The 55,725-nt window shown below is 26.2% G+C and overlaps 12 protein-coding genes and 1 pseudogene across 12 annotated transcripts; 1 reads left to right on the top strand and 12 right to left on the bottom strand.

Annotated features, from left to right (window-relative positions):
• Positions 1-8,627: 8,627 nt before the first annotated feature.
• Positions 8,628-9,002, top strand: LOC145842686 (histone H2A-like). Its single transcript, XM_082950163.1, has one exon. It carries the CDS (start codon positions 8,628-8,630, stop codon positions 9,000-9,002), a length of 375 nt encoding a protein of 124 aa, XP_082806289.1.
• Positions 9,003-11,659: 2,657 nt separating this feature from the next.
• LOC145841955 (histone H3-like) lies at positions 11,660-12,070 on the bottom strand. The gene has a single exon (XM_082949269.1). It carries the CDS (start codon positions 12,068-12,070, stop codon positions 11,660-11,662), a length of 411 nt encoding a protein of 136 aa, XP_082805395.1.
• Positions 12,071-12,540: 470 nt separating this feature from the next.
• On the bottom strand, positions 12,541-12,852 carry LOC145843390 (histone H4). The gene has a single exon (XM_082950861.1). The coding sequence runs from the start codon at positions 12,850-12,852 to the stop codon at positions 12,541-12,543; it is 312 nt and encodes a 103-aa protein (XP_082806987.1).
• A 9,915-nt stretch (positions 12,853-22,767) lies between these two features.
• Positions 22,768-23,271, bottom strand: LOC145842565 (uncharacterized). The gene has a single exon (XM_082950025.1). The coding sequence runs from the start codon at positions 23,224-23,226 to the stop codon at positions 22,768-22,770; it is 459 nt and encodes a 152-aa protein (XP_082806151.1). The 5' UTR covers positions 23,227-23,271.
• A 4,263-nt stretch (positions 23,272-27,534) lies between these two features.
• Positions 27,535-27,945, bottom strand: LOC145842789 (histone H3-like). The gene has a single exon (XM_082950271.1). The coding sequence runs from the start codon at positions 27,943-27,945 to the stop codon at positions 27,535-27,537; it is 411 nt and encodes a 136-aa protein (XP_082806397.1).
• Positions 27,946-28,579: 634 nt separating this feature from the next.
• LOC145842791 (histone H4) lies at positions 28,580-28,891 on the bottom strand. Its single transcript, XM_082950273.1, has one exon. It carries the CDS (start codon positions 28,889-28,891, stop codon positions 28,580-28,582), a length of 312 nt encoding a protein of 103 aa, XP_082806399.1.
• Positions 28,892-29,521: 630 nt separating this feature from the next.
• On the bottom strand, positions 29,522-29,896 carry LOC145842790 (histone H2A-like). The gene has a single exon (XM_082950272.1). The coding sequence runs from the start codon at positions 29,894-29,896 to the stop codon at positions 29,522-29,524; it is 375 nt and encodes a 124-aa protein (XP_082806398.1).
• A 386-nt stretch (positions 29,897-30,282) lies between these two features.
• On the bottom strand, positions 30,283-35,544 carry LOC145842375 (uncharacterized). The gene is made up of 2 exons (XM_082949803.1): positions 35,088-35,544; positions 30,283-30,641 (listed from the first exon to the last, which is right to left on the bottom strand). The coding sequence occupies exons 1-2, from the start codon at positions 35,542-35,544 to the stop codon at positions 30,283-30,285; spliced, it is 816 nt and encodes a 271-aa protein (XP_082805929.1).
• A 4,305-nt stretch (positions 35,545-39,849) lies between these two features.
• Positions 39,850-40,260, bottom strand: LOC145843424 (histone H3-like). The gene has a single exon (XM_082950903.1). The coding sequence runs from the start codon at positions 40,258-40,260 to the stop codon at positions 39,850-39,852; it is 411 nt and encodes a 136-aa protein (XP_082807029.1).
• Positions 40,261-40,889: 629 nt separating this feature from the next.
• LOC145843428 (histone H4) lies at positions 40,890-41,201 on the bottom strand. The gene has a single exon (XM_082950906.1). It carries the CDS (start codon positions 41,199-41,201, stop codon positions 40,890-40,892), a length of 312 nt encoding a protein of 103 aa, XP_082807032.1.
• Positions 41,202-41,709: 508 nt separating this feature from the next.
• On the bottom strand, positions 41,710-42,198 carry LOC145843425 (histone H2A-like). The gene has a single exon (XM_082950904.1). The coding sequence runs from the start codon at positions 42,196-42,198 to the stop codon at positions 41,824-41,826; it is 375 nt and encodes a 124-aa protein (XP_082807030.1). The 3' UTR covers positions 41,710-41,823.
• A 384-nt stretch (positions 42,199-42,582) lies between these two features.
• LOC145843426 (histone H2B 7) lies at positions 42,583-42,939 on the bottom strand. The gene has a single exon (XM_082950905.1). The coding sequence runs from the start codon at positions 42,937-42,939 to the stop codon at positions 42,583-42,585; it is 357 nt and encodes a 118-aa protein (XP_082807031.1).
• Positions 42,940-47,432: 4,493 nt separating this feature from the next.
• LOC145842376 (histone H1.0-like) lies at positions 47,433-47,950 on the bottom strand (annotated as a pseudogene).
• Between the last annotated feature and the right edge of the window lie 7,775 nt (positions 47,951-55,725).

A 55,725-nucleotide genomic window follows, 5' to 3' on the forward strand; every position in this document is an offset into this window, starting at 1 on the left:
TTTTATTATTTTTGTTATAACTGGTTTCTAAAGTTTTTGACTGCTAGTTGGCTTGACTATATTTATCCGAAGTAAGTTGTTTAAGTATAAATTAAACGCTAACAATTTGTATGCTCAAAATTTATGACTCTGTTTAGTATTTAGAAACGTATTTGTGACAGAAAAAACTTATCAGTACTTGATTATATTTAGTTATATAAAAATACTCGGCTCTAATACTTGAATAAGCAATTTTTTTAGTAATTTTATTAGAGTTTAATCAAAGGTTCTCATAAATTGCATAAACAGTAAAATCGAATCTTAACCAAGTTAAAAAAAACACTTTATATATAAGCTTAAACCTGAAATAATTGTATACAGTATTCAAACTACAATTTTAAAATAAAATCATATGCTGATTATAAATAGGTTGAAATAGAATGAAAATAAAATATTTTATTTAGTTATTATAAAAAAGAAATAATATAAAAATTATTAAACATTTATTTTATATACAAGCTATAAAACTTAAGTTAAAATTTTAAGTTAAACCTTAAAAACAAAACAAAAACACACATTCATCATAAACACAGTAAAGAAAAATAAATTTACATCAAAGTTTCATTTTTGAAATAATCAGTTAAAATATCAACAATCTAAAGACCCAAGTACATTAACAAAATACAAAATAATGAAGAACATGTATATTGCAAAAATAAACTCTATGTTCTTAGAGAAAATCACAAATTAGTTGCAATTTAGATTTATAATATAAAAAAACCTTTACTTATATTTTTACTGATATGAACTGCATTTAAGTTAAAGTTTTAAAGATTTAGTAGAAAATATTTAACTTTTTAACGTGAAAAAAACTTTATTTTTGTGGTTAATCAAGAAGTTAGTTGAACGTTAGAAAGTAATAATGCCATCTTTATTATTTAAAGTTGTCAGTTTATCTTTATAATTAATCAAATTGTAACCGCTTTGGATAGTTTACATACAAGTTGGGTTTACCTCAAAGTTATAAATAGCATGAAAACCAGTCTCTGTTTTTATAAAATTTACCTAAATTGAAACAATATCATTAATAAATCAAAACAATTGTTTATTATTGTTTTTACAAATGGATGTTTTTATGTAAGTATTTTGATTAGACTTTAGATTGATTATACTATATTTTTTAAACATTATAAAATTGTTAGTGTAATAGACATAAACTGTTATACTTTCATGAAAAGTTTCTTAAGAAAACGGTAATAAAAAAACAAACAAAAAATATTAAAAACTACTTAAGAAATTCAAGTTACAAATCTACAAACATTTCAATTTATGCTTTTGATTTTGATGTAAAGTATTAAAATTCGAATAAAATAACAAAATTTATATATGTTTGACCTAGGATAAAACTCTTTTTATTAATTTTATTAAATTTCAAATAAACTATATTAAAGATAATAATAATCAAAGTTGACTGTATGTTATATGATATTAAGTGAACAAATAAAAAGAAAGTGTTCAAAAAATTGCGATGTTTTTGCGAATTTTAATAATTTTTATTATTGCTTTATAAACTAATTTATCTGTTTAGTGTTATTTCTTTATCTAAAGTGTTATTTTTACAAGAAAAACTTACAAAAATTAAAAAAAACTTCCCTATTTGTATGGTAAACACTTTTATTGAAATCAAGTTGCCTGTTTGTACTGCTTATACGTGTTTGAACAAAGTTAGATATTAAAAGAGGAAAATTTGAGTTCGAAACTTTGCCGCCTTTTTTGTAACTGTTGAAGTAACTGGCTTTGTTTTGTAATTTTATAGTTTTGCTGCTAGAAAAAGCATTTCAAAACTAAGAGTTTATTTTTTTGTCATTTTTTGTCGTGGTTAATTCATGTTTATATTATCAATGTTATTTAAAAATATGTTTTGTTCTAACTACTAAGTGTGAAGATGAAATAACTCTAAATTAAATTTCTAACTAAACAAAAGTTTTTATAAATGTTTTAACAAATTTAATAATTATAAACAAAGTGCATTGTGTGTTTTAGAATTATAGTTTAAATATCGAATTACTTAGCATTTTTTTACTTGTTATTTTGATATATTTGTAAAAGTAGAAACTATTTAAGTTTACCATGACATCGTTATACTAATATTATTGTGTGCTTTCAAAACCTACGTCAAAAAATAATTTTGTTTTCGTAGTATGTTTAAATTAACAATATATTAACTTTAATACTTTTTTTGAATTTGATAAGTACTTATATACTGAGTTCTTAATAATTATTTTCTGAAAAACATGCTAATTTATGTGCCACTGAAGTTATATTTATTTAAAAAAATCCATACTTTTACTTAATTTCTAAGCAAACCTCGATAGTATTAAAAATATTTTATCACTTTGTTTTTATTATTTAGTATAAAAACTTAAATCAATAAGTTTGTATTATGTTAAAACAATTTTCACGGAAATTAGATTGCTGTACTATAAACAATCAATTATGAACAATAATTAAGTAATCTTTAATTTCTATAGAAAATAGTTTAGCTAAATTGTAGCCACTTGATATAAAATACTTCATTGAATCACAGAAAGAAGTCAACAAAGTTCTTTTATGAAGTTTGAGCATAAATTGATAGCAAAATTGCTTATTTATAAAAGCTAAGACAAAAGTTAAAATTAAAGTACTAATGGTTGCAAGAAATTTAGGCGGAAAAGTATAAACTTATAACACGCTCCTCTCTTACTCTTTATTATCATTCACTCTAGGTGTCATTGTTCTTTTAGGTCTAACTTATTTTCTCGCTCTTTTGAATATTTGACAATAATGATTTTCTTATTTAGTAAAGTTTTAGTTATGACATATTTAATAAAACAAACAAAATTTAAAAAAAGTACTAGTATAATTAAAACTATTTTAAAATATTATGTTATTTTATTACTTTAAACTTGTTTTTTAAAGTATGACATTGTTTCAACAAATTCTTTGAACTATTGAGTACAAAACATCTCTTAAGTTTAATAAAAACAAACAACTTTATTAAAATTACGACAAAGGATTACTTATATTTTTTAAATTTTAAATATTATTTTATTTAAACTGCAATTCAGTTTTTTTTATAAATTTTTATAAGAATATTCTAACTGTAATAATTAATATTATCCGTTAATAGAAATTAAGAAAACTAGTAAAGTATTGTTTATTTATACAAAAAAAAATTATCTATAGCTCTACTTTTTCAAAATTACGTACTTATAGAAAAAAAGTCAAAATTACTACAACCTAAACTATTGAAAGAAATTAAGAGAGCTAAAAAGAAACAAAAAAGATCAAGAAATATTTTTAATTTTTTTGTTTATAATTTTACAATTATTTAATCTAGTTTTTGAAAAAAACAGCAACCATACTTTAATACTTTATATTCACTTTAATTTGTAGGAAATAGCTAATTTTTATATACGAATTTAGTTAAAGTAACGTAAGTAATTTCAAAGTTATTGAAATGTTAATTTATTTAATAACTAGTAGAAGTACATCTTATTATATGTTTTTCAATCTTTTTTTATTGTGTTTCACTATTTGAAAAATTTTGTGTAAAATACCGCTTAATGTTTAATCAAACATAATAGTTTACAAACTATTTGATATAGAACTGAAACAAAATTATTTATTTAAAAATTAAGTTGTCACTGTACAACTATTAGTTAATAAAATATCTGAACAATTTTTTAACTGTTAAATAATTTAAAAAAAAAGACTATTTTTTAAATGTATAAACTTTGTTTAAATATTTCAAAAATATTTGCAAGCTTTTGCTAACTTCTCAAAAATTAAGTCTGTTTCAACGAGTTTTTTAATTTTTGCAATGCGAAAAAAGTCTTTTAAATTGTTATAAGCAAATAATAAGAGAAATATTAAATTTAGGTAAAAAAATGTTTTAATAAGTTTTCACTTGTTGTTTACAATTTATGCAACTTTTTTTTAAAGATTACCATGAATCAAAATCATAGCTATTAAATTAATATTTACGAACAAAGTTTTTAAACTAGGTTTTAAAATACGTCGATGAAAATAGTAAAAAAAATAAATTTCTAATGTTTATATCTATGTTCGAAACGTTTTCATTATGAAAAGGTAGTAGATTTTGTAAAACTCTTTTTTAGAAGCTTTAAAAAAAAGTGAGCTGAAAAACAATATACAGGTAATAAAAAACCAAAGGCCTTTGTAAAACAAATGTTTCAGTAAGTATTAAAAATATATATAAAGTGTTAATAAGTAGTTTGTATAGTAGATTATCCTTACTTTCTTATAAAAACTAATTAAAGTTTAAAGAGCTTTAAAACAAGCTTAAAAAAACTTCTAAAGAACAAACACAAAATCAATTAGTATTAACTTTAAAAGAAAATAAAGAAGTTTATAGACGACGTAAACTTTAAACATTCCATTGAAAGTCTTTTGATTGAAAGATTGGCACAACCGTATGTAATTTCTTAGATATAACTTTAAACCTGACCAACAATATTTATAAACCATACCGCAAAGAAAATTCAGAAGTAAGATATATAAATAACAAATCAAATCACCCTAAATTTATAAAAAGAAACCTCCCAGCGATGATTGAGAGGAGAATTAATAAACTTTCCAAAAATGAACAAATATTTAACAACCACGTAGCAACATACCAAAATGCTTTAAACAATGCCAACTTTAAACATAAGCTAAAATATACAGAAAATGTAAAGACCCAAACTAAAAAGAAAACAAACCGATCAAGGAAAATCATTTACTTTAACCCCCCGTTCTGCCAATCCGTAAAAACTAACATCGGCAAAGCATTTTTCGAGATAACTAATAAACACTGCAAACAAAACGAAACATTAAATAAAATATTAAACAGAAATAACTGTAAACTATCTTACAGCTGTATGAGCAATATTAAGGTAATAATACAAAAACATAACAAGAAAACTCTAAATAAAACCAACAAAACCGAAGAACAAAACGTCACCACCAATAACCCATCCTGCAACTGCCGATCGAAAAACTCATGCCCCTTGGATAACAATTGTTTAATAAAAAATTTAATTTACAAAGCTACGATAACATCTCCGAAGGAAATAAAATATTATATCGGGTCGACCGGAAACACTTTTAAAAACAGATGGTACAACCACAACAACAGTTTCAAAAATTATAAAGATAACGGGACCGAACTAGCAAAATACATTTGGCATTTGAAACATAAAAAAATCACCTACGACATAAAATGGAGCATCCTCCACCACATTGGGGAAATTAAAAGCATACATAGCATCTGCAAAACCTGTATTTTAGAAAAAATAGAGATAGCCAATGCTAAGAAAAAAGTCAACTTAAATAAGAGGTACGAACTATTTGCAAACTGTCCACATTTCCAAAAGCTCTGCTTTAAAACTAAAACTAGCACCCGCTGATTAGTAAGTTAAATTATTTGTAATTGTAAAGAGTTTTTATCGCCCATGTAAAAATTGTTTCCTTTTTTATTTACACCAAAGCACGATACCAAATTAAAACTTTTGATTACACAATCTTTATTCAATAAGGCAATTTAACAAAAATTTTCTAACTTTGTAACTAAAGTATATTAATTCAAATTGTGCGCCAATATAGTTACGTCATAAACCTAACTTTGAAATTTTTATCTTTAAGTTTAAACAGTCAATTTATAGCATTATCAATTGCAAATGTTGTGTTTAGTATCCTATTTGTTTTTTCTGGCAACTAACTTCAATGTGAGTCATGTTTTACTATTTTAACGTATATAGCACTATATATTTTTTTGTCTATCATACCAACAAAGTTCTTAAAAGCGTAACATAAACTAAAAAATTTTTTTACTTAAGTTTAGTATATTTAAGATTTATTTTTCTCTTAAACCATTAGTTTTTAGTTTTTATTTTTGCTTCACTTCCATTTATTTTGTTCAAAAAATTTTTTCAGACCTATTTACAACAACTGAGGATCTCCTATATGCAAGTATAGGAGTGAAACATTGTTTTGATTGTAATAAACTGTTGAAATAAATATTGGATATAAATCTCCTTAAAGACATTTAAGTCGAGAACTTTAAATTGTTTGATTTAAAACAAGTTACATTATTCCATTGAAAGTTAAGTTCTTTTGAAAATTTACAAAAAAATAAAAGCAATATAAAAGAATTAGTTTAAGCACAACAGCAAAAGATAATTGAGTATAAATACGTTAAAGCTAGTTAATAGTTAAGCAACCGAAAAACAACTATATTAAAATTAGTAGACCTTCATTCAGTTTATGAAAAATCATGTTAAAAAATGATTTATTGTATAGTTCTGCTGTTATTTGTTAAAATTTTGACCGCTAAGTGGCTAGTCTATGTTCATACGTAATATATAATTTTCACACGCTAGTTTTACTTATATTCATTTGCTCAATACATCTGACTCTATTTAGTATATAGAAAATGTATTTATAATTGAAATAAGTTTAAAAAATTTGAAAGTACTTAATTTTAGTTAGTTGGATAAAAATAATTTAAATTCAAAGTATTGAATTAGCAAACTTAATTCATATAATTTGTTTACGGAATTTAAAGTATTATTATTTGTTATCGTTAAGTAACAAAAATAAAAATTAAATCGCAATCATAACAAGTATCAATTTGAAATTAAACCTGAAGCATGAAATAAATGTAAGCGGTGCTCATAGAAGAGTTATAAACCAAAAGCATATGTTGGTTTAAAAAAGGTTAAAATAGTAAAGGAAGAACATATTGTTATTGCTTGCTTATTGTCCGACACTGGACATAGGCATCGAAGCATAGGCAACTTAAACTTTAAAAACAAATAAAAATTTTTTTAAATCATAATGATTATAAATCTAGATTATAGCACTGGATAGCAACTTGTAATTAAACACTAAAGCAATGTAAAAAATCGTGCTAAAAAGAATACTAATTATCATAAATAAATATTTTCATGTAATACAGAAAATAGCATGAACGTTTAAATTTTGCAACATAAAGACCTAAGCGCAGCATTTGAAATCAAACTATTAAGTAGTATGTGTGTTTAGGATACTGAAAACGAACTTAATATTTCTAGAGAAAAACACAAACTATTGCAAACTAAATAAATATATAAAAAATAAAGACATGACATAAAGAGTTAAAGAGTCATAGGAGGTGTGGAGCAAAATAAATTGCCTTGTATACAGTTATCACTCGTACTTCAACATTCCATTTTTGATGTATTAACATAACTGCATATTTTCAGATTAGAGTGAAATTAGAGTTAAATTGCTGTGTTCCTGCTAAGACGTGTTATTTCAGATGTTTTAATTTTTGCAGATTGGTGACTTTTTTGAGCTAGCTACGTCCCTGGTACAAAGTAAGATAATAAAAGAGAAAAAAATTGAACTCTTCAAAACTTTTCTGCCTTATTTTAATAGTGATGAAATTTCTTTTTGGTTGTTTGACAGTCTTATAAAATTATTGTTTTAAAATTGATAGTTTTTCTTAAGTTCTTTAAAAATTAAATTAAATTAATTTTAATATTATAAGCATAAAATGTCTTTTTAGGTTTTACGAGTCAGGTAATGAAATGTTGTCCCTGTGTTGCGAAAGTGAAAGTGTATTTCCAAAATAGTAATAATTTACAAAATAGTAATAATTCAATTTCCTTAGAATTCATGTTTATGTATGCAGTGTTTGTGAATTTCTAAAACTTTATAATGCCAGTAAGTGCTATAAATATATTTTATATAATTCTCTTCTATTTTACAAACACAAATATATATATATATATATAGGTAAACTCAGCATATAGTGTTGATTCACAAATAGCTGTTTGTAGTGATATATTTATTATTCAATATCAGATGATAAAGTAGAACTAAATCGAATATGATTATATTAAACATAAACTTAAAAGACCACCTTTACAGTTTGATTTTAACTTTTGATCGTGGCTTACTCAAGTTTATTAAAGCAACCACTTTGAGATACTATTAATTTAAGATGTACAGTTTGTGCATTAGAGCATTTGTTTATAAATAAAATTTTTAAACACTAGTACGTTTGACGGTTGAGTTAACTTTAAATACGACTTCATATAAAACTAAGACAAAACCTTTTTAGTAGTTGAAAATACAAAAAAAAACGCAGCAGTGTTAGAGGTTATGTGTTTTAGGCAAACATTAAGTATCAAATGAATAATTTTTTTTTTTTTTTTAGTATTTTTTCATTAAAAAAAAAGCTTAACCTTTTGTGAAATTTTTGATGTCGTGATTCCAATATATGTACTATTAAATTTATTTACAAAGATTTTATTGGTATTGAGTTTAAAATTTTGCTAAAAATAACTTAGTTTTTTGCTGTTAAATATTATATATTAATACTAAACTTATACAAGTTTAGAAAAACACTTCTGATAAAAAAGTAAAGTAAAGAGAGAGAACTTTTTCACGTTTAAAACTTCTGATCATCATGCTTTTACTTCTTTAAAAATGTGAGAAAAAAGAAAACGAGAGAACATGTTAATCACTAGTTGGCGCTTTCAACGTTTTATTAGCCAAGGTTCGTAACGATTAGTATATAAATCCAGTTTGAACCCTAGATTATCATTCATCAAAGCATCATGTCAGGACGTGGAAAGGGAGCAAAATCTAAATCCAAGCCAAAGAGCCGTTCATCGCGCGCTGGACTTCAGTTTCCAGTCGGTCGTATTCACCGTCTGCTGAGAAACGGTAACTACAGCGAACGTGTTGGTGCCGGAGCACCAGTCTACTTGGCTGCAGTGTTGGAATACTTGAGCGCTGAAGTTCTCGAGTTGGCTGGAAATGCCGCTCGTGACAACAAGAAGTCTCGTATCATTCCTCGTCACCTTCAACTTGCTATTCGCAACGACGAAGAGTTGAACAAACTGTTGGGAGGAGTCACCATCGCTCAAGGAGGTGTGTTGCCAAACATCCAATCTGTTCTTCTGCCAAAGAAGACCGCAAAAAAAGCTTAAATTATTCAAAAAAAACCAGGTCCTTTTAAGGGCCACTCTAAAGAAGTATTATTTATAAAAGATGGTAGATGTAAAATACTTACAAAGTTAACGATTGTTAAAATTAAAAATAGGAATGAGATTTTGTCTATCTAAATAAATATATCTAATACCTAATTAAATTTGAAACTTTTATTTAACAGAGATAGATTATGTGAGCATATATATTTCTTAAAGCAAACACAAGTCAGCTATATAAAGTTGTAGTAGATATGTTTGAACTTATAAAAAATCTTAACCATTCTAAAGAATTAAACAAAACAAAATATTTCTTAAACGTAGAAGAACTTCATAAATCAATAACTTTTAGCATAAATTAATATATTTAGTGGCATTAAAACTGGTGCTTTATTGAGGTTTGTAATAAGTTTACGTGATTAAATTTTCATAAGTGTTACGTACAACTTTGATAAGTTTTATAAAAACAGTAAAAGCAAGTTTAATCGGCAAAGTAAGATATGCTGAGCATACTTACTATTTTATCTCAATTAAGGTTAACCTGCTCACTGCTAGTTTCTTGCTTGATCACATTTTTAAATATAGAGAGTCTTATACACGTAAAGCACTTTGCTCTAACAAAAGTTGGAAGATAAAAAAGCAAAAACTAAGAAGCTTTGAAAACATGTTTAAGGAAAAAAGGTAATGATAAAAAAGAGTGAAAGACGAGCAATTTGTAAGTTGCAACTTTCCTGCTTAAAGTTGTTTAACAGCAACTGTAAAATTTCTAAACTTCTATATTAGCTTTTAAATATAAATACTGCTTGATATTATTCGACAGTTCTTACAGGCTTTTAAAATTTGTTTTCTTCAATAAAAGTAAGCTAAAACTGTCATAGCCATAAATAGCTACGATTCAGTCATATATGATATTTTATTAAAATATACACTTTTTATTAGATGTTTTATTTAAACTCTTGTATTAATTTTTTTTTTGCTAGAATATAAGCTAAAATATAATAACTTGGTTAGCATAAATTGGTAAATATTTAAAAATTCTTTCTCGAAAGTAAAATAGACCAAGACGACAATAAAATAGACAATTTAGTTAGTAGGGGAACGCAAACACTACATACAAAATATTATTTTGCTAACCAATAGTCAAAAACACTAACTACGATTTGTTACCGTTGGTAAGACTAAAAGGGATTGCTTTATTACATTAAGCTAAGATAAGTCCAGTTAGTATAATGAAAATTATTAAGTAATGAAATTATAAACAACAAAAAATATTGTCTTAAAACATTATAATTTGCATAGTGGCAAAAATATGTAAACATTTTAAAGTTTTATTCAAAGCACGATGAATAATTTAAATAAAAACTGCGCGTAAATGATTTCAAGTGCTGTTGGATTAGAATGAGAGAATTTAAATAATAAAAATTAAGCATTTTATGTTTGAAAACTTCCCGCTCAAATTGCACAGTAAGTGCTTTTAAACACTTTTGCATGTTTTAAAAGCAACTTACCACAAAAATTTAATTTTTGTAGCTTTTTGTATTTAGCTATTATAGCCTTTAAAGTATTATCATTATTATGATGATCAAAAAAAGATATGCAAAAACACTTAATTTTAATTTTTAATCAAGCTAAACATATATTTTCTATAACATCAAAAATAATTAAATGAAATCATAAAAAATATCAAATAATGAAATTATAAATTAAAAAAAAGTCTTTAAATTTTATAATTGGAAAAAGAAGGGTTTATTCCTTTTATATAACATGAATACTCTGTCATAAAATTTTTTTTCAGTTTTAAGTTATTATTTAAAAAATATAAACATATAAATTAAATTACATAAATATAACATTTTATATAGAAAAAAAAACAAGTGAACTTTTTGTAAGATAAAACATGCTTTTATCTAGTTTAATAAACTAAAATTGGTATTATTATATTAAATATAAAAAAATTAAAATTGTAATTACAGATAAATGAAAATTCAAATGAGAAAAACTTAAATTTAGTGCTGTTGGATAAGAATGAGAGAGTTTAAAGAGTAAAAAATGAGTACTATCCGTTTAAAAGTTTCCCGCTCAAATTACACATTATGTGCTTGTTGAAATTTTATCGCCTTTCAAAATCTACTTGAAAAACGAAATTTTTGTAGCTTAATTTATTAAATTTATTCCTTGAAAATGTATAATAAAACTACAGCTTTTTTTTTGCTGATAATCAAAAAATATATATATATAAACTAACTAAAATACATATTTTTAAGCAGCTGAACACATGTAAGTCAAAACGTATTGATTTTTGTATGTATGTATTGCAACAAAACTAATTAAAACATACACAACTTTGACAAACATAAAAGTTTTTTTTTAATACTGGAATAAAAAAAAAATAACTTAAATTATTTGTTTTTATTTTAATACAAAATTGATATGATTTTAGTACAGCTTTTCATTTTTATGGATTATAAGTATATTATCTATCTGTAAAAATACAGCCTTAAACAAGCATATTAATAATGAAAAAAAAAATTAAATCTTTAAACTTTATTTTTGAATTTTTTAGAGTTATATCAGTAGTTGTTACCAATTTCGACGACAAATAAAATCTACGTTAATATTAAACAGGTGGCCCTTAAAAGAGCCTGTTCATAAAGAACAATTTAAGCACGTTCACCACGGATACGACGGGCAAGTTGGATGTCTTTGGGCATGATGGTTACCCTCTTTGAGTGGATGGCGCACAAGTTGGTGTCTTCGAAAAGTCCGACCAAGTAAGCTTCAGCAGCTTCTTGAAGTGCCATGACTGCACTGCTTTGGAAACGCAAGTCAGTCTTGAAATCTTGAGCGATTTCACGCACAAGACGTTGGAACGGCAGCTTGCGGATCAAAAGCTCAGTGGACTTCTGGTAACGACGGATCTCACGAAGAGCAACGGTACCTGGGCGGTAACGATGAGGCTTCTTGACACCTCCAGTTGCTGGTGCACTTTTGCGTGCAGCCTTGGTGGCGAGTTGCTTGCGGGGAGCTTTTCCTCCAGTTGATTTGCGGGCGGTTTGCTTGGTGCGAGCCATGTTGAAACGAGTAACGTTAGATGAAAGTTAGGCAATTTATATATTTTAAATGTTACGAACCTAGGCGAAGTTAATCTTAACACTAGAGGCTGCAAAGAGCTTGGCGAAGTTGGAACATTTTTCTCAAAAAAAGTTTTCTAAACAATAGTTTTCAAAAATGTTTTATTACGTAATAAAACCTATTTTGTTTGTCTTTATTTTAAACAAAATAAAAAAATATTGATTGTTAAGACCGTTCCGGCTCTATTAAAATTCTTAAAATTAACGTTTTAGAATTCGTAACACTAGGCTGTGACTGCTATATTTCTGGATACAAAACTTATATTCAAAAAAATTACAGAAATTATTTTTTTCATGTTAACTATTTTTTCATGTTAACTAATAAATATGGCAAGCTCCAACGTTATAAATTCTTGTGTTTAGAATGTTTTATTGGGTGGCTCTTAAAAGAGCCGAGGTGAATGATTAAATTAACCCCCGAATCCGTACAAAGTACGTCCTTGACGCTTCAATGCGTATACAACATCCAAAGCGGTGACAGTCTTGCGCTTGGCATGCTCGGTGTAAGTGACTGCATCACGAACAACGTTTTCCAAAAATACTTTCAGCACTCCACGAGTTTCTTCGTAGATCAATCCTGAAATACGCTTGACACCGCCTCGACGAGCCAATCGGCGAATGGCGGGCTTGGTGATACCCTGGATGTTATCACGAAGGACTTTGCGATGACGTTTCGCGCCTCCTTTTCCCAAACCTTTTCCTCCTTTACCACGACCAGACATGATGAATGAATGAATAATGATATTTCTTAAACAGCTGTATTTATACTCAGAACCAATAGTTACGAACCGCGTAGAAACATAGATAGGCCACCAAGTGTCTAGCTTTTAAGCTTTTAATTAATCGAGAGAATCTACAAATTCTCCTTTGACCGATAAAGACGCACAAGTAATTAAAAATTTTGAGAGAAATACAAAGAATTTCATATGATTAAAGTTTTTTTTCTGAAAAATTGGTTATTAACTATGTGAAAAATATTAAATACATTTAAAAAGTTTTAGGGATACTTTTTATTTAAATTAATCTAGCAGAAATAAACTACCTTAACTAAAGTTTTTAAATTTTCATAACGTTAAAAACTAAACTTAAACAAAAACTAAATTTATTTCAGTAAATTTGATTATGTTAAAACTTTTTTCAAATTAAGATAGTTCATAGACTTGGTGATTTCTTATTTTCCTGTTCTTTAAAATTTAAGCAAGATAGCTTACTAACTATCGAATATGGAGATTTAAGTATTTAAAAAGTTTTTTAGGAAAATTCTTAAGTTTTACGGCGAAATATTTAAAAACTCAAGTAACAAATCACAAAATTGAACTTTAAAGTTTTGTGAGTTTTTCTTCAGTTAGAAAGATGAAATTTCAAAAATATTTTATTATATGTTTTTTTATTTTCTGTATATGTTACATGCCTTAAGATCTTAGTTTTTTCTGATATATATTGTTTTCTAAAAATTACATATTATAATATTGAAAAAATATTTTTATATAGTTAATTTAAAGTAGTATATACCACTTAACGTTTATATTTTTAATGTAACGTTTTTAAACGAGCTGTTCAATATTGATTTTATTATTAGAAATCATTCTTAGTTCAAAATTGGTATTTTGTTATTATTGATATGTTAAAGGTTATCAAGGTCATTGTTATATTTAAAAGGTTATGGACGTTAAACTGTATCCAAGAGGTTTTCGACTCGATAACCATAAGGTTTTTTCATATCCATAGAACCAAATGTTTTAATCGCTTTTTTTGTTATCAAATAAGCAACTTATCAAAGCTTAAGTTTTAAAGTGCTATATTTTTTAAAAGTATATTGAAAGTTTTATAACATTTTAAAACTGAGTTACAATAAATCTAAAGTTAAGCAAACGAGCAAATGCAAAACTTGTTCTTCAAGTGTACCTTAATAAGTTTATTGCCTTCTGAATCTCAAAAATACAGTTATGATAAAAAACTGGTTTGGATGAAACAAGTATATTTATTACAATACTTTACTCAATATACTCAATGTATATATATATTTATATATTTTAGAAAGTAATTTAACTGAAAAAATAGGTTAAAATTTCAAATTTTTTTAGTTGTATGGGTTTAATTTAAAATCAAAGTCTAGATACTTTTGTGTTTAATTAAAAAATGCTTTTATTTATTTATTTGTTGAGCAGTATAATTTTTCATCAGTTTTTTTTTTCAAATGTTACCCTTGCTTTTAAAGTATAGATTAGCTGTAAGAGTTATGAAAAAATTTACATAATGTTATAATAATAATAATAGTTTATTGAACAAAAAGCGAAAAAAAAAACAAAATTTTTGCTCAAAAATGTTTTGGTTCAATGACCTGGATAGCAAAAAGACCTCTCGGTCATCGAGTTGCATACCCAAACTTAATCAATATTATAATGAGCTAAAAATGAAAAAAATGAAAAATTTAAACTCTAAAACGAAAAGCTCTATAAAAAGAGACTCTATTAAACTTTACAACATTAAATATTTTTCTTAAGAAAAATAAATAGAAAAAGAAACGAATTTTCCAAAAAATTAAAGAATTTTTACCCACTCATATATCTAACACTATATACACATAAATATATATCTAACTTTACGTTAAAAGGTTAAGTTTTTATCTGAAATTTCAATTTTAAAATTAATCCAGAACTTTGCAAATAAATTACCCTGTTATATAGATTAAAAAGAAAAAAAAATATGTATATTAAGTTATTTCCTTTTTTTATGTGTGTTTAAGAATTTCGACTCTACTACCAACTTATTTTAACCTATCAAAAAGTAAGTAACAGTAAAATATAACTATAACATTGAAGAAAAAATAAACAAAAATAACGTAAAACTGCAATATTCAAACAAAGTAAAATAAAGCTGTATCCATGAAAAAGTTGCTTAAACTAGATAAAAAGTATAGAATAAATATATCATTTTAATTAAGTATTTTGTGCTAAAAAGGTTTTTTTTTTCTTTTAATAATTTAAGTTGAAAATAAAAATATTTCACATTTGAATAGCTACATAAACTATTGTAATTTTTTTTTTTATAGAATATTAAAGAAGTGATTTTTATAATAACTGAACTTAACTTTTATAAATAAAAACATGAAGATACGTTACAAAAAAAAAACAATAATAATTTTAACAACAATGATATTAACAACAACAAATTTCTTTACACTAAATCAAAAAAAAAAAAAAAAAACTATTTTCTCTTTGAAAAACTTGTCTAAGTCTTAACTGAAATAATAGAAAGAAAACAACATTTGTAAACATAAAAAAGAATAATTTTACTTTGCTCAAAAAGAGATTTTTCTTCAATATAAATTTGCTTGAAACAGTTATCTCAGCTTGCATTTTAAATACTTTATTTTCTGCTAAAATATAAACATCTATAACTATTCTTTTTACATTTTCATGCAATAAAAAATATAAAATAATGAAGTATATATTAAAAAAGTATCTTAAGGAATAGTCTTAAAAATAACTGGACAGAAAATGCTAAAATCTCAACTAAACCAATGTTAATGTAACCAAACAAATCTACTTTCCTACAAAAAATTAAAAAAAAAACAAAAAATTGGATATTAAATGAATTACTAAATAGTTAACTTTAACTACAATCTTAGAAATAATTAGATAGAAAATGATAAAATCCAGTCTAAACCAATGTTACTGTGACCAAACAAACCAACTTTCGGACAAAAAAAAACTAAAATATAAAAAAATTATAAAAATTTGGATATTAAATGACAAGTACTATTAACTCCTTAAACAAAGTAAATAGGGAGTAGGAATGATCACTAATGACCTTGAGAATTACTATTTAAAAGATAACTTTTAAGTTCATGCTGGAACTTTCCAAAATGACTTATACTTTTTAAACTTAATGGCAACTTAGTCCACAACTTACTACCTTGGAAGGATAGTGATTTATGACCTATTTTGCTGTTGAATCTAGGTAGGAAAAAATTTGTTTCTGAAGACCTTGTATGATAATTATGTACATTTTTTACACTTTTATAGTAATTTTTAAAGTTATCTGGTAACAAATTGTTGTTAAACTTAAACATAAAAAGACCTAATTCATATAAATACAGACTCTCAACATTTAATATTTTTTTCTGAGATTTTAATTCTCTTACACTGTCATCATATTTCTTATAATGTATGCATCTAAGTGCTCTGTTTATGAGAACATTAATATCATTTATACATTTTTTATTTGCTCTTCCCCAGCACAACAAGCCATATCTAACATTGCTCATAAGCAAAGAATTAAAGATCAAATATAATGCTTTTTCATTTAAGAAGTGTCTGGTTTTATATAATATACCCAATGTTTTTTGTAATTTTGTTTTTATAGTTTCTATATGTTCTGACCATTTTAAATTTCTGTCTATAATTATTCCCAAATACTTATAGCTATTTGTGTTTGATATAACTGTTTTACCTATTTTTACATTAGGATCTTTATTTTTCCAAAAAATATTTTTTGATTGATATAAAATCATGCTTCTGGTTTTATTAAGATTTAATTTAAGTTTATTTTCCATTAGCCAATCTGATACCTTTTTAAGTTCTATGTTAAAATTTTTACTGTCATTTAGATATGTGTCTTTTGTATATGTTTTGTACAACATTGTGTCATCTGCGAAGTTGAGGATGTTAAGACCAGTTAAGACCATAGCATTTTTTTTTAGAATATTTTATATTAAATCTCACACAGCTAGTAACACTAAATATAAAAATGAATAATTAACACTGTTATAATCACAAACTTATAATTTTTTTTCGTTAAATTTTAATAACTTTGTGAAATGAAATTAAATAAAAACAATAACCAGTAAGACAATTTTACTTTTAAACGAAACATGGCAGATATATAATATGTACACTAAACAACAAATTTGTAAGCATAATTTTGTTATAAAGTTAACTTTGTTATAAACTAAACACATTAGAGTTTACTAAAGATTACTATTTTTTTAACGATGTTAAAAAAAAAGTTGACAAAAAGTTCTTTTTAATAAAATTTTGGTTTAACTTTAATGTCTTATGTTTTTCCATGTTACAAAAAGAACGTCCTGGATTTTATATATTTTTCTTTCTAGCTAAAATTTTCTTTATATTATCATAGTCTACATTTGTATGTTTTTAACCCTTATTATAATTACAAAACGTAATTTAATAAGTGATTTTTATAAAATAGTTAAATTAATTAATTAAATGATTTCGAACGTTTATGCAATTTTAATGTGTCTTCATTGAAGCTGGTTAATGTTATAAAATAAAAACGCTTACAAATTTTTCAATTTTGCAAGTTTCTATTTGTTCTATATTTTGTTTAGCAAAGTGATTTACGAAACTTTCTATTTTATACACTAGTGAAACATTTATCTTATTATTTTATTTTTTTAAGAAAAAAAATACATTATTTCACCGTAAAGTGGATTTTCAAATTGTAAATATGTAATAAAATAGTAATAGTAAAAATAATAAATAATGTTTAATTTATGTGATTTAAGTTTTATGTTGAGAAAAATAAAGTTTAAAAAACATGGTATAAAATTTCATTACTTGAGACATTTAAACAAATTAATCAAATAATCTATAAGCAGGTAAAGACAAACAATTGAACTATGGTATACAGCAGTGGCGAAGCGTGGTATTTTGGTCAGGGGGTGCGCAAATTTTTTTCTCAAAAAAAAAACCCTAAATCAAAACTTTTGTAATTAGCTATAAAAATATCTTTTTATAGGTAATATAATTGAAAAAAAAATTCATTAAGTAAAATAAGTTCGGAATAACTGTTATAAAAAAAACTACAATACAAAATTATTCAATTAAAAAGAAAGCTTAAATTTCATTACAATTACTTATACTTGCACAAATGTAAACTTATTAAATAAAAATTGTTTTTACTACTAATAGTAAACTTTATATGTTTAAAAATGAATATATTCAATAAAACGAAAGTATATGTTTTATTTACGAAAAAAAGTACCAATCACTTTAATATACAATACAACAGTGATAATAACACCTCATTGCACATAATTTAAATAAAGTTACACAGAAGTTAAAATAGACCAACTTTATAACTGTTATTACAGTTTATTACAACTTTGTAAAATAGGTAAAGGTATGCTTTTTAAATTTAATTCATCTGATTGTATTTGTTTAAAATAAAAATCACAAACAAAGTTTATTTCTCATAGGCCGACACGCTTTTTTTTGTATGTTTACAAAAATAAAGATCAGAAAACTAGCAGTAGTCTTAACATTTATTGTAGCATAAAAAAAAAAGTAAAATTGTTCAATTTTCCTTTAAGCGTGACGTATTTTTGTAAACTTTTTGTAGTAAAATCTGCCATAAGGTTATACTACAGCGGTGCACTAATTAGTAGCGTACTTTTTGAGTCTAAAATTTTATGAAGTTAATGAGGTTATAAAACTTTTCCTTATGGAGTTTTTCATCAACATCGGTGCGCATTTTCGTTTGCGCACCGAATCAGTAAATTGGGTAATTTTTCTGACTTTTCACTAATGGGTATTCAAAATTTCGTTTAATTTTTCGAATACAAGATAAACATAATTTGAAAAAGGCAAATTAAGCAGAAAAAAAAAAACAATAAAAAATAAAGATATTACATTCTTTTTTTTTACTTCTATATATTTTTTTGGACGCACGTATGCGCCAGTGTCCCTCCTCACGCTACGCCCCTGGTATATAGTAAGGCATTGAAATTAAATTGATTTAAAAAACAAAACATTATAAAGTTAAAAGTTATAAAGTTGGAATTATTTAGACATGAAACACGTTGTTTCTATAGTTTAATTATAATAAATCATTGTTTACAAGAAACAAAAAGTAAAAAAAAAATTTTTTTTAAATTGACAATTAATTAAGTCAAACTGCTTAAAATTTTAAGTTATAGTCAAATGTTTTAAGTTGAGACTACAGTTTGCACTTCTTCTGCTATTGTTTTTTCATTAAGGACTTTTTGATTAATTATATGATTAAGTTTAGTGATGACCAATTGATGACAATAGTTTCACTTGATAATAAGTTTAGTCGTCGTTTTGCAGAATTTCAACAATTAAGTGAAGACTCCGACATTAATTCATCACCGTCGACGTTTGACACCGAAAAGGTACTTAGTAATATTGTTAGAACTGTTGAAAATCAATGTGGCAATACACAAAAAGAAAAGTTAAAAACTGAAAAATTGACAGATTTAATGACTTACTTAACAAGTCAAAGTTTGTTAATTTTAAAAAGATGACAATAAAGTTATTTGTTCTGTTTGGGTTTAAATATATTTGCAAAAAAACATTCTTAACCATGTTTATAAACAAAAGTAAGCTGCGTTTAAATCATACTGATACCAATCTGCAGTCATTACTGAGAATATCTACTTCAAATATAGTTTCAGATTTTAAACAACTCGTAAAAACTTTTATGATCCACAAATGTCTCATTTACTTATTTTAGTGTAATTATTCTTGCTAAATTCTTTAATATTAACATTTAAAGTATAATGTGACGGTTTTATGTTTTAGTTTTTCGTTTAGTAATATTTTCATTAGTGAAATCGATCTTAATCTAAAAGTCTGATAAATTAAAATGTTTGTTATGTTAAAAATATATATTAATTTCTTTTTTGTTTCAATATTTCGTTATTTTATGTTAGTACTCTTATTAAAGTATTTTAGGTGCATTGTTTGATAGTAATATTTTTGAAGTACAGAATTTACTTAAATTTTGTAAGTTAATTATAACTATTTGATATTTTGAAAGTAAAAGTGTTAAAATTTTAAGCTAAAGTAATTTTTTATCTGGGCTTAACTGTTTTTTAAATAAGTCAATAAGAAAATTTGAAATAAAACATATAATTTTTGTTGCTTTTGTAAGATTTTTAGATATATTTTACGTATTATTGATCGAGCCAAAGTTTGTCAATTTCTAAAGATGACCATGAAACTAGCTGTGTTGTTCGATACTTCATACATTAGAAAACAAAGATTTCCGACAATAAACATTAACAAGGATAAGCTAAATTCAAACCCAATCGGTATTTAAGTGCACTTGCAGATTTTCCCAAACTGTCATGCAACTAGACTTAATCAACTCTAATACATAATACTTAATTGTTTCATCGAGATCTTTTATATATATATTTTTTGCTTTTTATGGTAAAACTGTTTATTATATCAGAATTATTTTTTGTTGTGCTTCTTTTATACATGCGCAAAAATGTAATGAATCTTCTTTAGCTTAATTAAATTAAAAATTAGTAGTTTAATACTGTAATGTGTATTAGTTTTTGAAAAATATTATCAATATAAACTCCAGATAAGGATTGACAAAGTTAATTAATTTCGAATAGTTAGCAATTTTATTATGTTTTAGCCTGAAATAATAGGCTCGAGTAACTTTTAGTAACCAAATTATCATTTTTTTAGGACTACATAGCATTAATTCGGTCCAGAGTTATAATATATACAGAATTATGAATACTTAACAAAATTTAACATAAAATTTCGTAATTGAGAACCTTAGTAATTAATATATGGATTCAAAATTCTAAAATACCCGATCAATTGGCATCTAGCCGGATCGAAATCTTTTTGAAATTAGCTTCTATTCGGATCCAGTTCTTTGTCTAAAACTAGTATTTAGCCGGATCCGGATAGTATGTTTAAAATAGGATCCGGATCTAAAAAAGGAACCAGCTGAATCCGAAAGATCACTAACTTTAAATGATCCGGCCCGATGAGGATTATTTTTTTCTGGATCCGGCCCGTCAAGTATTTACGTTGCCCACCCCTACTATAATGCATGCACAAATTATTTAATATCTTAAAAAAATTTTCATTTGTATTCAATATGTATTCATTCGAGTAATGCGGGCATTGGGTTATCAATTTCTTCCCTAAGTTTGAGGTTTTTATTTTTTCTGCTAGGGCTGTATGAAGTACTTCCTTGTTAAATAATGTGCAAATGTTAGTATGGTTTGTATTAGTTTTTACTGCTAATATTATTGTTATTGTTTATACTTCTATAAATTGTTTGCAAGTTGGGTTTGTTTTTAGAAGGTTTAGGAAAAGAGGCCTTTTGTTCATAATATCTAGATTTGAATGTTCTCTTAGTTTAAACTGTGTAAATTTTTTGGTCATTATTGGGAGTGGAAACCTTAGCTTAATATATGACGTTATTCAGGCAACACTTGTTGTTTACAGAGCAGTTTAAAACTTTCAGTCTAGAATTTCATTACTTTTTTATAAAATTAGATTATTAGTTACTGGTTATGCACTGAACCGCTTTAAAAAGTCTGATTTCGATATTAAATAAATCGTTTTAGAAAAGTGAAAGTTTGTTAAAAGTAAAAAATTTAACGTCGTTAACATTTCAATAAAACTTTACTTTAATATAAAATTAAATGTTGCAAACAATAAAGTTTAAAACATAATTAAGTTTTTTTTTACTCAAAAGTCTTTTTAATGACTTATCGTTAGATGGAGTGGTAAGCTTTTAAAACGGGAGCGCTTTTATTTCTCTTCAAAATGACAAATTGAATAGCTTAAAAGTGTTTTGAAAAAGTAATTTACAGAGACGAATTCGTTTTTTCATAATTTTGCCGCTTTTTTTCAGTTATATCTGCCTCTAATGTTTTAGGAGAATGAATTTCGAAGAAATATAATGTTTTATAAAGTTACCTATAAAAACACAATATTTAGTTTTATACTCATGAATATTAGTTTGTATTTTATACTAAAAGTATGTAGATGTAGAAAAAACTTTATTAAAAGTATTTTTTTTTTCAATTAATAACTATATAATTTTCATTCTACTCTTTTTATAAAATGCTGTAAGAAGATTAAAATAGCAAATGTTTTTATCAATTAAAGGCTTATAGAAAAACTTCGACTTCATTGTTACATATATTTTGTTGAGACCTTTAGCATTTTAAAAGCAAACAATAACAGCATATAAACCTTTTTTCAACAAAAAAATAAAAGTGTTTATCAATTTAAGTAAGGCATGAGTATATTTAAATAAATAAGTTTTAATATACTTTGTTTATTGCTTTAATGCAACGTTTAAGACATTATGTTATGTGCTAATATTAAACATTACATTATGAAATTTTAAATAGAGTTAGCAACAATTCAGTAATAAGTAAAATTAGTTTACTTTTATCAATTAAAACCGCAATTGAATGCTATATTGGTCCTGAACAAGATATTAAACTGTATCAGTGGTGTACATTTCGATAACCTTAGGTTTTTTCGTTAATCAGGTCATAAGACGAAACTTTTTGAGTGCTTATTTTTTATTATCTAACAAACAATATAACATTAGTAACTTAAACTCTAGTACAATAATATAATTTATATTTACTGATAATAATGTTTATTTTTAGGTTATGTAAACACTTTAGCAGCTTCAGAAAAACAAATTCATTTAACTATTTATAAAAACTAACTTTAAATAGATAAGCGTCAAGTTAAGTTTTAATAAATATACTTTATTTACTAAACATGTTCCTTACTCACGAAGTTTAAAATATGTATGTTATAAGTTTTTAGGGTGGCATTGATAAATGCCTGTTGGTATGTGTAACTAACTTATTTCTTCATTGGTGCGGCTTTCTTGGCTGCTGGCTTCTTCACCACCTTCTTGGCTTTGGCAGGGGCCTTCTTTGCTACCTTCTTCTTTGGTGCAGCCTTTTTAGCAGCTGGTTTCTTCGCTGCCTTTTTGGCTGGCTTCTTTGCGGCAGGTTTTTTGGCTGCTGCTTTCTTGGCGGGCTTTTTAGCTACTGCCTTCTTTTTGGGTGCGGCTTTTTTAGGAGCGGCTTTCTTTGCTGGCTTCTTTGGTGACTCAACCTTTCCAGGCTTGAATGAACCAGAAGCACCAACACCACTCACTCTGCTGACGGTACCGTCGGCAACAAGTCTCTTTAAAGCCATTTTGTAGTGGACTTTAAAACCGTCTTTGACCTTGTAGTTGGCTTCGATGTACTTGCACAGTGCTTGCGATGAAGCTCCCTTGCGAGACTTCAAAGCAGTGACAGCTGCGATGATCATCACCTTGTAGGTTGGGTGTTCAGGTGCTTTTGCCGGGGCTGATTTCTTTTCAGGTGCCATTTCTGCGGATATTTATAATTAATTAATGACATAAAGTTTGATATACATTTTTCATTCTGATCGTTACGAACTTAAGCGAATGAAGCTCTGCAACGACACCTTGTGGATTATGGTTAATTGAAAACATCATGACATATTATTTATCATTTTTTATTTTTTATTTTCAAACTAAAATGTTTGATGCTTAAAACTCACCGATACTAAAATAACTTTGTAATACTTGAGAAAAGAACCTTATTTGTCAATGCTCAAAAATTTAGCGCTATAAATGGTTATTTAATATATTTACTTATAAGCTAAACTTACTGACCCCATGTCAACAAGATACATCAAAGTTTGAAACATAAGTTAGTTTTAGAAGCGATATTCATTTTAATTAGGTCAAGAAAAATGCTTTAAAATAAATACAAATCATTGTTTATATATTTTCTACTCAGCAGAAGTCTAATGGTTAAATACAATATTTTTTAGACGGTCAACATAACGGATAAAAATAATTTACTATAACTTTAATAACACTTTTCTTATAAAGTATAATAACTTAAAAAATATTAAAGCCCCTTTTGAAAATTTAAAGTTTGCAACTTTTAAGTAAAAAACAACGCTTTTATTATTTTTAATTTGTTTATTGTTGAAATAACAGCATTGCAGATTTATTTCTATAATATAAACTTTCTTTAATTTATCAGAATTAACTTTTTACACATTTTTCATAACCAATTTAGTAGTCTTCGTTGTAAACCGTTGACTTATGATAAAAAATAACTACATAATCACGTTAACTTCTAAATTTATTTACATCTACATTTAAAACTTTCTTTTATTTCAATTATACTCATACTTTTCAAACTTTGAGAATTAAATAAAAAAACATTAAAAATTTTAAGAATTAAGTACAAAACCGTTTAAAATTAAAAAACAAGTCTTGATTTCGTATAATAAAACCATTTATAATTTCTTTAATTCTTTTATTTTGTCTAAATGAAAACTTGTAGCCATGTTACAAATAACTATATGTTCAAACATGATAAATAGTAATTAAATATTTATTGTAGCTTTAGGCAAAACATATAACACTTTAGGATAGAATATATATAGTTTAGTTTTTATTTTTGTTTCGTTTCAAATTTAAAATGTATTTATTTTGTAATTAAAAAAAAAAAGTACGATAAACAAAAAAGATTTTTTTTTATAAAGTATGTACTTCTAAAGTTGACCAAGTAATTTACTATTTTGAAGAAATATTAATTAGTTGCTAAAAACACTGAAAAATCAGTTTAACATGGGTAACTATATGGGTGGTTTTAAAATATTTTTTCTAATAACAAAAAACTAGTTAAATATCTAAAAGAACCAAATATATACAACTGTATAGTGTTGTATATAAAATATACCAGACTAATACACTTCTTAAGTAAAAGATTAATATTTTTTATAATTACGTTTGTAAGCTGTATAAATATAATAACTTTTTAAGTTTTTTGTTTAATAAACCAAAAAACTTGTTAAGCTAATTTGGTTTAAAAGAGTTAAAAAAAAACATAGTTAAACAATTTCAATATTTTTCTAATAAAGTTAAGAAACTTATGATTGTGTAGGAGCATTTGTAACTGTTCTATGTTACTTTGTAAAAAAAGATTCTAAAACAAACTTTATAATAAGTATTATTTTTATTAAACTTTTAAATTTTTATTGTTTGAGACAAAGATTGCTTAAAGGTTTTAAGAAGAAATAGTTTAAATTTTTTACTTAATTTAAAGCACATTATTTATATTTTTTGTGCACATGCTTTTAGTATTTATCAATTCATAAATAAGTTTTTTATTTATAAGTCAAATTATTTTATACAAGTGCTATTTATATTGAAACATTTTAAATTCATACAACAAAAAATAGAACTTAAGTGATGTAGTAATAATATACTAAACGGTGCTCATACAAAATAGTTTTCGAGTGTTTTGTCATTTTATTTCTTATATACTTTTAATTATAACTAAAATTGTAGAAAATCAAGTGTAATAAAAAAAGTAAAAAAAAACATTAAACTTTAGAAAATTAAAGAAATGGAGCTTAAGCCTTACTAAAAGTATACAAATTAAATTTATAAGCTATTTCATTAAAAAATTCAAACCGTTTTTTAAGTCCAAAATGCTTAAGCCAAAAGCGTTTCAAATGGAACTCAGATCAAAAAAGTGCTTGATATCCATAAATAAAACATAATAAAAAGCAAACTAGTAAGCAATAGTTTTTAGATATAGAAAATAAAGTAAAAAAGAATGAGACCACTGTTTAATAGAAATATATAGTGCTAGATATTTTTTTAATATTAACATACATAAACAAGTCCTAGACATGACGTTAAACTGTTCTGGTGCATGACTCGATAACCGAAAATTTTTTACATGCACCAGGTCCTTGGAACAAACTTTTTGAGTGTTTTTTTGTCAAACTGTAAGATACTTAAATATAAACATACATAAAACATTAATTTAGTTTAAAAATTATCAATATCTCAGTTATATATTTGTAAAAATATAGTTAAATACATTTAGTTTTATTCAAAGGAAACAATTATACTCTCTTTTTTAATAATTTTTAATAAACTGTTTAAAATCCTTTATACGGGCTCTGTAAAAGTTTTTTTTTTGATTTTGATCTTTTTCATTCTATATATGTATATTTCTATGTTAAATTAAGATAAACAAAAATAATATTTTGCTTTGAACAACTGTTTCAGCGTCAAAATCGAAAACTAGAGAGCTACTGGTATGCATTTCATTTATGGTTAATAAAAAGAATATTTTATATTGTTTTAGTTTCTTTGATGAAACTTTAATTATTTTTCTAAAGTAGTTCATTATATTTGTTTTGTAGCTGTTAACAAAAACAAAATTACTTAAAAAAATTTTAATTTTTGGTAAAAGTGTTTAACAGCAACGCAATGCCGAATCTGTAAACATAAATTTATTTTTAGTTATACATTAAGCAGAAATTGAAATGTTACGAAATAAGGTTTTAAGATTCGATAAAACAAAAGTTAACATTAAAGTTAAGGTAATAAACAATACTAATTGTAGAATACACTGCTAGATTAAACAAAGAATTAATATTTTTATTAATAAGTTACAAAATTGTTATGTTACCTTTGACTTAATCTTTAAATTAATACAATAGTATTATGCAAACAAATATAGAAAAAAATAAGCATTATAGTACAATTGCTATCTATTAAATATTGAAACAAATTGCAATTGATACACATTTCTACTTAAAAAACTAACACTATAAACAGATGTTTTAATTTAATAATAATTGTTCATTTTATAATAAAATTTAAATATCCTAACAAAAAGTTAGATACAAAACTGTAGTAAATCAGAAGTTATTAAAAAAAATTTTTGAAAAGTGTTGAAAAAATAATGTTTAATCGAAATAAGCACATTTGTTTTACGTTTAGATATAAAATACAAAAACCATAGCAAAATACATTAAAAAATTTTCAAAAAGAAATAAAAAATATTTTTATATACATATAAAAGCGTTATATACAATAATAAATTAAAGTAGGAAAAGCTTTTTTTATATCAAGCATGTGTGCTTTATCAACATTTCGTTGTTTAGTAAAAAACGTTTACAAAAACTTAAAACGACTAAGAAAAAGTTTGAAATTAAGCATAACATACGAAAAATTTAGAAGTTTTGAAAACTGTGCATAAGAAAAAGAAGAGTGAAAGATAATAAAGAGTGAAAAACGAGCATTTTGTAAGTTGCAACTTTCCCACTTAAAGTGATTTGAAATTGTTTGTAGATTTTATCAGCTTTGGTTTTAGCTTTTTTGTTTTTTATACTATTTTGTAGCTACAACTTTGTAAACTTTATTAAAATCTAGCTGTTTTCTTTTCAAAAGTCTGACTCATATAAAAAACAGCTATGATCTGTTTAAATAACATTTTTATAGAGAAAAAACATTCTTAAATGTTTCACAAGAAACCAACTAAATTGTAATTTTATTAAATAAAAAAAAAGCGTAGTACAATAATAATGGAACTGATCGCTTTATAATGGAACCAAGTCAAATGAACGATTAAATAGTTTACTTAAAAAAGCTTGTGCTTGCAGAATTAAACAAAATAATATATATCAAAAACTGTGTTTTTTATCTGAGTATGAACGGCCAGAATGTATTCTTTCAACGTACTATTTTGAAATAAAGGTGGCTCTAAAAAGAGCCTGTTCATAATGAACAATTTAAGCACGTTCACCACGGATGCGACGGGCAAGTTGGATGTCTTTGGGCATGATGGTTACCCTCTTTGAGTGGATGGCGCACAAGTTGGTGTCTTCGAAAAGTCCGACCAAGTAAGCTTCAGCAGCTTCTTGAAGTGCCATGACTGCACTGCTTTGGAAACGCAAGTCAGTCTTGAAATCTTGAGCTATTTCACGCACAAGACGTTGGAATGGCAGCTTGCGGATTAAAAGCTCAGTGGACTTCTGGTAACGGCGGATCTCACGAAGAGCAACGGTACCTGGGCGGTAACGATGAGGCTTCTTGACACCTCCAGTTGCTGGTGCACTTTTGCGTGCAGCCTTGGTGGCAAGTTGCTTGCGGGGAGCTTTTCCTCCAGTTGATTTGCGGGCGGTTTGCTTGGTGCGGGCCATGTCGAAATTTATAATGCACTGAAAAAAGTAATTTAGATATATACTAATTTTTATAGTTACGAACTTAGGCGAAGTGAATGTAAACACTAGAGGCAGCAAATGCGCTTTAGGTTGTATGAAACATTTTATTCAAACAAGTTTATTTAAATTTTAAAACGTTGTAGCTATAAAACTTTGGATGATAACTTTGATATTGTTTTGTTAATTCGTAAATTATAAAATTTTTAAAAAACATAAACTTGTGTTTTAAACTTATTTTATCACGATAACTCAAGTTAAAATTGTTTTAAAAACATTTATTTTTGTATAAGGTTATTTCAGTTATGTTGCAAACTAAAGAAACTAAATTAAGCATTTATTAATAGATTAAATCAAACTGTACTCTTTAGCCTTCTCAAGAATTATTGATAGATATGTTAAACAGAAACTTACGTCTTTTTTTTAAACAGTATGTAATCGTATAGCTAAAACCTAAAATTATTAACAAGTAATACATTATAAAGAGTACAAAATTACTATATATATTTTTATAATATATATACAATCTGAAATGGTGTTTCACATAATATGTATTTGTTATGTTTAGAATATTAGTATGGGTGGCTCTTAAAAGAGCCGAGGTGTTTAAAGCTAATTAACCTCCGAATCCGTACAAGGTACGTCCTTGACGCTTCAATGCGTATACAACATCCAAAGCGGTGACAGTCTTACGCTTGGCATGCTCGGTGTAAGTGACTGCATCACGAACAACGTTTTCCAAGAATACCTTCAGCACACCACGAGTTTCTTCGTAGATCAAGCCTGAAATACGCTTGACACCGCCTCGACGAGCCAATCGGCGAATGGCGGGCTTGGTGATACCCTGGATGTTGTCACGAAGGACTTTGCGATGACGTTTGGCGCCTCCTTTTCCCAAACCTTTTCCTCCTTTACCGCGACCAGACATGTTGATGAACGAATGAGTTAATGGCTTTAACGAAAGTATTTATACTCAGAAGCAATGGTTACGAACCGCGTAGAAACGTAGATAAGCCACCTAGTGTTTGTTATTACTTCAAATTTGGGATATATTTTAGATTTAACATGAGCATTTCATATGTTTAAAAATTTTCGCTACTATTTTGAGCAGGTGTTTTTCTGATTCTTTGAAAGTTTTGATAGCTTTTGCTTTATGTTAGTAAATACTCTTATAGTTTGAAACTAACTTTTCTAAACTGGTTTCCATAAAACATTTGCAATAAATTTTAAAATTTTTTACTCAATAAAACTAAGAATTAGTATGAAATTGTTATATGATATTAATGAATTGGTTTTTAATGAAAAACTGTATAAATTAAAGTTTTTTTGTAAAGCTCTAAATAAGAGTTGAAGTTTTTTTTTAGTCGAGTATCGCATTAAGTAAAGGTTAAAATACTGCTTCAGTAACATAAATATACGTAAGGTTCAACTTTGATTTGTATACTATATTGAAATTGAATCAAAATTACATTTTCACTAAACTACTGTGGCTAAGTAACATGTTGTGGTCGATTATATTTAGAGTGGCCCTTAAAAGGACCTGGGGTTTTTGACTAACTTAAGCTTTCTTTGCGGTCTTCTTTGGCAGAAGAACAGATTGGATGTTTGGCAACACACCTCCTTGAGCGATGGTGACTCCTCCCAACAGTTTGTTCAACTCTTCGTCGTTGCGAATAGCAAGTTGTAGGTGACGGGGAATGATACGAGACTTCTTGTTGTCACGAGCGGCATTTCCAGCCAACTCGAGCACTTCAGCGCTCAAGTATTCCAACACTGCAGCCAAGTAGACTGGTGCTCCGGCACCAACACGTTCGCTGTAGTTTCCGTTTCTCAGCAGACGGTGAATACGACCGACTGGAAACTGAAGTCCAGCGCGTGATGAACGGCTCTTTGGCTTGGATTTTGACTTTGCTCCCTTTCCACGTCCTGACATGATGCTTTGATGAATGATATAACTTCTTCAAATATGTTTTAATATACAAGTAGTTACGAACCTCGGCTAATGTAATTGCTTTAACGCCCACAAGTGGTCAAAACTGTCCTTTGTTAACTTTTTTATTTTTCTACAATATTTTATTTTATTAAATAAATTTTGCAATATTTAGACACAATAAAAATGTAGCACAACATACGACAAATAAATAAATTTATAGATAGTAATATTATTTTTGTTTATCATAACAAACTACTCTTTTGTTTTACGTAATTCAATATAAAATCTCAATTTTTCAAATTTTTTATGGTACAACATTATTATGTTTTAGCTAATATTCGCTTGTTTTTGGTGGCTCTGAAAAGAGCCGGTTTGAAACAAACCATTTATTTAGAGCTGGTGTACTTGGTGACTGCTTTGGTACCTTCAGAGACGGCGTGCTTAGCCAACTCACCGGGCAACAACAGACGAACAGCAGTTTGAATTTCGCGACTGCTGATGGTTGAACGCTTGTTGTAGTGAGCCAAACGTGAAGCTTCAGCGGCAATGCGCTCGAAGATGTCGTTGACGAAAGAGTTCATGATGCTCATGGCCTTGCTGGAAATTCCAGTATCGGGGTGTACTTGCTTGAGCACTTTGTACACGTAGATGCTGAAGCTTTCCTTGCGACGAGCCTTGCGCTTCTTCTTGCCGTCAGCTGGGACGTTCTTTACTGCCTTCTTGCTACCTTTGGATGCTGCCATTATGAATGAATAATTGTATCATCAAGTTTAATTATATATTACATCGTTACGAACCTCGTCTAATGAATAATTATACCGCCCACTAACGTATTTATTGAATTCTCTCACTTTCTTTTTTCTTTAAGTTGTGCTTTTTAGAAATGCCTTATCTCGTTTAAAACTTTTAAAAATATCTGAAAGCAGAAAGAGAAATGAAATCTATTAGTGAACGTTGTAAAATAAGTTTTAATCCGAAACTTATCGAAGAAGAAAAAATCTAAGTTAAACTATTTTAAATTATTTAAAATATTATCAAAAGATTTTTGTTCAACATATTAGCTTTAGAAAATATTATCACTAAAAAACCTTCATTTAATGCTATCTTAGGTTATATTAATCAAGCAAGGATTAAACTAGATTTTAAAGAAAACTTTCTTTGTTTTATTTTTTTCTTCTAATGTTGCTGTTAGTTGTTTTTTTTTTAAACATTTTTAAAATAAAGAGTGAAATAAGCATTTTTTTATTATTACGGTATACAATTTGTTTAGTTACAGTTTAAAAATATTATTATTTAAGCTATAAACTTAATTTTTATCAAATATTTTTGAGTACTTAAAACTTTCTATTTTTTTAATTAAATCTTTACAATACATAAAATATTCATTAAACGAAAATAGTTTAATATTACAGTGCACTTAAAATAAAACTTTCATTTTATTTTATTTTTATTGAAATCTAAGTTAGTAATACACTTCTTACTTTTATCATAAGTGCCAAAAAGTCGAAAGTAAAATTTAGCTTTATATATATAATATTTTAAAACAAATCTTATGAAAAAACTATTCCCTTATTTTTGAAAAAGAAGAAGTATGTTTATAAAAACTAACAAACTTGAATTTTAACTTGAAAAAAAAAGTTAAAATAATTTAGAAAAATAAGATTAAATTAAAAATTATAAAGTTCTTAAAAATCATACTAAAATTAAAAGTACTAAAACATATTTAGTTCTTACTAACTAAAGTATCAAAAAGCGCCAAAGTAAAGCAGATATTAGTGTAAAAACGCGGCAAAATTTTGAACAGCTTAAACTCACTTTTCTGTCTTCTATTATCTTACTATTATCCTCGGCAGAAGGATATTTCACTTTAGTTTCAATTCTTTTAGTTTGATTATTAAAAAGAACTTCTACACTTCCATTATAAATATAGCATTTTTGTAAAGTTGATAATAGTTTAGTTTTGTTCATATAAACCTTATTAAAGCATAAGCGAAAAAAAAATTTAAAATCCTGTTTTAAAAGTTATTTTATTAACAATATGAAAAATAAATTCTCTGAGTTTTAAATATGCTTAAATACATTTTTACAACTATTCTTTTAAAACAAAATGGTTTGACAAATATGAGAAAAAAAACAATTTTTACTTTAAAAATACTAAATTCTTAAAATTAATAAGTTATAAATGAAAATAATGCAACTTAAAAATAATGAAAATATTTTAAAAGGTTATAGAGAACTAATAATATTTTATGTGTTTGGTACAATGTTAATATTTTTATTATTTAAAGTTTCTACTTTTAGTCGATAAAATTACGACTTAAGCTAAATTGAATAATAAACAATGAAACTCACCGCACGATCAACAGCAACAGCATCCGAGACAACTTACGACCGGTTTTGTCCTTATTTAGACTCATCAGACAGGCATAGTCGCGAGAAACCGCTATTGTGGTCTTAACGAAGCGGGCTCAAGTGCATATGCACTGAAACGAACACTTGTGGGTAAAACCAAAAAATTAACGCAGCCAAAAAATAAAATTGATAATAAAATTATAGAATAAATGAAAAATAAATTAAACAGTGCAAAAATGTCTCCGTGCATTATCTTACGTATGTACGATCACGTACGAGCAAAAAAATAACTCACTATTTCAATCCGTGCAAAAGTGTCTAAAAGTAAAGTGACCCTTCGTGCAATGTAATATGGTAAAAACTTTTACATTAAATTTATAAAATTTTCAAGCTAAAAATTTAACTTTATATTTAGATAATAGTTTGATTAAAACAGTTACAGAAAATTATTTTTGAATAATAGAAAGAATTGTTATATAACTTTTTGTAAGTGTTTAAAGAAAAAAAAACTTAACAACAATTTATAATATCTATTTTTTAATACTTATCAAAGCCTTTATAAAAATAAATTGCCTAAATTGTTATAAAAAATGATTATATACTATTTAGCTAGATAAACAGTTTGTAAAAGTTTTGAAGTTATCTTAATTATATATAGTAAATGACTTCAATCAAAAAACTAATAACTATAAAATTTAGCTCGTTGGTAGCTGTTTTATTAGTATAAAAAACTAGTAGAATTTTTTTTTTATCATATTGTTTAGTTATCGATAAAAAAGATAGCTCAAAAGTCCGGTTTTAGGACCTGGTGTACAAAAAAAGATCAGTTATCGAGACGTACACCACATGCTTTTACGATTTCTTATGAGCTAATGAAAGTTAATTTTTATAATCTAAATTAAAAAATCAACATTATATATAAAGGAAGAAAACAATTTATATGAAAATTAATAAACTATAGTTAAAAACGTTTTATTCAAAACGCATTACAAAACTTGTCTAATAACATAAAAATTAAAATAAAGTCTAAACGTAAAACAAAAAAAAAAGTATAGAATATTTTTACAACTATAATGTTAAGTTTATTTAACGAATAAAACGAGAAAAAATAGTAACAGCAAACATGAAAAAACTTAAACAGTAGTTTACAAATTCCTCAAACAAAGTAAAATGTAACAGTGGTTCGGTATGTGTTGCAGAAATTTTTATTTCGGTAATGTTTAGATTATCTATCAAGATTAATATTTTGAATTCACTTCAGAATATTTACAAACTTCTTTTTTTTCAACCGTGCCGATGTGAAAACTTAGTTATAAATTTATTTATACTAATGGAAAATTAAGTAAATAAATAAATGCTAAGCTGAGATAATTTTGCGGTCATTATCGGACGTGGAAACCTTAGCTTAATATATGACGGTATTTAGGCAACACTTGTTATTTACAGAGCAGCTTAAAATTTTCAGTCTAGAATTCAATTACTTTTTATGAAATTAGACTATTATTTACTGGTTATGCACTGAACCGCTTTAAAAAGTCTGATTTTGATATCAAATAGATCGTTTTAGAAAAACTGAAAGTTATTTAAAGGAAAAAAAATCAATGTCGTTAACACTTTAATAAAACGTTACTTTAATATAAAACTAAATGTGGCAAACAATAAAGTTTAAAACATAATTAAAAATTTTCTTTAGTCAAAAAAGTTTTTAATGACTTATCGTTAGATGGAGTGGTAAGCTTTTAAAACGAGAGCGCTTTTATTTCTCTTCAAAATGACAAATTGAATAGCTTAAAAGTGTTTTGAAAAAGTAATTTACAGAGACGAATTCGTTTTTTTCATAATTTTGCCGCTTTTTTTCAGTTATATCTGCCTAAATTTTTTTAGGAGAATGAATTTCGAATTATGATGTTTTATAAAGTTACCTATAAAAAACACACACTTTAGTTTTATACTGCTGAATATTTGTTTGTATTTCATACTAAGAGTATGTTGATGTAGAAAAAAATTTATAAAAAGTTTTTTTTTTCAATTAATAACTATTCAATTTTTATTCTACTCTTTTTATAAAAATCTGTAAGAAGACTAAAGTAGAAATGTTTTTATAAATTAAAGGCTTATAGAAAAATATTGACTTCATTGTTACGCATATTTTGTTGAGACCTTTAGCAATTTAAAAGCAAACAATTATAGCATATAAAAACTTTTTAACAAATTATTAAAAGTGCTTATAAATTTAAGTAAGGTATGAGTATATTAAAAGAAGTAATATGTAACAATTTTTAATTTGCTTTAATGCATAGTATGAGACATTGTGTTACGTGCTAATATTAAACATTACAACAGTAAAATTTTAATTAGCAAAAATTCATTAATAAGTAAAATTAGTTTACTTTCATCAATTAAAACTCAGTAAAACAAATTAAAATTTAAGTTTTGTTGGGTTATTTTGCCGCAATTGAATACTATATTGGTCCTGATCAAGATATTAAACTGTATCAGTGGTGTACATTTCGATAACCTAAGGTTTTTCGTTAACCAGGTCCTTAAACGAAACTTTTTGAGCGCTTATTTTTTATTATCTAACAAACAATATAACAGTAGTGACTTAAACTGTAGTAACAATAATGTATATCTTTAGGCTGTGTAAATACTTTAGCAGCTTCAGAAAAACAAATTCATATAACTTTTTATAAAAATTAACTTTGAACAGATAATCGTCAAGCTAACAGTTATAAAAAATATACTTAATTAACTAAACATGTTATTACTTACGAAGGCATTAAATATGTATGTTTTAGGGTGGCATTGAAAAATGCCTGTTGGTATGTGTAACTAACTTATTTCTTCTTTGGTGCGGCTTTCTTGGCTGCTGGCTTCTTCACAACCTTCTTGGCTTTAGCAGGGGCCTTCTTTGCTACCTTCTTCTTTGGTGCAGCTTTTTTAGCAGCTGGTTTCTTCGCTGCCTTTTTGGCTGGCTTCTTTGCGGCAGGTTTTTTGGCTGCTGCTTTCTTGGCGGGCTTTTTAGCTACTGCCTTCTTTTTGGGTGCGGCTTTTTTAGGAGCGGCTTTCTTTGCTGGCTTCTTTGGTGACTCAACCTTTCCAGGCTTGAATGAACCAGAAGCACCAACACCACTCACTCTGCTGACGGTACCGTCGGCAACAAGTCTCTTTAAAGCCATTTTGTAGTGAACTTTAAAGCCGTCTTTGACCTTGTAGTTGGCTTCAATGTACTTGCACAGTGCTTGCGATGAAGCTCCCTTGCGAGACTTCAAAGCAGTGACAGCTGCGATGATCATCTCCTTGTAGGTTGGGTGTTCAGGTGCTTTTGCTGGGGCTGATTTCTTTTCAGGTGCCATTTTTGCGGATATTTGTAAATAATGAATGACATAAAGTTTAATATACATTTTTCATTCCGATCGTTACGGACTTAAGCGAATAAAGCTCTGCAACGACACCTTGTGGATTATGGTTAATTAAAAAACAGCATGACATATTACTTAACATTTTTTAATTCATTATTTTTAAACTAAAATGTTTGATGTTTAAAATTCACCGATACTAAAATAACTTCGTGATACTTGTGAAAAGAACCTTATATGTCAATGCTCAAAAATTCAGCGCTATAAGTGTTTATCTAATACATTTACTTTTAAGCTAAACTTACTGACCCCATGCCAACAAGATACATCAAAGTTTGAAACATAAGTTAGTTTTAGGAGCGATATTCATTTAGTTCTGGTCAAGAAAAAAGCTTTAAAATAAATACAAATCATTGTATATATATTTTCTACTCAGCAGAAGTCTAATTGTTAAATACAATATTTTTTAGACGGTCAACATAACGGATAAAAATAATTTACTATAACTTTAATAACACTTTTCTTATAAAGTACAATAACTTCAAAAATTTTAAAGCCCCTTTTGAAAATTTAAAGTTTGCAACTTTTAAGTAAAAAACAACGCTTTTATTATTTTTAATTTGTTTATTGTTGAAATAACAGCATTGCAGATTTATTTCTATAATATAAACTTTCTTTAATTTATCAGAATTATCTTTTTACACATTTTTCATAAACAATTTAGTAGTCTTCGTTGTAAACCGTTGACTTATGATAAAAAATAACTACATAATCACGTTAACTTCTAAATTTATTTACATTTACATTTAAAACTTTCTTTTATTTCAATTATACTAATACTTTTCAAACTTTGAGAATTATATAAAAAAACATTAAAAATTTTAAGAATTAAGTACAAAACCGTTTAAAATTAAAAAACAAGTCTTGATTTTGTATAATAAAACCATTTATAATTTCTTTAATTCTTTTATTTTGTCTAAATGAAAACTTGTAGCCATGTTACAAATAACTATATGTTCAAACATGATAAATAGTAACTAAATGTTTATTGTAGCTTTAGGCAAAACATATAACACTTTAGGATAGAATATATATAGTTTAGTTTTTATTTTTGTTTCGTTTCAAATTTAAAATGTGTTTATTTTGTAATTAAAAAAAAAAAGTACGATAAACAAAAAAGATTTTTTTTTTATAAAGTATGTACTTCTAAAGTTGACCAAGTAATTTACTAATTTGAAGAAATATTAATTAGTTGCTAAAAACACTGAAAAATCAGTTTAACATGGGTAACTATATGGGTAGTTTTAAAATATTTTTTCTAATAATAAAAAACTAGTTAAATATCTAAAAGAACCAAATATATACAACTGTATAGTGTTGTATATAAAATATACCAGACTAATACACTTCTTAAGTAAAAGATTAATATTTTTTATAATTACGTTTGTAAGCTATATAAATATAATAACTTTTTAAGTTTTTTGTTTAATAAACCAAAAAACTTGTTAAGCTAATTTGGTTTAAAAGAGTTAAAAAAAAACATAGTTAAACAATTTCAATATTTTTCTAATAAACTTAAGAAACTTATGATTGTGTAGGAGCATTCGTAACTGTTCTATGTTACTTTGTAAAAAAAGATTCTAAAACAAACTTTATAATAAGTATTATTTTTATTAAACTTTTAAATTTTTATTGTTTGAGACAAAGATTGCTTAAAGGTTTTAAGAAGAAATAGTTTAAATTTTTTACTTAATTTAAAGCACATTATTTATATTTTTTGTGCATATGCTTTTAGTATTTATCAATTCATAAATAAGTTTTTTATTTATAAGTCAAATTATTTTATACAAGTGCTATTTATATTGAAACATTTTAAATTCATACAACAAAAAATAGAACTTAAGTGATGTAGTAATAATATACTAAACGGTGCTCATACAAAATAGTTTTCGAGTGTTTTGTCATTTTATTTCTTATATACTTTTAATTATAACTAAAATTGTAGAAAATCAAGTGTAATAAAAAAAGTAAAAAAAAAACATTAAACGTTAGAAAATTAAAGAAATTAGCTTAATTCTTACTAAAGTATACAAATTAAATTTATAAGCTATTTCATTAAAAAATTCAAACCGTTTTTTAAGTCCAAAATGCTTAAGCCAAAAGCGTTTCAAATGGAACTCAGAACAAAAAAGTGCTCGATATCCAAAAATAAAACATAATAAAAAGCAAACTAGTAAGCAATAGTTTTTAAATATAGAAACTAAAGTAAAAAAGAATGAGACCACTGTTTAATAGAAATATATAGTGCTAGATATTTTTTAATATTAACATACATAAAAAAAGTCCTAGACATGACGTTAAACTGTTCTGGTGCATGACTCGATAACCGAAAGTTTTTTACATGCACCAGGTCCTTGGAACAAACTTTTTGAGTGTTTTTTTGTCAAACTGTAAGATACTTAAATATAAACATACATAAAACATTAATTTAGTTTAAAAAATATTAATATCTCAGTTATATATTTCTAAAAATATAGTTAATTACATTTAGTTTTATTCATAGGAAACAATTATACTCTCTTTTTTAAGAGTTTGTAATAAACTGTTTAAAATCCTTTATACGGGCTCTGTAAAAGTTTTTTTTTTTTTGATTTTGATCCTTTTCATTCTATATATGTATATTTCTATGTTAAATTAAGATAAACAAAAATAATATTTTGCTTTTAACAACTGTTTCAGCGTCAAAATCGAAAACTAGAGAGCTACTGTTATGCATTTCATTTATGGTTAATAAAAAGAAAACTTTATATTTTTTTAGTTTCTTTGATGAGACTTTAATTATTTTTCTTAAGTAGTTCATTATATTTGTTTTGTAGCTGTTAACAAAAATAAAATTAGTTAAAACAATTTTAATTTTTGGTAAAAATGTTTAACAGCAACGCAATGCCGAATCTGTAAACATAAATTTATTTTTAGTTATACATTAAGCAGAACTTGAAATGTTACGAAATAAGGTTTTAAGGTTCGATAAAACAAAAGTTAACATTAAAGTTAAGAAATAAACAATACTAATTGTAGAATACACTGCTAGATTAAACAAAGAATTAATATTTTCATTAATAAGTTACAAAATTGTTATGTTTCCTTTGACTTAATCTTTAAATTAATACAATAGTATTATGCAAACAAATATAGAAAAAAATAAACATTATAGTACAATTGCTATCTATTAAATATTGAAACAAATTGCAATTGATACACATTTCTACTTAAAAAACTAACACTATAATCAGATGTTTTAATTTAATAATAGTTGTTCATTTTATAATAAACTGTAAATATCCTAACAAAAAGTTAGATACAAAACTGTAGTAAATCAGAAGTTATTAAAAAATATTTTTAAAAGGTGTTAAAAAAATATTGTTTAATCGAAACAAGCACATTTGTTTTACGTTTAGATATAAAATACAAAAACCATAGCAAAATACATTTAAAAATTTTTCAAAAAGAAATAAAAAATACTTTTATATACATATAAAAGCGTTATATACAATAATAAATTAAAGTAGGAAAAGCTTTTTTTTATATCAAGCATGTGTACTTTATCAACATTTCGTTGTTTAGTAAAAAACGTTTACAAAAACTTAAAACGACTAAGAAAAAGTTTGAAATTAAGTGTAACATACGAAAAAGTAAGAAGTTTTGAAAACTGTGCATAAGAAAAAGAAGAGTGAAAGATGATAAAGAGTGAAAAACGAGCATTTGTAAGTTGCAACTTTCCCGCTTAAAATTGTTTGAAGGCATTTGTTAATTTTCTTAGCTTTTTGTGTTTTTTAGATTATATTGTAGCTTCAACTTTGTAAACTTTATTAAAAATTAGCTGTTTACTTTTCTAAAGTCTGCCTTGTATAACAAACACCTATGATCTGTTTAAATAACATCTTTATAGAGAAAAATAACATTCTTTAATGTTTTACAAGAAACCGACTAAATTTTGATAAATATTTTTCATTAATTAAAAAAAAAACGTAGTACAACTGATCGCTTTATAATGGAACAAAGTCAAATGAACGATTAAATAATTTACCTAAAAAAGCTTGTGCTTGCAGAAATAAACAAAATAATTAACAAAATATCAAAAACTGTGTTTTTTATCTGAGTATGAACGGCCAAGTGTATTCTTTCAACGTACTATTTTGAAATAAAGGTGGCTCTAAAAAGAGCCTGTTCATAAAGAACAATTTAAGCACGTTCACCACGGATGCGACGGGCAAGTTGGATGTCTTTGGGCATGATAGTTACCCTCTTTGAGTGGATGGCGCACAAGTTGGTGTCTTCGAAAAGTCCGACCAAATAAGCTTCAGCAGCTTCTTGAAGTGCCATGACTGCACTGCTTTGGAAACGCAAGTCAGTCTTGAAATCTTGAGCTATTTCACGCACAAGACGTTGGAATGGCAGCTTGCGGATCAAAAGCTCAGTGGACTTCTGGTAACGGCGGATCTCACGAAGAGCAACGGTACCTGGGCGGTAACGATGAGGCTTCTTGACACCTCCAGTTGCCGGTGCACTTTTGCGTGCAGCCTTGGTGGCAAGTTGCTTGCGGGGAGCTTTTCCTCCAGTTGATTTGCGGGCGGTTTGCTTGGTGCGGGCCATGTCGAAATTTATAATGCACTGAAAAAAGTAATTTATATATATACTAATTTTTATAGTTACGAACTTAGGCGAAGTGAATGTAAACACTAGAGGCAGCAAATGCGCTTTAGGTTGTATGAAACATTTTATTCAAACAAGTTTATTTAAATTTTAAAACGTTGTAGCTATAAAACTTTGAATGATAATTTTGATATTGTTTTGTTAATTCGTAAATTATGAAAATTTTAAAACACAAACTTATGTTTTAAACTTATTTTAACACGATAACTCAAGTTAAAATTATGAAAAACATTTATTTTTGTTTAAGGTTATTTCAGTTATGTTGCAAATTAAAGAACTAAATAAAGCATTTATTAATAGATTAAATCAAACTGTACTCTTTAGCCTTCTCAAGAAATATTGATAGATATGTTAAACAGAAACTTACGTCTTTTTTTTAAACAGTATGTAATTGTATAGCTAAAACCTAAAATTATTAACAAGTAATACATTATAAAGAGTACAAAAATACTATATATATTTTTATAATATATATACAATCTGAAATGGTGTTTCACATAATATGTATTAGTAATGTTAAGAACATTAGTATGGGTGGCTCTAAAAAGAGCCGAGGTGTTTAGATCTAATTAACCTCCAAATCCGTACAAAGTACGTCCTTGACGCTTCAATGCGTATACAACATCCAAAGCGGTGACAGTCTTACGCTTGGCATGCTCGGTGTAAGTGACTGCATCACGAACAACGTTTTCCAAGAACACTTTCAGCACACCACGAGTTTCTTCGTAGATCAAGCCTGAAATACGCTTGACACCGCCTCGACGAGCCAATCGGCGAATGGCGGGCTTGGTGATACCCTGGATGTTGTCACGAAGGACTTTGCGATGACGTTTGGCGCCTCCTTTTCCCAAACCTTTTCCTCCTTTACCGCGACCAGACATGTTGATGAATGAATGAGTTAGTAGCTTTAACAAATGTATTTATACTCAGAAGCAATGGTTACGAACCGCGTAGAAACATAGATAAGCCACCTAGTGTTTGTTATTACTTTAAATTTGGGATCAATTTTAGATTTATTTTGAGCATTTCATATGTTTAAAAATTTTCGCTACAATTTTGAGCAGGTGTTTTTCTGATTCTTTGAAAGTTTTGATAGCTTTTGCTTTATGTTAGTAAATATTTCTTATAGTTTGAAACTAATTTTTCTTAACTTGTTTCCATAAAACATTTGCAATAAATTTTAAAACTTTTTACTCGATAAAACTAAAAATTAGTATGAAATTGTTATATGATATTAATGAATTGGTTTTAAATGAAAAACTGTATAAATTAAAGTTTTTTTGTAAAGCTCTAAATAAGAGTTGAAGTTTTGTTTTAGTCGAGTATCGCTTTAAGTAAAGGTTAAAATACTGCTTCAGTAACATAAATATACGTAAGGTTCAACTTTGATTTGTATACTATATTGAAATTGAATCAAAATTACATTTACACTAAACTACTGTGGTTAAGTAACATGTTGTGTTCGATTATATTTAGAGTTAGGACCTGGGGTTATTGACTAACTTAAGCTTTCTTTGCGGTCTTCTTTGGCAAAAGAACAGATTGGATGTTTGGCAACACACCTCCTTGAGCGATGGTGACTCCTCCCAACAGTTTGTTCAACTCTTCGTCGTTGCGGATAGCAAGTTGAAGGTGACGAGGAATGATACGAGACTTCTTGTTGTCACGAGCGGCATTTCCAGCCAACTCGAGAACTTCAGCGCTCAAATATTCCAATACTGCAGCCAAGTAGACTGGTGCTCCGGCACCAACACGTTCGCTGTAGTTTCCGTTTCTCAGCAGACGGTGAATACGACCGACTGGAAACTGAAGTCCAGCGCGTGATGAACGGCTCTTTGGCTTGGATTTTGACTTTGCTCCCTTTCCACGTCCCGACATGATGCTTCGATGAATGATATAACTTCTTTCAAATCTGTTTTAATATATAAGTAGTTACGAACCTCGGCTAATGTAATTGATTTAACGCCCACAAGTGGTCAAAATTGTCCTTTGTTAACTTTTTAAATTTTCTACATTTTATTATATAAATTTTGCAATAACTATACACAATAATAAAAATGTAGCACAACATACTACAAATAAAGAAAATCTATAGAAAGTAATTTTATTTTTGTTCATAATAACAAACTACTCTTTTGTTTTACGTGATTCAATATAAAGCTCCATTTTTCAAATTATTTTTTGGTACAACATTATTATGTTTAAGCTGATATTTACTTGTTTTGGGTGGCTCTTAAAAGAGCCTGGTTTGAAACAAACCATTTATTTTGAGCTGGTGTACTTGGTGACTGCTTTGGTACCTTCAGAGACGGCGTGCTTAGCCAACTCACCGGGCAACAACAGACGAACAGCAGTTTGAATTTCGCGACTGCTGATGGTTGAACGCTTGTTGTAGTGAGCCAAACGTGAAGCTTCAGCGGCAATGCGCTCGAAGATGTCGTTGACGAAAGAGTTCATGATGCTCATGGCCTTGCTGGAAATTCCAGTATCGGGGTGTACTTGCTTGAGCACTTTGTACACGTAGATGCTGAAGCTTTCCTTGCGACGAGCCTTGCGCTTCTTCTTACCGTCAGCTGGGACGTTCTTAACTGCCTTCTTGCTACCTTTGGATGCTGCCATTATGAATGAATAATTTTTAAAAGAAAATTAATTATTTATTGCATCGTTACGAACCTCGTCTAAAGAATAATTATAACGCCCACTGACGTATTTTTTGAGTTCTCTCATTTTCTTTTTTCTTTATGTTGCGTTTTTTAGAATTGCCTTATCTCGTTTAAAACTTAAAGAATTATCTGAAAGCAGAAAGACAAATGAAATTTGTTAGTGAACGTTATGACAAAAATAATTTTTAATGCGAAACTTATCGAAGAAGAAAAAATCTAAGTTAAACTATTGCGAAGTTTTTCAAATATTATCAAAAGTATTTTGTTCAACATAAGAGTTTTAGAAAATATTTCCACTAAAAAACCTTCATTTAATGCTATCTTAGGTTATACTAATCAAGCAAGGATTAAACTAGATTTTAAAGAAAACTTTCTTTGTTTTTTTTTCTTCTAATGTTGCTGTTAGTTGTTTTTATTAAAACATTTTTGAAATAAAGAGTGAAATAAGCACTTGTTTATTATTACGGTATACAATTTGTTTGGTTACAGTTTAAAAATATTATTATTTAAGCTATAAACTAAATTTTTATCAAATATTTTTGAGTACTTAAAACTTTCTATTTTTTTAATTAAATCTTTACAATACATAATATATTTTTTTTAACGAAAATAGTTTAATATTACAGTGCACTTAAAATACAAACTTTCATTTTATTTTTATTGAAATCTAAGTTAGTAATACACTTCTTACTTTTATCATAAAAGCCAAAAAGTCTAAAGTAAAATTTAGCTTTATATATATAATATTTTAAAACAAGTCTTATGAAAAAACTATTCCCTATTTTTGAAAAAGAAGAAGTATGTTTATAAAAACAAATAAACTTTGAATTTTAACTTGAAATACTTTAGCAGAATAAGATTAAATAAAAAATTATAAAATTCTTAAAAATCATTCTAAAAGTGTAAGTATTAAAACACATTTAGTTCTTACTAACTAAAATATCAAAAAGCGCCAAAGTAAAGCAGATATTTGTGCAGTGTAGCTTACTTCTAAAAACGCGGCAAAATTTTGAACAGCTTAAACTCACTTTTCTGTCTTCTATTATCTTACTATTATCCCAAGCAGAAGGATATTTCACTTTAGATTCAATTCTTTTAGTTTGATTATTGTAAAGAACTTCTACACTTCCATTATAAGTATAGCATTTTTGTAAAGTTGATAATAGTTTAGTTTTGTTCATATAAACCTTATTAAAGCATTAGCGAAAAAAAATTCAAAATCCTGTTTTAAAAGTTATTTTATTTACAAAATGAAAAATAAATTCTCTGAGTTTTACATATGCTCAAATATATTTTTACAACTATTCTTTTAAAACAAAATGGTTTGACAAATATGAGAAAAAAAACAAATTTTACTTTAAAAATACTAAATTCTTAAAATTAATAAGTTATAAATGAGAATAATGCAACTTAAAAATAATGAAAATACTTTTAAAGATTATAGATAACTAATAATATTTTATGTGTTTGGTATAATGTTAATATCTTATTATTTAAAGTTTCTGCTTTTAGTCGATAAAAATACGACTTAAGCTAAATTGAAATAATAAATAATGAAACTCACCGCACGATCGGCAACAACAACAGCATCCGAGACAACTTACGACCGGTTTTGTCCTTATTTGGATTCATCAGACAGGCATCATCGCGAGAAACCGCTATTGTGGTCTTAACGAAGCGGGCTCAAGTGCATATGCACTGAAACAAACGCTTGTGGGTAAAGTCCAACAAATTAACGAAGCCAAAAAAAAAAAAAAAATTGATAAAAAAATTATAGAACAAATAAAAATAAATTTAATCAGTGCAAAAATGTCTCCGTGCAATATTTTACGTATGTACGATCACGTACGAGCAAAAAAAAATAACTCACTATTTCAACCCGTGCAAAAGTGTCTAAAAGTAAAGTGACCCTTCGTGCAAAAGTGACCTATTGTGCAATGTAATATGGTAAAAATTTTTACATTAAATTTATAAAATTTTCAAGCTAAAGATTTAACTTTATATTTAGATAATAGTTTGATTAAAATAGTTACAGAAAATTATTTTTGAATAATAGAAAGAGTTCTTATATAACTTTTTGTAAGTGTTTAAAGAAAAAAAAACTTAACAACAATTTATAATATCTATTTTTAATTACTTATCAAAGCCTTTATAAAAATAAATTGCCAAAATTGTTATAAAAAATTATTATATACTATTTAGCTAGATTAACAGTTGGTAAAAGTTTTGAAGTTATCTTAATTATATATAGTAAATGACTTCAATTAAAAAACTAATAACTATAAAATTTAGCTCGTTGGTAGCTGTTTTATTAGTATAAAAAACTAGTAGAAATTTTGTTTTATCATATTGTTTAGTTATCGATAAAAAAGATAGCTCAAAAGTCCGGTTTTAGGACCTGGTGTACAAAAAAAGATCAGTTATCGAGACGTACACCACATGCTTTGACGATTTCTTATGAGCTAATGAAAATTAACTTTTATAATCTAAACTTTTTAATCTGAAGAAAAAAAACATTATATATAAAGAAAGAAAACAATTTATATGAAAATTAACAAACTATAGTTAAAAAAGTTTTATTCAAAACGCATTACATTGTCTAATAACATAAAAATGAAAATACAGTCTAAACGTAAAACTAAAAAATAAGTATAGAATATTTTTACAACTATAGTGTTAAGTTTATTTAACGAATAAAACGAGAAAAAAATACTAACAGCAAACATGAAATAAACTTAAACAGTAGTTTACAAATTCCTCAAACAAGGTAAAATGTAACATTGGCACGGTATGAATTGCAGCATTTTCCATTTGAGTAATGTTTAGATTATCTATCAACATTAAGATTTTGAATTCAATTTAGAATATTTACAAACTTCTTTTTTTCAACCGTGCTGATGTAAAAACTTAGTTATAAATTTATTTATATTAATGGAAAATTAAGTAAATAAATAAATGCCAAGCTGAGATAATTTTGCGGTCATTATCGGACGTGGAAACCTTAGCTTAATATATGACGGTATTCAGGCAACACTTGTTATTTACAGAGCAGCTTAAAATTTTCAGTCTAGAATTTAATTACTTTTTATGAAATTAGACTATTAGTTACTAGTTATGCACTGAACCGCTTTAAAAAGTCTGATTTTTGTATCAAATAGATCGTTTTAGAAAAACTGAAAGTTATTTAAAGAAAAAAAAATTCAATGTCGTTAACACTTCAATAAAACGTTACTTTAATATAAAACTAAATGTGGCAAACAATAAAGTTTAAAACATAATTAAAAATTTTCTTTAGTCAAAAAAGTTTTTAATGACTTATCGTTAGATGGAGTGGTAAGCTTTTAAAACGAGAGCGCTTTTATTTCTCTTCAAAATGACAAATTGAATAGCTTAAAAGTGTTTTGAAAAATTAATTAACAGAGACGAATTCATTTTTTTTTCATAATTTTGCCGCTTTTTTTCAGTTATATCTGCCTAAATTTTTTTAGGAGAATGAATTTCGAATTATGATGTTTTATAAAGTTACCTATAAAAAACACACACTTTAGTTTTATACTGCTGAATATTTGTTTGTATTTCATACTAAGAGTATGTTGATGTAGAAAAAAATTTATAAAAAGTTTTTTTTTTTCAATTAATAACTATACAATTTTTATTCTACTCTTTTTATAAAAATCTGTAAGAAGACTAAAGTAGAAATGTTTTTATAAATTAAAGGCTTATAGAAAAATATTGACTTAATTGTTACGCATATTATGTTGAGACCTTTAGCAATTTAAAAGCAAACAATTATAGCATATAAAAACTTTTTAACAAATTATTAAAAGTGCTTATAAATTTAAGTATGGTATGAGTATATTAAAAGAAGTAATTTGTAACAATTTTTAATTTGCTTTAATGCATAGTATGAGACATTGTGTTACGTGCTAATATTAAACATTACATCAGTAAAATTTTAATTAGAAAAATTCATTAATAAGTAAAATTACTTTACTTTCATCAATTAAAACTCAGTAAAACAAATTAAAATTTAAGTTTTGTTGGGTTATTTTGCCGCAATTGAATACTATATTGGTCCTGATCAAGATATTAAACTGTATCAGTGGTGTACATTTCGATAACCTAAGGTTTTTCGTTAACCAGGTCCTTAAACGAAACTTTTTGAGCGCTTATTTTTTATTATCTAACAAACAATATAACAGTAGTAACTTAAACTGTAGTAACAATAATGTATATCTTTAGGCTGTGTAAATACTTTAGCAGCTTCAGAAAAACAAATTCATATAACTTTTTATAAAAATTAACTTTGAACAGGTAATCGTCAAGCTAACAGTTATAAAAAATATACTTTATTAACTAAACATGTTATTACTTACGAAGGCATTAAATATGTATGTTATAAATTTTTAGGGTGGCATTGAAAAATGCCTGTTGGTATGTGTAACTAACTTATTTCTTCTTTGGTGCGGCTTTCTTGGCTGCTGGCTTCTTCACAACCTTCTTGGCTTTGGCAGGGGCCTTCTTTGCTACCTTCTTCTTTGGTGCAGCTTTTTTAGCAGCTGGTTTCTTCGCTGCCTTTTTGGCTGGCTTCTTTGCGGCAGGTTTTTTGGCTGCTGCTTTCTTGGCGGGCTTTTTAGCTATGCCTTCTTTTTGGGTGCGGCTTTTTTAGGAGCTGCTTTCTTTGCTGGCTTCTTTGGTGACTCAACCTTTCCAGGCTTGAACGAACCAGAAGCACCAACACCACTCACTCTGCTGACGGTACCGTCGGCAACAAGTCTCTTTAAAGCCATTTTGTAGTGGACTTTAAAACCGTCTTTGACCTTGTAGTTGGCTTCGATGTACTTGCACAGTGCTTGCGATGAAGCTCCCTTGCGAGACTTCAAAGCAGTGACAGCTGCGATGATCATCACCTTGTAGGTTGGGTGTTCAGGTGCTTTTGCCGGGGCTGATTTCTTTTCAGGTGCCATTTCTGCGGATATTTATAATTAATTAATGACATAAAGTTTAATATACATTTTTCATTCTGATCGTTACGAACTTAAGCGAATGAAGCTCTGCAACGACACCTTGTGGATAATGGTTAATAGAAAACATCATGACATATTATTTATCATTTTTTAATTCATTATTTTCAAACTAAAGTGTTTGATGCTTAAAACTCACCGATACTAAAATAACTTCGTAATACTTGAGAAAAGAACCTTATTTGTCAATGCTCAAAAATTTAGCGCTATAAGTGGTTATTTAATATATTTACTTATAAGCTAAACTTACTGACCCCATGTCAACAAGATACATCAAAGTTTGAAACATAAGTTAGTTTTAGAAGCGATATTCATTTTAATTAGGTCAAGAAAAATGCTTTAAAATAAATACAAATCATTGTTTATATATTTTCTACTCAGCAGAAGTCTAATGGTTAAATACAATATTTTTTAGACGGTCAACACAACGGATAAAAATAATTTACTTTAACTTTAATAACACTTTTCTTATAAAGTATAATAGATTCAAAAATTTTAAAGCCCGATTTGAAGATTTAAAGTTTGCAACTTTTAAGTAAAAAACAACGCTTTTATTATTTTTAATTTGTTTATTGTTGAAATAACAGCATTGCATATTTTTTTTTTTTTTATAAACTTTCTTTAATTTATCAGAATTAACTTTTTACACATTTTTCATAAACAATTTAGTAGTCTTCGTTGTAAACCGTTGACTTATGATAAAAAATAACTACATAATCACGTTAACTTCTAAATTTATTTACATTTACATTTAAAACTTTCTTTTATTTCAATTATACTCATACTTTTCAAACTTTGAGAATTATATAAAAAACATTAAAAACTTTAAGAATTAAGTACAAAACCGTTTAAAATTAAAAAACAAGTCTTGATTTCGTATAATAAAACCATTTATAATTTCTTTAATTCTTTTATTTTGTCTAAATGAAAACTTGTAGCAATGTTACAAATAACTATATGTTCAAACATGATAAATAGTAATTAAATATTTATTGTAGCTTTAGGCAAAACATATAACACTTTAGGATAGAATATATATAGTTTAGTTTTTATTTTTGTTTCGTTTCAAATTTAAAATGTGTTTATTTTGTAATTAAAAAAAAAGTACGATAAACAAAAAAGATTTTTTTTTATAAAGTATGTACTTCTAAAGTTGACCAAGTAATTTACTAATTTGAAGAAATATTAATTAGTTGCTAAAAACACTGAAAAATCAGTTTAACATGGGTAACTATATGGGTAGTTTTAAAATATTTTTTCTAATAACAAAAAACTAGTTAAATATCTAAAAGAACCAAATATATACAACTGTATAGTGTTGTATATAAAATATACCAGACTAATACACTTCTTAAGTAAAAGATTAATATTTTTTATAATTACGTTTGTAAGCTATATAAATATAATAACTTTTTAAGTTTTTTGTTTAATAAACCAAAAAACTTGTTAAGCTAATTTGGTTTAAAAGAGTTAAAAAAAACATAGTTAAACAATTTCAATATTTTTCTAACAAACTTAAGAAACTTATGATTGTGTAGGAGCATTCGTAACTGTTCTATGTTACTTTGTAAAAAAAGATTCTAAAACAAACTTTATAATAAGTATTATTTTTATTAAACTTTTAAATTTTTATTGTTTGAGACAAAGATTGCTTAAAGGTTTTAAGAAGAAATAGTTTAAATTTTTTACTTAATTTAAAGCACATTATTTATATTTTTTGTGCACATGCTTTTAGTATTTATCAATTCATAAATAAGTTTTTTATTTGTAAGTCAAATTATTTTATACAAGTGCTATTTATATTGAAACATTTTAAATTCATACAACAAAAAATAGAACTTAAGTGATGTAGTAATAATATACTAAACGGTGCTCATACAAAATAGTTTTCGAGTGTTTTGTCATTTTATTTCTTATATACTTTTAATTATAACTAAAATTGTAGAAAATCAAGTGTAATAAAAAAAGTAAAAAAAAACATTAAACGTTAGAAAATTTAAGAAATTAGCTTAAGCCTTAATAAAAGTATACAAATTAAATTTTTAAGCTATTTCATTAAAAAATTCAAACCGTTTTTTAAGTCCAAAATGCTTAAGCCAAAAGCGTTTCAAATGGAACTCAGAACAAAAAAGTGCTCGATATCCAAAAATAAAACATAATAAAAAGCAAACTAGTAAGCAATAGTTTTTAAATATAGAAACTAAAGTAAAAAAGAATGAGACCACTGTTTAATAGAAATATATAGTGCTAGATATTTTTTTAATATTAACATACATAAAAAAAGTCCTAGACATGACGTTAAACTGTTCTGGTGCATGACTCGATACACGAAAGTTTTTTACATGCACCAGGTCCTTGGAACAAACTTTTTGAGTGTTTTTTTGTCAAACTGTAAGATACTTAAATATAAACATACATAAAACATTAATTTAGTTTAAAAATTATTAATATCTCAGTTATAAATTTCTAAAAATATAGTTAATTACATTTAGTTTTATTCATAGGAAACAATTATACTCTCTTTTTTAAGAGTTTGTAATAAACTGTTTAAAATCCTTTATACGGGCTCTGTAAAAGTTTTTTTTTTTTTTTGATTTTGATCCTTTTCATTCTATATATGTATATTTCTATGTTAAATTAAGATAAACAAAAATAATATTTTGCTTTGAACAACTGTTTCAGCGTCAAAATCAAAAACTAGAGAGCTACTGTTATGCATTTCATTTATGGTTAATAAAAAGAAAACTTTATATTTTTTTAGTTTCTTTGATGAGACTTTAATTATTTTTCTTAAGTAGTTCATTATATTTGTTTTGTAGCTGTTAACAAAAATAAAATTAGTTAAAACAATTTTACTTTTTGGTAAAAATGTTTAACAGCAACGCAATGCCGAATCTGTAAACATAAATTTATTTTTAGTTTAGTTGGCTTCGATGTACTTGCACAGTGCTTGCGATGAGGCTCCCTTGCGAGACTTCAAAGCAGTGACAGCTGCGATGATCATCACCTTGTAGGTTGGGTGTTCAGGTGCTTTTGCTGGAGCTGATTTCTTTTCAGGTGCCATTTCTGCGGATGTTTATGAATAATGAATAACATAAAGTGTAACATACATCTTTTATTCTGATCGTTACGGACGTAAGCGAATAAAGCTCTGTAACGACACCTAGTGGATTACGTTGATTCAAAAAACTTCATGACATGTTATTTAACATATATTATTTCATTGTTTTCAAACTAGAGTATTTGGTACTTACAGTAACCCGAAACTAAAATAACTCCCTAATACTTGAGAAAAGAACCTAATTTGTCAATGCTCAAAAATTTAGCACTATAACTGTTTGTTTAACATATTTACTTTTAAGCTAAACATACTGACCCCATGTCTGAAAGATATATCAAAGTTTGAAACATAAGTTTGTTTTAGGAGCGATATTCATTTACTTCAAGTCAATAAAAATGCTTAAAAATATATACAACACATTGTTAATATATTTTCTACTCAGTAGCAGTTTAAAGGTTTAATATATTAGTTTTTAGACTGTCAACAAGACGGTTAAAAATAATTTAATAAAACTTAAATAACACTTTTCTTATTAAATATAGAAGATTAAAGAAATTGTTAAGCCCATTTTAAAAATCAAAGTTTTGTAATTTTTAAGTTGAAACAAAATGTTTTTTAAGTTTATTTTTTAGTTTTAATTAAAACTACAGCTTTATAGGTTTCCTACTTTAATAAAAAAATTTCTTCAACTTATCTGAGTTAGCTTTTTTCACATTTTTACAAACAATTTAATATCTTTTGTCGTAAGCCGTTGACTAATAATAAAAAATAAGTACTTAGTCACGGTAACTTTTAAACTTTTTAGATGTTTAATTTAAATAACTGAAAAAATTTCTTTTATTTCAATTATACTACTAATAATTTGAACTTTGTGTTTTATAGGTAAAAATTTAGAATAATAAAAAATTAGCATAAAAACGTTGGTCGTTAAAAAAGAAGTTTTGATTTTGTAGAGTAAAACAATTTAGATTTATTTTTAACTCTTGCGTTTTTCTAAAAGAAAACTTGTAGCCATGTTACAAATAACTATATGTTAAAACATGATAAATGGTAGTTGTACATGTACTGTATATACTGTAAAAGCTTTAGGAATAAATATATAGTTAAGTTCATATTTGTAGTTCAAATTAAAATTTAAACTGTCTTTTTGTTGTAAATCAAAAAATAAAAATTACGATAAACGAAAAAGTACTTTTTTTCTTAAGTTTATACATCTAAAATTTACTTATTCGAAGAAGCATTAACTAGCTACTAAAAAAACTGTATAATCATATTAATAGTCTATATGGGTAGTGTTATATCTATTGTAGTTTTTTCTAATAAGTGAAACTAGTTGAACATCTATATAATATATAATTGTAAAATTTTATATATAAAATATACCAGATTAATACGTTTCTATAGGAAAAGATTAAAATATTTCATAAATATATTTGTAAGATGTATAAACCCAATAACATATTAAGTTTTTTGCTTAATAAACCAAAAAGTTTGTTAAACTGTTTTTGTTTAAAAGACTTAAAAAATAAACATACTTAGACACTTTTGATATTTTTTTGATAAACTTGAGAAACTTTTGGTTATGTGAGAGCATTCGTAACTGTTCTATGTTAATTTGTAAACTAAAATACTAAAACAAACTTTATAATAAATATTATTTCGATTATACTTAAAATGTCTTACGAAGAAGATAAAATTTAGTTTTTAAAGACAACAAGTTTAAGTTTTTCAGTCAACTAAAAACACAATGTTTATATTTTTGTGCATATGCTTTTTATATTTATCAATTCATAAATAATTTATTGCAAATATTTTTTTTTTCAAATGGTATATATGTTTGATATTCTAAAGTTTTTAAAACAAATAAGTAAATTTAAGTATTGCAATAATAGTAAATTAAACGGTGCAAATACAAAATAAGTCTAAGAATTATTTTCATTTCAACTTTCAATTATTTTCATTTTAATTATTATATAACTAAAATTATGGAAAGTAAAATGCAATTTGTTGTTAAAAAAAAAGTAAAACATATAAAAAACTGCGGACGATTAGAGAAATGGAGCTTAAGCTTTATTATAGTTTATGGAACTACAAGGAAAAACGCTCAAAAGATTTAGTTCTAGGACCTTTCTAGTGAAAGGCACGAAAACCTTTCGGTTATCAAGTCGTACACCACTTGGATACAGTTTCCCGTCTTATCCAGGTTTTACTTAAAATACTAAAAAATGTATAAGCTAATTAATTAAAATTTCAAATTATAATTTAAGTCTAAAAAAAGTATCACAGAAGCGTTACGATTGAAACTAAAAATAAAGTAAAGTGCTCTACACCCAAAAATAAAATACAAAAAATAAATAACAGTTTTTGAATGTAGAAACAAAAGTAACAAATGACCAGACCACCGTTTAATAGAAATATAAAATGCAGATCTAAATTAACTTCTTAAATAGGAACAGACATAAGCTCTAAAGTAATATAAAACATTAATCAATTTAGTATGAAGTTTTTTAATAACTAACATATATACTGCTGAACTCAAAAGAAACAATCGTAGTGTTTCCTTTAAGTTTAAAAATTTGTAAAACCTGTTTAAAATCCTCTGTTAAAGTTATATTAGTATATCTTATTTCATTTAAATATATATATATATCTAAATGTAAAATTAAGATACAAAAAAATAAATTTTGCTTGGAACAACTGTTTCAGCGTCAAAATCGAAAGATCTTAAAAATGCAAGAGAAACTCGATACACAAAACATACGTAAAACTTTAGACATGAAAAAGATTGCAACGCTACAAAATTATCGCAGTACATATGGAAACTCTAAAATACACAGTACATATGGAAACTAAAAAATAGTAAGATTTATTTTAAAACTTATTATGAAATATTAACAAGAACGAAAAACAAATACAGTTTAAAAATAGACGTAAATTATGCAATAAGGAAAAAGTAATTTAAAGGTTAAAAAAATCTTAATATTTAAACAAAAAAAATTAATTTCAAACTGACTGCTTGCATTACCAAACACAATTTATTTAAAAACTGTGTTGATAGTGCTGATAAATTTTGTTTAAATTATTTATATTTATTCTTTTATTACGTAATATTTAATTTTATATAATTTTGTAATGTTCTCATATGTTTGCCTTTTATGAATTAAAACTTTTGGCTGAAGAGGCGTTTGACGCTGAAACAGTTGTTCCAAGAAAAAGTTTATTTTGTTTTTTTCTATGTTATATTTTTTATTGTGCAATGCTGGACTCAGGCATCGAAACATGATCCACTTAAAGACACAGAATAAGAAAAAAATAATAAAATAGAATTATATTCAACAAAAAATAAACAAAAGAAAAACATTAAACAAAGTTAGAATTATCAAAAACTCATAAGTTTAAACTTATTTGCTTTATATTTAAGGCAATAACTTTGTTATATACAGACAAATTTTGTACATCTTAATTTTATAATTCGCATCTACATAAAGTGGAAAGCCTCTCTTTCCATCTACGGACTTCACAAGTAAATATATTTTGTTTCATGCTGTTATATATAAATGATGTTTTGGCAAAAAGTCTGATGTGAACACCTTTATATTTTATTGCGTTGCAAAAACTTATACAATTACTTACATGCTGTAAAATATTGTATGCTATCACTTTCTTTATACACGTACATCTAAATACCGTGTTAGAGTAAGCAATTTTGTTGTCCAAAGATGTTTTAAACTTATCGTATGATAGAGGGCAAACTACGAACCATAAAATAAAAATCTGCGGCCTACGATGAACTTTTTCCTTAAAAAAAAACTTTTAAAAATAGTAGACAAGTTTATCTGCACTTAAATAATCAGTAACTAATAGTGTTTTTATGTTGCATATTTTTATAAAATAAGTTTATCAGCTTAACGTATTTTATTGATTTTAATAGTACCTTAAATATTATATCTAGTAATAGCCGGCCTGTAAAAACAGTTTTTACACAATATTATTATAAATAATCCTTTAATAACTAGATGTCTAAAATAAATGTATTAAATTATTTTAACTTTATTGACTTTAGATATCAACTAGCATAAATTTATACACAGTAGTATAAAACTTATAGTTATTCCACATAATAAAACAATATATACCACAATGTAATTAAAAAACCTACTTTTTTACAAATCTTAGTAATAGAATAAGTATATTCGTATCTATGACAATGATTAACTTGGTACGTAAATGCGTTAGTTTCTATAAGAATTTGGAAAAATGAAATCACTTTTAAAGCAGATCGATTATGGTTTGAATAAGTACAAAACTTGGTTGATTTGAAAAACAAGTCTAAAGGCTGGTAGAAAACAAATCAAACTATTAAGGTTTAGAAAATTGTTTAGCAGTGGTTAACAAACTATTTATTTAAAACTGTAGTCAGACGTTTACACAATTGCTATTGATAGGGAAAACACAATCGGTTTAAATAATAATTAAAAAGAGCACACAATTTATATTGTAGTTGTTTTGACCTTTCAAAAAATCTAAATGTTTTTAGTAAGCAAAGAGATCTGTTATGATAAGAATATCTAAATATTTTTTAAAATTAATAAGTTTTTGATTAGCTTCTACAACTGATAATAAGCAATTGATATGTTAAATGTATATTCATAAATTT

Source organism: Thalia democratica, chromosome 8 (genome assembly GCF_965202585.1).
Source record: "Thalia democratica chromosome 8, ktThaDemo2.hap1.1, whole genome shotgun sequence".
In the NCBI taxonomy this organism is placed as follows: domain Eukaryota; kingdom Metazoa; phylum Chordata; class Thaliacea; order Salpida; family Salpidae; genus Thalia; species Thalia democratica.

Bases quoted from the DNA above. Each gene is read 5' to 3' on its own strand.
- LOC145842686 (XM_082950163.1), top strand. From the start codon at position 8,628: ATGTCAGGACGTGGAAAGGGAGCAAAATCTAAATCCAAGCCAAAGAGC.
- LOC145841955 (XM_082949269.1), bottom strand. From the start codon at position 12,070: ATGGCTCGCACCAAGCAAACCGCCCGCAAATCAACTGGAGGAAAAGCT.
- LOC145843390 (XM_082950861.1), bottom strand. From the start codon at position 12,852: ATGTCTGGTCGTGGTAAAGGAGGAAAAGGTTTGGGAAAAGGAGGCGCG.
- LOC145842565 (XM_082950025.1), bottom strand. From the start codon at position 23,226: ATGATCATCGCAGCTGTCACTGCTTTGAAGTCTCGCAAGGGAGCTTCA.
- LOC145842789 (XM_082950271.1), bottom strand. From the start codon at position 27,945: ATGGCCCGCACCAAGCAAACCGCCCGCAAATCAACTGGAGGAAAAGCT.
- LOC145842791 (XM_082950273.1), bottom strand. From the start codon at position 28,891: ATGTCTGGTCGCGGTAAAGGAGGAAAAGGTTTGGGAAAAGGAGGCGCC.
- LOC145842790 (XM_082950272.1), bottom strand. From the start codon at position 29,896: ATGTCAGGACGTGGAAAGGGAGCAAAGTCAAAATCCAAGCCAAAGAGC.
- LOC145842375 (XM_082949803.1), bottom strand. From the start codon at position 35,544: ATGATCATCGCAGCTGTCACTGCTTTGAAGTCTCGCAAGGGAGCTTCA. The intron at 30,642-35,087 runs AAGTTAGTTACA...ATTATTCATTCA, and splicing joins AGCCGCACCAAAGAAGAAAT to TAATGGCAGCATCCAAAGGT.
- LOC145843424 (XM_082950903.1), bottom strand. From the start codon at position 40,260: ATGGCCCGCACCAAGCAAACCGCCCGCAAATCAACTGGAGGAAAAGCT.
- LOC145843428 (XM_082950906.1), bottom strand. From the start codon at position 41,201: ATGTCTGGTCGCGGTAAAGGAGGAAAAGGTTTGGGAAAAGGAGGCGCC.
- LOC145843425 (XM_082950904.1), bottom strand. From the start codon at position 42,198: ATGTCGGGACGTGGAAAGGGAGCAAAGTCAAAATCCAAGCCAAAGAGC.
- LOC145843426 (XM_082950905.1), bottom strand. From the start codon at position 42,939: ATGGCAGCATCCAAAGGTAGCAAGAAGGCAGTTAAGAACGTCCCAGCT.